General features: G+C 32.2%; 1 protein-coding gene across 1 annotated transcript; it reads right to left on the bottom strand.

Moving 5' to 3' along the window:
• Nucleotides 1-15,698: 15,698 nt before the first annotated feature.
• Nucleotides 15,699-36,801, bottom strand: LOC143049397 (2'-5'-oligoadenylate synthase 1A-like). The gene is made up of 6 exons (XM_076223053.1): nt 36,608-36,801; nt 35,119-35,307; nt 25,153-25,450; nt 24,168-24,343; nt 17,850-18,025; nt 15,699-15,979 (listed from the first exon to the last, which is right to left on the bottom strand). Exons 1-6 carry the CDS (start codon nt 36,758-36,760, stop codon nt 15,829-15,831), a joined length of 1,143 nt encoding a protein of 380 aa, XP_076079168.1. The 5' UTR covers nt 36,761-36,801; the 3' UTR covers nt 15,699-15,828.
• Between the last annotated feature and the right edge of the window lie 14,244 nt (nt 36,802-51,045).

The raw sequence follows: 51,045 nt of genomic DNA, 5'->3' as shown, positions 1-51,045 counted from the left end.
TAAAATTAAATATCGTTACCACAGTATTCACCACTTTAAAAGACTGCAATTTTAGCCATTTATCATAAGATAAAATTGAGAATGGAAATGGGGAATGTGCCAAAGAGACAACAACTGGACCATAGAAAAAAACAACAGCAGAAGGTCACCAACAGGTCTTAAATGTAGCGAGAAATTCCCGCACCCGGAGGCGTCCTTCAACTGGCCCCTAAACAAATATATACTAGTTCAGTGATAATGAACGCTATACTAATTTCCAAATTGTACACAAGAAACTAAAATTAAAATAATACAAGACTAACAAAGGCCAGAGGCTCCTGACTTGGGACAGGCGCAAAAATGCGGCGGGGTTAAACATGTTTGTTAGATCTCAACCCTCCCCTATACCTCTAGCCAATGTAGAAAAGTAAACGCATAACAATACGCACATTAAAATTCAGTTCAAGAGAAGTCCGAGTCTGATGTCAGAAGATGTAACCAAAGAAAATAAACAAAATGACAATAATACATAAATAACAACAGACTACTAGCAGTTAACTGATATGACAGCTCCAGACTTCAATTAAACTGACTGAAAGATTATGATTTCATCATATGAACATCAGGCACAATCCTTCCCGTTAGTGGTTTAGTATCATACCATTATAACATATATGAGCAGAACATAACCCGTGTCATGCCAACAACTGGCTTTTGAATAAATGTGTTTAGTTCCGATGCAAAGACCCTATAAGTGAATCAATATTAACGCCAAAATATGCAATCTTTAAAGACCTGACAACAGTATCGTAACTATATCCCTTCTTAATAAGTCTATTCAAAGGTTTTGTTAGTTTTTGAGGTGAATACGGATACCTTTGTGCTTTATAAAGAATATGTCTATAAAAAATTGGATGTGAAATACCTGAACGTATAAGAAGTCTGCATGTTGAGCTATATTTACGAATGGTGTCCTTATACCGATGATAGAATTTAGTAAATGTTTTGACTAGTTTGTGATATCGAAAACCCTGGTGTAATAATTTTTCAGTAATACATAAATTTCTCTCGTTAAAATCAAGAGTTTTCATCACGGAATTTATCAACAAATATTGTCCTGATGCTAACCGAAGTCCTCTGTATATACATGTATAAAATTCAAAATGTTGCCAAATATCTTCTTGATTGTATATGTATATTTATGATTTTTCTAAATCAGGCAAAGATGTGCAACGATTGAATTATTACCAATCAGTACGGAGTTCTGTATTTTTGTAAGTTTTCTTTAAAACTCTCTGAACTATTTTTCTTATTAAATTCGACTATTATGCATGGAGCATGCATGCTATCGAAGATGTAAAAAAAGTGTTCGGAAAGTTTGTTTATTGATTTGATCAATTTGTTATCAATCTAAAGTGACTGTGGTGTTTTTTTTGTGTTTCTTAAAGAAATTGGACCTGTTTGTTCTGATTTTTATCTTTTCATTTTGTTTATTTCATAACATTATTTTTATTACTGTTTCGTGTATGTTATGCAAATACATTTTAATTTTGTCTTTATTCATTTCATTATTTTATGTATGTTGAATTTACTTTACTTTTGTTGTGTTTATTAAATTTATATTTGAATTTAGTTTTGTATAACATTGGCCACTTGACAATTCACATAATTAACTTCGTTACAATAGCCCGTATTTGTTTTTATACATTTAGAGAAATCATTTCTATAGCTAATTTGCAATGAATTCCATTTTTATGTCTAATATATCATGAACTGTGGTACAACTCTAGATTTTATTCTCGAGGAAATACCTGTTATATGGGTATACTTACTTATTTGGTTTTTTAACTGATTGTTTAAATGTAAATTTATTTCACTGGAGTAATTGAATGTTTGTTATATTTATATTCTATAAGCTGTATTGCTGACGAATAAAAGATTATTATTATTATTATGATTTAATATATCAAACGCGTGTTTCGTCTACTTATAAAGTATTAGTTAATTACAACAAAATTCAATAAGAAATTAAATTAGATATTTATATTTATAAGTTTGAATGTCATTTTCATATTTTTTGTCTCTTTTTTATTATTGGTTTTCATTATGCAAAGTCTTGTACTAATTAAGAAGAGTCAAACAAATTTAGAAGTAGTATTTCTCATCAAGGGTTTAGTTAGAAACATTAATGATTCTTGCCGTATTTCGTTCCAAGGACATTTTGCAGCCTCATTGGAATACGGATTTACAGGATCTATGATGTATGGCGGGAAATGCCTACAATAAAATAAAGAAATTTATTATATTCACCTAAGCCGGGTTTTTACTCAATACAATCATTGAAAAAGGCTAAATGTTCCAATTAGAAATCTTAAATTAATGAACTGAGAATATCATCCTAAAAAGATCTCTCCGAAAGACACTATAACCTTAAAGACAGGTTCCCACCAAATCTAATAAAAAAAACCCATTTAAAAATGCTTTAAAGTAGTAACACTTCTTAAACCAGGACGTGTACAAGCTATCCTGAATTAATTATTTTATCTTTGTAGGAAGACATTAATAAAAGAAAATAAGATGTATATATTAGTCTATTGTAGGCAGGATGCAGAGGTGTAAGTTAGCTGTAGCATGAAATGATGTTAAACAGCAATAAGATCGTTTCATATAACAATATGATGTAAGCTTACTACACCAAACAATTGTTGATATGTTAAATAGGTTTTGCTTATCTGCCATGACACAATGTATTGATGTATTGATATTTTGATAAAGGTCTCAGTTAAAGTGTCTCTTCTTACCTGCCCGTGACACACGTTTAATTGGTCTTTGTACACATGTCTTTGCTTTTGAGTTTTCTTGCTTAGGTATAGGACTCCAATGTTATGTTTTCGGATTTAAATATATACATATATTTGTTTCTGAATCTTTTACCCGTTGTTCGATAGGCAATATATATGTGCCATTTGCAACAGAAAACAGTAAAGCCTTGTGACCGCATTAACAATATTCGGTGTAAATGATGTATTAATGAAATGCTTTCTTCATTCAAATGATCGCAAATGTCAAGGACAATACTTGTATTATTACCTTTAGTATATATTTTTTGAAATTACAATAGACCTGATTTTCATCAATAAAATATAAACATGTGTGTTCACCTTTGCTGGAAGTCCCTGTTGTAATACTCCCCGACGAATTCCACTTTTAGCGTATAAGGATGAGCAATTGCTTCCATTACTTTTTGCAATGCATTTGTCCGCTGGAAATGTATAGGAGAGCCGTCCTGACACCAAAGATAAATGATCAGTAGTTCAAGCGCAAAGAATGATGGAGATTTCTACAAAAATTAAAAGTATATTCACTTACCTTATTTATTGTATTTTAATTGACTGTTGGATACAACTATTTATTAGAACTGATACCTGTATTAAAACTACATGTGGGTGTCAGTGAATTTTCACATAAACTAATCTATAAAGGTTGTTATTTTATTATTTTTATGTTATAGGTAATGACTAATCACTTTTATTTGCTTTATGAATTTCAATTAAAAGAGAACAACATAAATTATGGCTTTTCTGTTCCGACCAAAGACATCAGATTAATCTGAAGAGCTCTGATCGAGTGATTGTATTCATAGAGTAATGCCCATTGATTTTCCCCTATTAGTCCTTATTGAATTTGGCTTCTAAAAAAGTGGTGCAGAATGTATCTTTGTTTTAAATGCAGAAATACTTTAGATGAGTAATGTTTTATCCTTTCCATTATTGAAGACAAAATTTCACATAATTTCATTGCATATAAGAAAATAACCATGACTGGAAGTTAACCAATCAAATGTTTATTTCTTTTCTTATCTGTGAACAAGCTTTGGTAACTATGTATCCTCAAGTTTTCAAAATTTTCTATAGAATCACCAAATAAACAAATAATTGTGCTTAGAAACACCCATGCTATATCTTTATGATCCAGAAATATTTTACTGGAATAAAATGTAGGATTAACTTTTGACAACTGTCAAATTCAGGAAAATATTTTTTCGACCATTTACCTATGCATCCGGATGTGACGTACGATTTGGTGGTTTTACACCTAGAGTGTTGAAACTTCGTGTAATAATGAAAATGTCATATTATATACACTTGATTGTATACATCAAGATATGTTTTCATGTGGCATGCCTCAATAACGGTTAAAGTTTTGTTGATGCGGTCAGCACCCATCATCTTCACTAGGCAAGGGTTACGATCAACTTCCCTCCTCTCCAATGTTAGCGGATTGAGATATAATTAGGATCCATATGGTAATGATTTTCAAAGCAAAGATGAGCATATGTTTTGGAGTTTAAAATGACGTCCATTTTCACTGACCTAGTACACATTTATTGTTTATGCGGTCATCTGAGGTCCGCCACCGGATGCAGGATTTTCTGGCTACGTTGAAGACCCTTACGTGGCCTTCTGCTGTTATCTCCTTTTTGGTGGTGGTGATGTCTCATTCACATATTTCCCATTTCCATTTTCAATTCCATCTTGTACAAAAAAAAAATTGCCGTGGGTGGTCACAATTATTCTGTAGTTTTGACAAATTTAGGCGGTCAAAGCCAATGAAAGCATGCTGCTGCTTTTACATAAATTACAAACATATACAAAAATGAATTGCTTTATTTTTGCTGACAATAAAACACTTTAGTCAGTGCGAATTGGACATTTACATGTGTAAATAACCCTTCTTGCTCAAAGCAAGCAACTCCTTTACATGTCTTAAGAACAAGAAAATTTCGCCTTGAATACGATAATCCAATGCAATATTACCAATTAGATAAAGTAATTATTACATTTATTAAATGAATTGATCAACCAAAATCCTCTTAATATATCTTCCATAGAAGTGACATAACTGTAAATAAAGCGATTTGACATTTTGAATTAAAAAATTGTAATGATTTATGTAGGTTTGTCATCATGTTTTTAGGTTATCAATTGCATCTTGTAATTGTTCCTTGTAAAGAAAATGCTGTCTTTCGTCTGATCCTTTTTTTTCATTAAATAGATATATGAGGATGTGGTATGAGTGCCAATGAGACAACTTATCATCAAAACCGTTACCCTAACCTGAGACAGGGGTGTACCGATGTAACAAAAAAGGACACACTATAAAACATGAATTCAAAAAGGCTCAACACATTAAAGTATGAATAACAACAGATTTTCGACAACATTTAGACAATGAAAACCAAATTACCAAATAGTGAAATTATAAATCACAGAAAAAAATATCAAAGCCCACACCATTAAACACATTGAAAACCAAAAAATTGACAAAGATGTCGTAATTGTTTTTTTTTTCAATGGTTATTATTATATGATGATTTCAAATTTCCCTTCTTATGCTTAAACATTAAATGAGGATACCTGAACATATAAATAAAGGCAACAGTAGTATACCGCTGTTCAAAACTCATAAATCCATGGACAAAAAACAAAATCGGGATAACAAACTAAAACCGAGGGAAACGCATTAAATATAAGAGGATAAAACGACATAACACTAAAATGTAACACACATAGACAAAATCCCACGAGAATAACAAATATAACATATATATATAACATCAAAACCAAATACATGAATTTGGGATAGACAAGTACCGTGACACGTCTTCCAATATTTTACAAATCTGATTAGCTTTTTCAGTTGCTCGGGTCTGCGTTTCTTGATAAAATCTCTTTGTAGTTTTGTCAAAGAAGGGGTGTATAGATTACGTATCACATCTGCTGTTATTCTCATTTTGGCGTGTAAACTTCTGATATCGACTGAAAATCAAGTAATGGGATTGCATGCATTTGATTTAGTTACAATTCTTATACAACTATTCTAAAAATGTTATAAAAACTTTAGTAACAAATTACAATTTGTATTACATTTTTATATTATATTTCAAACTTAGAAGGGAAAGTTGTATCATAAATGTTGTAATCAGATCTGTAAATATTGTATGCATTGACAATAACATTAATTTCGTCTTAAAAAGTTTAAAATATAATTTGCAAATGGATTTTGGGATGTCTAAATACACATTTACTTTTATTTTGGCACTAATATTTTGTGGTTAAAACACTAAGGTGTTTGAATTGATTTTATTCTCTGATGCATGATTTTTGTTGATTGTTAATTGGTTTTGGCTTTTGGTGAAGCTTTCATTAACTCCGAGTACTCTCAAATCGTACGTTCGTGTTTATTTGACCTGTTGACACAATTTGTAATGCATTTCTGTAAATCAAAGTTTACTTAATTTGTGTTATATCTCGTCTTACTATTTTTTTTTTAATATATACCATCTTTATTAAGTATTTAGTGTAACAATATATATGTTATCTTCTGTACTCGTACTCCTGATCACAAAGTTATTATATTTAAAGTCACCTGTAAAAGAAAAGAGGGACGAAAGATACCAAAGGGACAGTCAAACTCATAAATCTAAAACAAACTGACAACGCCATGGCTAAAAATAAAAAAGACAAACAGAAAAACAATAGTACACACGACACAACATAGAAAACTAAAGAATAAACAACACGAACCCCACCAAAAACTAGGGGTGATCTCAGGTGCTCCGGAAGGGTAAGCAGATCCTGCTCCACATGTGGCACCCGTCGTGTTGCTTAAGTGATTACAAATCCGGTAAATAGTCTAATTCGGTAGGTCATATTCATGAAAGGGAAGGGGATTGTAGTTACGACGTAAGGAACATATCCGATATCATTTGTGAAACGGTTATTCCATAACGGTCAACCAACTCGTGATGGCGTCCGTAAAATTTACGAAGGGATGATTTCAACTTCACCATTTGGAACTCTTGGTTTAATAGTAAACGTTATCTTATTTAATGCAATTTTGGTCCATTTTATGGTTATCTTTTTGACAAGGTTTCTACATCTTTTTCTTTAAATAAGATTGTTTTTATAATGTGTCATATTTGTTTAGTGTAAGTTTAATTGTTAATGTTTTAATGTTTTTTGATCCAGTTAAGCCATTTCAATTGATATTTTGTAGTGTGTCATTTTGTTTTGTATTGTTACTCTTTTACCTCAGGTTAGGGTGAAGGTGAGTGCCTGTTTAAAACCGCATTATTCTTAAGCACCTGTCCTAAATATATACCATCTTTACATAAACTTTTTCAAACTATATACTTGCGTCTTCAGTTTGCCGTTTGTTAGTACAAAGTCTTTTATTTTTTTGGTAACTTTAAACATTAAATAAATTATATCAAAAATGCTTTTTCCACTAATAAAAGAGGTATGTTCTTGATTGTCATAACTCAAAACAATGTTTAAAATTACTTTCTTTCATTGCTGCTGAGGCTTTATCATTACTATCTTCATATATTCATCTGTGGAAAACGATGAACTGACAATAAAATTAAATGTGCATAGAGGAGCTATGTCCTCTGTGTCTATAACTTCTTCTACATAAGTTTCCCCCCTTGTAATACGTTAACATACCAACAACATATATATGCTGTTCACATGGTTAAAAAGGAGTCAGTAAACATTGATTATACGATGCATTTATTTCTACTTTTGTAACCTTTAACAAACTATAACAAACAGCACACAATGTTACAAAACTTTGGTAAGACAAAAATACATTCATAAGAGGATGTGAAGACTGTTTCTTTCCTGTTTGAATGGTTTTACAAATCATTTTGGGTCCTTTTATAGCTTGTTGCTCGATGTGAGTTAAAGCATATTGTTAAAAGCAGTACTTTGATTTATCATTGTGTACTGTTAATGCATTGTATTTATATATAGTTTAAGAAAATTATTTACTTAGACGCTTATCCTTACCGTGATCTTCAAAGTTAACAGCTGGTAAAATGTCAACATTAATTAAATGGAGATGACCGGTCCCAGGTTCTCTACAGTCTAATATGAAGGAGACCGCATGTTTAACATGTGCATTCCGGTATCGTCCGAACGTTATATCTGCATCTTTTATATACTTCAAAATTGTCGCTAGGTCATAATAAAGTTGATCAACAGATTGATAATCTCTTCTGGACAACACGAAAACTAAATCTACATCTGATATCCTTTTTACAGCCGTCCCTTTTGCTGTTGATCCAGTTTTCATATAAAAATAGAAGTATAATAGTACAATACGCTGAAGTACGTCCATTACTCATTTTTCATTATTCAAAATTCATTAATATAAAAAAAAGAAGATGTGGTATGATTGCCACTGAGACAAACCTCCACAAGAGACAAAAATGACAGAAATTAACAAATATAGTTCACCGTACGACCATCAACAATGAGCAAAGCCCATACCGCATAATCAGGATATATTTGATATTCTCATCGGATTTTGTCTAATGCTTAGTTTGTTTCTGTGTGTGTTACATTTTAAAGTGTTGTCGTCATTCTCCTCTTGACTTATATTTAATGCGTTTCCCACGGTTTTGGTTTGTGACCCGGATTAGTTTGTTTATATCGATTTATGAGTTTTGAACATCGGTATACTACTGTTGACTTTATTTAAAAGGCCCCGAAATGATAATGTAAAACAATTCAAACGAGAAAACTAACGTCCTAATTTATGTAAAATTGAATAGTTCATTATTTCCTATTCAATGTTAGGTGATGATTAACGAATAATGAAATTCAAATTGAAAAGTGAATAAGGAACCAAAAAAAAATGTTTTGACTGTGACTCTATACCCTGTATTTCTGAATTCGTCATTTTTATGTTATCTTACAAATATTCAGAATAATATCAGAAAAAAAAATCAAAACACACAAAAAGTTTTTAAATTTTATTCATTTATTTAGTTTCAGAGAATAAACTAAACGTTCTTTAACTATTTTAACAGAAATTCCTTAGTTCGATGTATGGACTACCTGAATACAAAAACATACATAGAATATTAAAAAACTCTATGTTGTCTTTATTTTGTTTATTTTTCATTCCCTGATTAGAGATATAACATTTCAATTTTGTCATTATGATTATTAGAGGAAGAGCTAAATGCCAAAATACTCCTGAAAATTAAGAAATAGGCAATTTTTAGTAATGGAATCATGGATAGAACACTAAAAAAATATTTCACTATTCTATAGAAGGCCAGACTAGAATTTGTTAGAGAATGAAGATGAGATAACCTAGATAACACTTACAGAAATAAGATTTTTAAAGATTTGCATTTTATAATTCCAAAAGAAAGTCTGTTGTAAAACAATTAAGGGGGATGAATGATGTGTCCTACTTTTCTATATTTTAATATATTTCATGAATACAAATAAAAATATGCCATAATTTTAATTGAAAATGAGTGAAAAATGAGTGAACGGAAAAAATACCAGACTAAAAAATACACTTTTAATATGGGATATCACGAGATCAACAAAATTTGCATTTTTTTCACAGATCGTGGCCTAGTGAGACTACGGTATAACAGTTCCATCTTAAAATTGTACACTGTATCCAAGGAGTAATTCGGACTATGTACTGTGCTTTCCTTTATATATTTTCAAAATTCCAAATTCAGCAAGCTGTCTTTAAAAAAAAATCCTGACAATATGTGCACTTTTTGTACCGGGTATATATATTTATACTAACATCACTTATATAATATAAAGTTGATCTAAAAAAAAGCACTGAGAAATAAGTTATATAAACCCTTAGCTATATAACAATTGAGGAACAGGCAGTCAAATGGACAAGGGTAACACAGTATGCTCCCGGAATTTTGTAGAGGGATCAAAATATGTAATAAGAGTATATACTTATGTTCTATTTATCAAGGCATTTGATGACAAAATATATTTTTGAGTTCATACTGGAATATAATTGGGTAATCTCAATTGCACATCATGTCCACATCAAACAACAGAACACACCCATCCCTGTACATCCAAGTGTTAAATTACTCTAATCAACTCAAAATGATGCTAAAATATCAGTGATTTTTCAGTTTTTTACTTCGTTTGAAGAAATATAGGTTTTGCCTTCAGCTAGACCGCTTTATGGGTTTATCTTCATTAAAGCAACTATTATTCCTTTCTTGTTGACTACTGGTTTTTTCGTGAATAGTGTGAGTGTAAATTCAGAGATTATTGTTTTTGAAATACGCAGTTGAAAGAAAAAAATGTAACCGGATCTGAATGATCTAATTTTATTTCGTTCTAACGGGTACACATTAAGTGTTCACATCCCAATATGTCAAGCCTTTGTTCACTTTTCCTCATTCCGATGTTGCTGTCCCGTGTAAACTGTGCTTATATAAAACGATTTCAGTGTTGGCAATGTATTTTCAAAAACTTCCGGAACCATATTGTCAGTTCAGTTCAATGACTTTCAGAAAATGGTTACACTTGGGACAGAGGGAAAGTAGTGCAGCAAGATAACCATGTTCAAGGACATCTTCTTTGATAATTCCATTCCAAAAACCATTTTCTGCCTAATTTTTTACAACTGCTTGTACTATGCATGTTTGCTAAATCATATCCCAGTATTCTTTACCAAATGAATATTATTTGTTAATTTTGCAAGAAGCGTTTTTTGGCAAACCATGCCAACGAATGGGTTTTTTTTACGAAATTGCTGAAATAATGGCACACAAATCTCCTGTATTGTCACACATTATCCAAGGCCTGCATTTCTATAATTTGGATTTATACTTAAATCATTGGGAAACGGCGTGCATCAGTGTTACAAATTCAATGCAAAGAGACAGCTTAACAGTCGGTGAAAAGGTTATTGAGGTTCTTGATGCAGAAGAAAACAACAACTCCATCTAATAAAAGGAGAAAACCGTGATGAGCCATAAAAAACAAGACATTTAATCAGGTTTTTTTTTTAAATGAGCTTCATATACACTAGTTAGTCATGTTTTAGGGAGACAAGAGAAAGGGGGCGGAAGAAAGGAGATGAGGGACGGGAGAAATGAGAAAGGGGCGGGAGAAAGGAGATAAGGGGTGGGAGAACGGAGAAAGGTACCCCCTGTCCGCCCCCTCGTTGTCAGGTCATTAAAGATTGCATATTTTTGCGTTAATATTGATTTACTTATAGGGTCTTTGCATCGGAACTAAACACATTTATTTAAAAACCAGTTGTTGGTATGACACTGGTTATAAACCTCTCATATATGTTATGATGGTATGATACTAAACCCCTAACGGGAAGGATTGTGCCTGATATTCATATGATGAAGACATATTAATCTTTCAATCAGTTAAATTGAAGTCTCGAGCTGACATGTCAGTTAACTGCCAGTAGTCTGTTGTTATTAATGTAATTATTGTCATTTTGTTTATTTTCTTTGGTTACATCTTCTGACATTCAGACTCGGACTTCTCTTGAACTGAATTTTAATGTGTATATTGTTATGCGTTTACTTTTCTATATTGGCTAGAGATATATCATGCATAAATCATAATCAAATGGCAAATGATTTGTGAATATTGTTTCTCTTTGTTTAGGAGTTACGAGGTTTTGTTATTGGAAGTATTCTCGTTAGGACATGTTCCCTATCCTGGGAAGTCAAACGAAGAAGGCATGCAATTTGTGAAACATGGTGGACGACTGCTGAAACCAGAAATTTGAGAAAATGTAATGATTTAAATATGCTAGTTTAAGTTGGACTTTTTAATTCACTTGTATACTTATTCCAGCATATATTTTTCAGTTCTAGTTTGATAGTAAAATTATCATAATTTTAGCAATTGGAATGAACAATAAAAATAACTAATAGATATACAATGTAATATTACCTTGATAACAATAGTGCTTTAAACAATTTGGCGGAACTATGGTTGTCAGACATAAAGTGGTATGGGTAAAGGAAGTTGATCCTGGAAAATCAATTCGCTCTGCTTAACAATTTTTTTCTCACTTGAATAGAACAGTACAAAAAAGCGTGGTGTAGTTTGTAAGTGTTTATCGTTTCTCATTTTGTATATAGTTAAGACCGTTGGTTTTCGCGTTTGAATGGTTTTACATTAGTAATGTTTGTGGCCCTTTATAGCTTGCTGTTCGGTGTGATCCAATGCTCTGTGTTGAAAACCGTACATTGATCTATAATTATTTACCTTTATAAATTGTGACTTGGCGGAGAGATGTCGATCTCCTTGCCACTTATACCACATCTTCTTTATCTAAGAATTGTCAATTATCGTATTAATACACTGAAAAAGGTGACTTTTATTTAATTTTATCTTGTATTGACCAGTCATAAATCTTCCGTCTAGATCTTTTTGTAATTAATCCCAATAACACTGCCTGATTAGGGATGCAACATTTTCACCAAAACATTGCATTTATAAATACATTAAGACTCAAATTAAAAAAACAACAACGATGGAACAAGACGAAATTGGAAATCACTTATTAAGTTTTAAATTTGGATATAATATGAAATCTCTTCCTATGGAATCAAGGAAAAAGAAGAAGATTTCCAGTACTTACGCAAACAATAGTTTAAGTCTTCCTTAGTTCTGTCAAAATGGGGCTTGGAATGGAAGACGCTCGGTTGAGAGACATACTACTTACAGTAGTAATCATTACATAGACTACCACATGAGGTTGTCTTGCTTCAAATAGACCTAGATGAAATAATTTTAAGCCATTCTAGATATCAGCTTATGACCAATTGTTGGGCGGATGATTCTTGATCGAGGCCAAATTTTACAACAATCAAAGAGAAATTAGCCAGTATTGAATAGGTATATTAAACGTATATTCATTTAATAGTATTGATAGCAAACATTCTAATTCTAAAGGGGCATATGAATACAAATATACATAAATCAAGTGTAGTGACATACAAAATTAACCACAATATGTAAAATTCATTATTATTTTGGCTTTAAGATATGATGGTTACACCACTAACCCAGATTTTTGGGAGGGTTTGGTTTCAACAAAATAGGTTAACCCTACCACATGCTGTATGTGCATGTCCTAAGTCAGAAGCTAGGTATTGAGTTGTTTTTTTGTTTGTTGCAGGTTATCACATTTGTTTTTCCTTTATTGTTTTACAGGGTGTGTTCTGGTTTTCTCCTAGGTTCTGGGAGGATTTGCACTATCTAACTGGTTAAACCCCGCCACATTTTGTATGTGCCTGTCTCAAAATCAGTGCTTTTCGGTTGTTGATGTTTAGCATATTGCTTTTTCGTTCATTTTTTTTTTCGCGAATAAGGCCGTTATTTCTTTTTGTTTGAATTGTTTTACACTTGTAATTTTGAAGTCTTTTATAGGTGAAATTGCGGCATGGGTTTTGCTTATTATTGAAGGTCAATGACAGTGATCGCGTTGGCAATCATACCACAACTTCTTATCATTATAGCTATCAAGGAAATGAGCTAATGGATGTTACTGAATTGTATTTGTGTGTTGATATAAATCTTTTATTTTTCTACTGGGAATAAAGATCATGCAGATGGTTAACGTGTAAACTACGTGAAAGCGTATTAACAATTTTGAATTTTCTAACATAATATGACCTTTGTTTTATCTTTCAGTGTGATAACAACAGTACCTCTAATCCGTATTTGTCAGTCCCCTGTTGACACAGCATCATCATTATGTATAGCAGTTAAATACAGAAACAATTATGTAAGACCTATGAATACACATTGAGTTATGAACTTGTCATGTTATGATTGAATTGTAAAATTTGAAATGTAGATACTTCCAATAACGATATAATCTTTGACACAAAGTGAATACAAAATAATTTAAATAAGGGATGAGATAAAATTTCAGGAAAACAACACTAACCTTTAACAATATGCCGCCAAATAGAATATTGACACCGGTAAATGATACCAATTTGTATACAGTAATGGAGAACGAAAATGTGTTTCAAAAAGAAATTATTTTGTTGTTCATAGTATGTGAACAGGAGTTAAAATTTAAAGTCATACTAAACAATTATCAAAGCTGGTAAATATTAAAAATAGAGAGACGAGACATAATTTTAAATAAGTAAACATTAAATAACATAAAAAACATTTAAAATTTTGTCAATGGTTAAATTAACACAAAAGGATTTGCAGTTACTAAAAGCTAGTTAAAAGCCGAAAATAATTTATAATAAATATTTCATTTAAAAAAAAATTCGTCCATCAGAGACTAAAGTCTACTAAAACATATCAAAGGGATTTAGTATTTTAACGTCATAAATTTAGATAGACAAAGAAACATGCCTTGTGCAATGCAAAAAAGAAAATTATCGACAGGCAGTATGATAGTTAGGAGTGAAACTCTATATAAAAAAATAACGTGAGTGTGAATGCATTACGTTTGCAAAGAATACAATTTTGATTATGTTTTATTTGCTGATAAAAATATCTACATTTTAACCAATGTTAACTATACTCAAAGATCTAATTACATCATTGGCAAGATACCTTTTATTAATAAGTTTGTTTCTGCACTTTTAGTACAATATTACCGTACACTTTAGGATTTGGAATACAAACAAATGGTGACCAGACCAGAACTGGACAGAATTTGACCTTGTCTAGTAACAGTTGTATTATCACGAATCATTTCGATACAAAAGAAAGACGAAAAAACATTTCCTTTGTTAAAAAAGACATTCAAACCAGTAAGTCAAAGATAGACAACCCCATGGCTAGAAAAAAAGAAAAACAGACAAACTACAATAAACAAAACACGACATATAAAACAAAAGATTTATCAACAGTAACATCAACAAAAACTTGGAGTAAATGTAGGTGCTCCGGAAGGGTAAGTAGATCATGTTCTATGCTAAGAACCCTTCGTGGTGCTCATATAAGTACAACCCCCGGTGATTAGTCGAATTAGGTAGCTTACATTCTGGAAAAAAGGGATGATATTGTATTTACGACAGTTGAAATATATTGGTTGTTATCTCATAAACTATATATATTCAACAACTTTGTATATTGTATTTGTTTTTATTGTATAATATTATTATAAATACTATAATTGTCATTGGGTTATTTATTAACGACAATTACATACATCATACAATGAAAAAGACGAACGGATGCTTTTAAATAGATTATAAATACAACTAAAATTGTCACAATACCATACTGAATATGGCTATCTTAAGAAAGCTTTGATTTACAGTCTCATACACTTCATAGGCTTGTCCTAAGATTGTTCTACATGTAATCATAAAATATTTTTTAGAACACTTCTTAAGATACTTTGCTTTGAATTGACCCTGTATGGGTACATCTTATCAACGATCCCCTGTATCACAACTGACAGTCGGATCAAGATTTGAAAAACAAAATCGGCATTTCTTGCTGTATGGTCATCTTATTACAAAAAGAATTATCCGTGATTTTCTTCGTAAAAAATGGTAAACATAATCTTCATATAGTATAAAGTCAAATGTCATTTTTAAAAAGAGAGGTCCATGTACTCGTTTTCAAGCAAATGACCACTCTAAAATGCATCCTTTTCCGATATGTCACAGTTTGCCATCACGAAAAAAATACCTCCCCTGTTTCTCTTTTGTATTCCGTTAAGGACTTAAGCAATATACTTGAATGTTGAAATGGACCTTTAACCTAATAAAAGTGTCTTTCCGTTCTAACTCAAATCTTGGTTTTAAAAATTGAATTGCTCAGATCAGGGATAACATTCTTGTTAAAATCATTACAATGTCAATACCAACAAATTAAGTATAGATATGTTAACCAATGTGTAAATATAGTCAAGTTGAAATGTTTTATATGTTCCTTAATCGTTAAATTAATTAGTGTATTAAGTGATGCTCAAACTAAATCAAAACCATAATTCGAGAAACAACAGTTCCTGGTCTGCATTCTGAGTTCTTTATTAGCTACAAAATCCACTAGTAGCTTTCTTCATATCTGCCCGTTCGAGAAATTTTCTGGCGTAACGTTCCACAGCATGCCAATCAGAATGAGTTACATCAAGTACATTTGAGTAAGGGTTGACAGGATCTATTATATAGGGTTCCTTATGCCTAAAAATATCATCAACTGACATAAGAAATATCATATTTTAGAAATCATATATAAAAACTGTGAATTTAATAATTTTAGTTTCATAGGAAATAGTTTGATATTAAATCATACAAAAAATATTAACCATTTTACTTTAAATACAACTCTTATAATAACTTTTAAGTAAAATGGTTATGTTAATATATGGTTTATAGTGGTCTACTATATTTTTAATAAACCTACCGAACAGTAGGAGCTGTTCTCTTTTTTTTTTTGGATTGTTTTGTAACAGCTCACCAAATTAGAAACTACTGTTAAGCCTCAGTCACAATGTCACGTTTCGGCTATCCCGTTTTGCTACGTTTTTAAAACGTAGTGAAACGGCAATATACGTAGCGAATACTATCGATCCGTAATCAAAACGGCGATATATGTACATGTAGCTATGCGTGGATTGATCCCGTTCTTATTGGTCTGTACAATACAAACGTGACTAAAAATAAAAACGTAGTAGGAACTAAGAATCAGTTATACTACCTTTAGCTGTCCAATATTTTTAAGAAAGAAAAGGGCTATTCTTAAAAATATTGGACAGCTAAAGGTAATATAATGGTTTCTTAAAGGTAAATTATAGTCCATTCACTGAAATAAAGAACAGGTTAAACAATTGAATGACGTCACAACAATGTTTTTTTATAATTTTGCCGTTTCATAGTTCAATAATCATATCGTAGTGACACGTGATACTGCGTAGAATAAACGTACAAACAATAGAAAAACGAGCGAAAACGTACTTTTGACAACTGGGTCGACAACACTGCTGGTGGACGTTTCGTCCCCGGGGGTATCACCAGCCCAGTAGTCAGCACTTCGGTGTTGACATGAATATCAATTATGTGGTCATTTCTTTTTTTATAAAATTCCTGTTTACAAAACTTTGAATATTTCGAAAACTAAGGATTTTCTTATTCTAGGCATAGATTACCTTAGCCGTATTTGGCACAACATTTTGGAATTTTGGTTTAACAATGTTCTTCAGCCTTATACTTGTTTGGCTTTATAACTATTTTGATATGAGCGTCACTGGTGAGTCTTATGTAGACGAAACGCGCGTATGGCGTACTAAATTATAATCCTGTTACCTTTGTTAACTATTTACACAACTGGACCGACTTAACTGCTGGTGGACGTTTCGTCCCCGAGGGTATCACCAGCCAGTAGTCAGCACTTCGGTGTTGACATGAATATCAATTATGTGGTCATTTTTATAAAATTCCTGTTTACAAAACTTTGAATATTTGGAAAACTAAGGATTTTCTTATCCCAGGCATAGATTATCGTAGCCGTATTTGGCACAACTTTTTTTAATTTTGGATCCTCAATGCTCTACAGCTTTGTACTTCTTTTGCTTTATAACTATTTTGATATGAGCGTCATATTTATCGAAAAACCTAACAAAACATTACAATACGTAGACGAACGTATCAAAACGTTACATAACCTAGTAAAACGTACGCACCGTTACAAAATGAAAAAAAGAAATACTCGAAACATAGCTTTTCTATACGTTCTAACACCTAGCTGTCGAAACGTGACAGTGTGACTGGGGCTTATAGAAAGAAAAAAACTTGCTATGGATGTGTTGATTCCACTACAGACACATTACGTTAATATATAAGATGCATTTTTTATAAGCATGTTGTATGAAGTAATGTTAATACTAGATCTTGCATACAGAATCATTCAATGTTAAGAATTTATATGGATGGTTTAGGTAGTATTGAAATAAGTCATTCATTTTTTTCATACATTTGTTTACTTTTAAAATGTTTTAAGATAGTATTTGTATGTTTTACTGATTATTCGTAATCTGTTATATGTTAAGCTTACTTTTGTTTCATGCTCTCATAATAGAACACGAAAAATTCCACTTTGATAGATTCATAATCCACCAATTGTTCCATAACTCGACGTAGTCCATTTTCAATAGTGAAGCTATCTGGTTCATTGTCTTGTTGCCATAAATCAATCAATAGCAATTCAAAGCTATAAGAGGATGGTGGATTCTAGAGATGAAATATTAAAAGAGGTAAGCTAATTTTAAATGTTTCAATTTCAAGGACAAAGTCAGAAAGGTGCAAAATGTCTGTACGATCTTAACACGAGTCTACAACAATCAAACCACGACTCCCCTACGTTGTCACTGACTGTGATATTCGTTTGCCTATGTGTGTCCATTTTATATCAACTGAAGGAGGTCGTGCAATTATCGTAGTTTGGACTTTGTCGTATCGTAGTAAGTAGCGCATAGTAGCAGCGTTTTATTTACTTCCTGGTCGTAGTTTAATCATATAAATTTAATCTCGTAGTAGAAATGTAATAAAGATGTAGAGAAATTGGGATAGTCGCAGTGAATTCTTAGTCAGAACGCAACGAAATCTTTTCAAATGTCTTCCCAAATGCCAACATGTCTACGTCGTTACAACGACCTTCCACCTTTTATCTATTGTAACAATACGATCATTTTTAGCATATTGAAATCTCGTCCTTTTTAAGTACGAATTTACGACAACCACCACGATCTTAAAACGAATTCCAATAGTTTTCATAACCTTGAAGGTCGTAGCGAGATCGTGGTCCTAGTGTGATGGGGTTTTACACGATAAGAGCTGATTTTCATCCCAAATTTTCTTTCTTTATTCTATGTATACATATGATAAGATTATCAAACAGTTTCATTATTGGATAAAACAAATTTCTAGATGTTATTGATGTGTACACCGATGTGATTAACTCACAAACTAAATAAAAATCCGCAGGACTTTAATATTAAGTTTGAAAAAATGGGGTGAAAGATACCAGAGGGACAGTCAAACTCAAAGATCGAAAAGAAATTGACAATGCCATGGCTAAAAAAGAAAAAAGACAAACAGACAAATAATAATACACAAGACACAACATAGATAACTAAAGACTTAACAACACGAACCCCTTCAAAACATGGGGGTGATCTCAGATGCTCTGGAAGGGTAGGCAGATCTTGTTCCACATGTGGCATCCGTCGTGTTGCTCATGTTAATACATACCCGGTGAAGTCTTATTCGGTAGGTCACATTCGTGAAACGGAAACGGAAATGGAAAGTTTACAATGGCAAGCTGAAATTATCTGTTTTGTCGTGAAGTTTTGTTTTCAACCGACCCTCATTTTCAATTTGAAGATGTAAGTCAAGATATTAGGAAGACTAAGTTGTATCTGTTGTATTCTTGTATCTCGAGTTCGAATGGATAGATGCGTTGAACAGTCACCAAATTTTTAATAATACATACAGTCAGAGAACATCATCTGTATAGCTCAAAGTAAAGTTAAAGGCTATTGATAACTACTTATCTTTCTTTCCCGAGATAGAATTTTCATATTATTTGCCAAAATGGCGATGTTCCTATGCTCTTTTTAAAAAAATGATAAAAAGAATGGGTCGGTGAATATAACCTAAATTAGCTTAGAATGAATAAAAAAAAACATTCTTGTGAATAAAAAGAAATCTTTGAGATAGAATTTTGAAATAAATTTTGAGAGGATATGTTTTATAATCTATAATACTAAAATAACGAGGTCCAATCTGTCAGCCGTCATCGGCTAAAAACGATAAATCAAAGAATTCAACTTTATATATAGCTAATATAGGACAATGGTGTAGATTAAAAATTACACCACTGCAGGCCCTTTTGTTTCTACATAATTAATATTGCCAATAATTAAAAAGTTCCGGGTCGAATCCGATACCGATACCAATATTGTATTCCCCTGTTACCTATTAGGGAAAACGGTACTATTTATTCTGCCATAGGCGACAATATTAACATTTTCTAAATTTACAACTTTTTAAGATAAAAACCTGGATAAAACAGTTATATGTTGTGTTAGTACTTTATTATTGTGTTTTAAAAATTAAAGCCAAATAGTATCATGACCAACTTCCAACGGAGCTTGTTTATGTTATCCATGCCCACCGTCATTTTGCACCAAATTTATGAAATTTTGCAAGTCTTTTTAAATAATTCTCTAGAAAATATTTCAATAGGTTTCAAAATTTATGTTGTAAATATACACACTGCAGTTATTCATAGATAAATAAAAAATATATTGTACCCTTACATCCAATCACAGCGCTCCTAATTTGACTTCCTTCACCTGCCTTGGGTACACAAAAGGCCAACCTAATGCTGGGAAAATTAAATACTACCGTTTTCCCATTACATTATCTGTACGAAGAATGACTTTCTAAGATAACAATACGGATACTAGAAATAGGTACAGTTTTCAATTGGTAAAACAGCGAATCAAATAATTCAACTTTATTTTAAATAACTAATATAGGACAATGCTGTTGATTAAAAATACTCTATTCCAGGACCTTTTGTTTTCCAAATAATTAATATTACCAATAATTAATAAGTTCCAGGTCGACGGGCTCAAACAGAAAGATTTGAAAGCAGAGAAAACTGTGTATCTTACTAATATAATCTGCTTGACTTTATCAGATGACAATACCAATACTAAAATAAGGCTTACGCATAGTTATATAGTTACTTTAATTCAGTGACGGACCCGCGATATCACGGGTGTGTTCTAGTATGTTGTAAGAAAATACAAATACAAAATGGTGTTATCGAACTTATTTCCTTGCTACAAGTAAAATAAAAAATTTACCTATCAGTTAAGTATACATTTTTTTACTAAAATAGTTATATCCCCTTAAATGGCTTAGTTGAAAAAGTTATACTAATACACAAATGCTTGATATTTGTTTAAATATTTTGAATAATGCAATACATCTGCAAGTTTTCTCCAAATAATCAACAGTCTAACCAATAAAATTGCACATCTTTCTACAAATGTGCAGATTTGGGCAAATAACTATATTGATTGTAAACTGCGATAGTACAATCCAACATGGCGGTATACCATGAATCTACCTTATACTATTGCAAGATGAAAGAGTCTTAGCAATTTTACAAAATAGTTAAAATGTAAACTTTTACTATTTATTGGAAAGTAGAATGCTTCTGCTACATAAATATGTGCTGTTGTGGACAAAACAATGCACATACATCGGGTATTAGCATCATTAAGTCGTGCTAAACTACTGAAATCTTCACAATTCTATCATTTTAGTTGAATTTTAGACGGTTTTCGTCTTAAATGAAAGTGGCCGCACTTGTGTTCATTCTTGATATTGAAATGTAAGTTGTATTTAATGATAATCCATAACATGTATAAAGGTTGAGGATGAATACGGATGCGGCCACTTTCATTTTTGACAAAAATCATCTAAAAGGTGACAACTTTTGGCATATTTGATAGATTTTTCATATTCAAGCTTGAATCGGAGAGTTTGTAATGAGTAAAGCATTTAAAATATTTCACAAAAACTTATTTAATCAACTGAAATAGACACTTAAGTGTTTAAAAAGTGTCAAATATCTTTCGTCAGATAAACCTGAATTTTGAGGCCAAAATCGGACCATACCGGACCTTCTCCTTTAAGTTTGAAAATACAGGTCTGAATTGAAAGTGTGATTAATTTTTGGACACAACACAGATATTATTTTACATAGAACGAATGTCTTCAAACTAAAAATATTGAAAAGAGTAGGGGCAATACGGACTAATTTGGCCCAAATATTTACTGCAAATTTTAAATTTATAATTTATATTTTTGAATTTGTCTTAAAAAGACTAAGGTACAAGGTTTCCAAAAACTGAAACAAATTTTACGTTGAACTAGTAACAATATCAACAAACCATGACACAATTTGCATATTTTGTAAAATTTCTTGATTTTTCTTTTTTTTTAATTAAATCTAAAGTAAATTGTAGATATGAAAAGTATGTGTGCAACTAAGAAACAACCTTATATTTGGTAAGATTAAGTCAGTAATTAACATAAAGCTTCTCTTAAATTATTTTGTTTTTTACACGATGTTTCCACAATGGAAAAACTGATTGCATTAATTCTGAATTGTTTATCATTTTTTGTCCACACAGTACACATTATGACGTCGTCAAATGAAAATCGGCATGCATTTTAAAACATACTGTTTTAATTTTCAATAAAGTGTCAAACATTACATTTTCTTGTGTCAAAACCGGGCCTCAATGCACCTATCTAGACTTTTACCTGTATTATCACCGTGTAGAACGCCACATGCGGTGTGTCGGCTATGTTTGACACGATTTTGCAATTTCATAGCGAAGAAAAACTATCAAAGTAAGTTCAAGTATCATAATTTGTCTTTTAGAATTCTTTGTACCACATAAAGTATTGCACAGAAGGAACTGAAACATAATCTAGTTCCTGCTACAGAAGCAAAAGCACTCGTGCACGCCGCAAAAAAGAACTCACTTCAAAAAGATGAAAAACAAGTTTTAAAACCAACTAATTTTAAGTAAGAAGCTGGTATTTGATTAAATTCCATGATATGAATTCAATTATATGTAAATGATACGGGGGGAAGTCGTCTAAAGTAGTTTTTATCCAGAAATGTGCCTATGAAGCCTCAAAATCTGCAACACGGAAAACTATGGAGAGGTGTTTGAGAAAACAGAGCACTGAAAACGACTGCTTCTGTTGCAGGAAATAAATAATGTTTCAGTTCCTTTGATAGTTTTTCTTTGCTTCGAAATTGCCATCCCGTGTCAAACATAGCCGACACCCCAGATGTGGCGTTCTACACGGTGATTATGGTCCAATATCAAAAATCTAAATACATGATAATATTCAGCATAGCCATGCCAAGAACACCAGAAATTGTGTTTGTTTATTTATAATTAATGGAAATTTTAGCTAAGTTTTAGAGGGTACTAGACATCGAAATATAAAAATAATATATAGCATTCTGAAAATTCATTTAACATGTTTATACGGAAGTTATTTAACCAATTTACTAAACAAATAGAAAAAAAATAATTTCAAAAATATCAATTTTTATAATAAAACTATTTTTTTAATATTTAAAAATCCTTCTAATAATGAACATTACATTTTAAACTATATCTATACATAATTTTGCTGATGCTTTAGAATCTATTTTTTTTACAATGATACTTATTTTAATAAACAAGTCTTATAATTGCGCACTACAGCTCTGAAATTGGATTGCGATTAAACATTTGATATAGCAATGTTTTTACACAAAATAAATGTGTTTTTTTTTCTCTAAAAAACTGACAAAATTTGAAATTGGACATTTACCAATCATGACCCGAAATCAATAACATAAATACATGATTGGAATAGAATATCAAGAAACCCCATGCATACAATTTATGATGGAATAAAACAAACTTTAATTTAAAACCCGATGAACTTCAATGTGGACCAATGTGATACATTGCCCCAAAATCAATCTAAATACAGTTAAATTTACGTCATTTGTATCAAAGAAACTTAAAAAGGCACATAAACAAAACACAATAGCAAAACTGAAAGACAAGAATATAACAAAAATATCATAGAACATTAACACAATGACGGGATGCACAAGTACAAAGTCAGGCCAAACGGACATCACCAAAAATAGACAAAACAGTTAAAGTAACATTCTAAAAGACAAATAAAAGAATAAGTTTTCATAAAATTTTGTTACGGAAACTTAAAGTTCGGGAACAAATATATATTTATGTTTATATCTTTTATATGACAATCGGAGGTCTTCGGAGGTCAACTCGATCGTTATTTAGATGGCGTTAAGACTAAAATACACACGAAAGTAAGCTTCATATTATCGAAAACAAGTCATGCCCTGTAAATTGTTAATATTATTTTTTTTATAATTTGGATTTAATTTAATGATTTACATCGCGCTTTTGGTGCAATATTACAGTAAAATTTAGGGTGTGAAAACCCTTTTTTAATCAGTTTTTAACAGGTACAGCCACATTTACTTTGTATAGATGAAATATATCAATATTTAGAGACATCTGGATATTTTAACGAAAACATATCATCAGGATAATGGTAGGTGTTGCTGAATGTGTCAGCCAAATGCAAAAATGATGTTTCACTAATTAGATGCGTCATAAGCTGAGTTTCATAGCAATACAGGAATAAATCAGCTATTAAAGGGCCACAATTGGTGACCAAAAGAATACTTAATAATGATTATGTAGACAATTTTAGCTGAGTATAGTACTATTGTACATACCTTAACCTGAATACTTGTGTTTTTCCAGTATTTAACAAATCGAATCAACCGTTTCAAGGTCTCAGGTCTGTCTCTTTTCACAAACAGTTTTTGCTGTTTTGTTAAAGATGGAGTATAAAACTTCCGTTCCAAGACGGGACCGGTTTTCATTTTTTCGTATATTTCTTGAAGTTCATCTACAACAAACATTAACATTTAGCGTTACAGTCCTATTTGATATACCGTTTCATCGCTCTACATAAGGCCCAAAGATTATTTAAACATATAAGTAACTTTACCAACAACAACAAGCATACTAGATAAAGAATAAACAAAATTTCTAAACAGACACAACCATTGACAGATGTACTTTAACATCACTGTTTACTAAACCAAATGGTTGCTGACCTAATGTAGCTAAATATATATAAAAGAAAATGTGGTATAATTGCCAATGAGACAACTCTCCACAAGAGACCAAATGACACAGAAATAACCAACTATAGGTCAACATACATCCTTCAACAATGAGCAAAGCCCATACTGCATAGACAACTATAAAAGGCCCGAAATGAGAAATTTAAAACAATTCAAACGAGAAAACTAACGGCCTTTTTATGTTCAAAAAATTTACGGAAAAACAAATATGTAACACTTTAAAAAGACAACCACTGAATTACAGGCTCCTAACTTGAGACAGGCATATAATTACATGATTCGGCGGGGGTAAACATGTTAGAGGAATCTCAAGCTTCATCCAAACCTGGGTCAGTAGTGTAACAGTACAACTCAAATACGAATCATAATAATCAGTTGAAAAAGTTGTTTTGAATTTCTGTGTTATTTTGGTCTCTTTTGGAGAGTTTTCTCATTGACAATCATACCACATCTTCTTTTTTTATAGTAACTTATCAGATGGATATAAATAGAAATACATCTAAATAAAACACATCTTTGTATAAATATGATGGGGTATAATCTATGTTTGGTAACATATTAAGTTTACCTTTTTCAAACTTTGTCCCTAATATTCCAAAATTTGCAGCAGGCAAGACATCAACATCGATATAATGAGATTTCCCTGAACCATTCTCATGACATTTCACTCTTAATTGCAAAGCCTTAGCAGTTCTTCCAATAACAATGTATTTTGAGCTTGTGAGAGTTTCTTCGACTTCATTTAAAATATCTGTGTGTTCGGAAATCATGCTTTTAACCGTATTGAAGTTACTTTCAGGCAAGAAGAATACAATATCTACATCTGAATTTCCCTTTATTGCAGTCCCCTTTCCAGTAGATCCAGCCTGAAATATATTGAGGGACTTGTATTTTTTTCCCTGTCAGGGTCTTCTGGGTAAAATGTAATATCACATAAAATCAACTCAATTTGTATTTGCAATTCTAATTTCTTTTACTATATAAAAAAGTCCAGATTTTTCTAAGAACATGAAAATTCATCACCATACTTTTCTTGTGCTGGGAACATCACAAATAAGACATATATTTAAAAATAGTACGGAAGCACATGTATTTGTTTTTAGAATACCTGTTATGATTACAATTTATTCCATTAGACGAAAGAAGCATTGCGAATTCTATGTATCGTATGAATTTGGCTTGTGTTTCTCGTGCTTGTTGTTTTACTGCCTAGCCTGTAAAAAAAACCCACCCCCACCCACCATCACCAAGACCTTTTATTGTGAAAAAGTAGTCATTTATTTATAATGATTTATTTAAGTTACATTTCTTGTAGTCGCAGTGTGCTTAAAATGAACTGTTTGATTTTGATTTATTGTACATTGGTTAATAGTAGGGTGCCCAGTATCGAAAAAGACGTCTAGTTAACGAGTTTAAGTTAACGGATAACACACGGCTATATTTATATGCAAACTTTTGGAAAACTATTATATTTTCTAATCATGAATGTCGTCGTAAGCTACAGTGGTCACATTTTTCATTTTTTTTTGGTTTCTTAGGGTACCCAAAAATACCTCCTTATACAGGCTATCTTCAACACGAAAAATAAAATTATTGCTTTCTGTGTTATTTGTTCAAATGATACTTATCATTTAGCTTTTAAATTAAATTTATCATATAATGAAAACTGAAAAGATTTATATAATATAAGTATAAGTATTTCATGATTTTAGTAAGACTATTTTTTAGTTAAAATTTACCTAATTTTGAACGAAAGAAAATTTATTGCGTGCTACATTCAGGGGATTCCTACTCTGATTACATCAATAAGACATGGTTCATATTTGTGCTAAATATCTTTCGTGTAATGTTAATCGGTGAGAAGAAAATAGCAATTTAAAACACAAATATAGTGATAATTTGCCTTGATTCAAACACGCCATTTCTTGTGCCGTTAATCGTTTTGTAGATTACACTATCAGGTCATTAACTAGGACAATTATAACTAACTTCATTTCTTTTTTTTTGCTTGTTGTATGACCGATTTGTATGTTTTGAATAGTCCACTTCGTTTTCAGATCGTAGTTTTATTTTAGGAAATATTTTTTTTGTTGGTTTTTATTACTTTAATTGTTTTTTTGAATTGATTGTTTTGTTATAATTGTAATATACAAATCAAATCCTTCGGTCACGTTTCAGAACCGGAATATGGCACACACTCACAGTCCTGTTCAACTATGCCCATCAAGCCCTAAACGAAGTAGGAATGCAATACAATGGTATAAGTGTGATATAAGTCACGGTTCTTTTACTGAATTGCTTATTTTAAAAATATGCGAGAAATTAGCACAAACAAAAGCTTTAATGGGGGTCTGAGACCGGAGCACAGAAAGACCATGTATATTTTAGTATATTGCATGATGCTTCAGACCTAGACCATCTTCGTACTGATGATTACAAAATATTGTACCATCATTCTTGCTGTACATCTTACACTAGCAGACACAACTGCAGTTATTTTAAAGCTGAATCAAGTTTGGGTCGTCTGTAAAAGAGGGACGAAAGATACCAAAGGGACAGTCAAACTCATAAATTTAAAACAAACTGACAACGCCATGGCTAAAAATGAAAAAGACAAACAGAAAAACAATAGTACACATGACACAACATAGAAAACTAAAGAATAAACAACACGAACCCCACCAAAAACTAGGGGTGATCTCAAGTGCTCCGGAAGGGTAAGCAGATCCTGCTCCACATGTGGCACCCGTCGTGTTGCTTATGTGATTACAAATCCGGTAAATAGTCTAATTCGGTAGGTCACATTCATGAAAGGGAAGGTTACAGGTCATATATAGAAGGTAATCAAATTGCTAACTGGAAAAAGTTTCTTTGAGTCAGTGAGAACCAGCTGACCTTAATAAGGTTTCTTGGCGTATAAATTGTTCAGCATCATGGAATATCAACAGTTACTATGATACATGAGGAAGTCATCTATCTAGCTAGTTCTTCAAAGGACCCTGAATCTGCTCGGGAGGACTAATCAAGTTTTAAAAATTATTTGTACGCCCGATGAAGTAGATATCCGCATGAATTTTCATGCTATTCTTCGCAAAAGTCGCAAAATAGAGATGTTCTGAGCTTATGCGTTCATTACTTCCCCTCCATGCAGAATACGCATGAGCTATGATTCTATCTCGAAGGACAGATGTCATATACATTTCTGCAAGATATAGTTTGTATTTGCTTCGAAAAAAAATATAGCATGTACAGATTTATACCCATGTCAGGCAAAATATAAATACTGGTCTGGTTGGAGTTAAACCGATTGATGACGCCGAAGATGTAGATGTATAATATTTAATTTTTCTATTTGTACGTTATGAATCATTGTTAGCTATCGAATGAAAGTTAAGCAGTCCATAATATTTTCTAAACAATAAATATGACATCTATTCATTTTTTTTTGAAATCTTGGGAAATATAGTAATAATCAATCTACTTTGGAAACATATGTAAAAAATAAACCCAACAACAACCAAAAATCTGCCATACGGTCTTTGACCTTGACGTGGTTGATGGGCTTTAACTACAGGAGACCATAGAACGTAGTAGGTAATACTAGCTTCGATCATAATTTTCTATTTGCATTTGTCCCTTTTTTTCGTGTTTTTGCCATGCTGTTGACAGCTTGTCTACATTTTTATTATAAGTTTTAAATGTCCCTCTGGTTTCCCACGCCTTTTGCAGTTGTTTGTAAATTTCATCGTTGCTGTACATAACCCTCACCCTTATTATATTTTTGAAATACTTGAAAACATTACAGCCAATTGTTGCTCGTTTAGTCATCTGTATATGTAGGATTTGGGTGTGTTACCTGTTTTAACATGTTTAATAGACGATTAGTTTTCATAACTTTACCCCCCCTCTTTTTCTCCGTTTGCATTAATGTTTACTTTTGTAAAGCAAAGCTATCAACAGAGCTTTATATTCATCCAAGATTGACGTTAATGTTACACAAATTTCGAAACAAATCATTAATACATACTCTTTCACACCCAATAACAGAAATTTGATATTTACCTAGAAATTGACTAACACCTTACTATCAAAAGACGTGAAAAACACATTTTGTTTTCAACAAATTATTAAAGTTCAGATCTGAAAAACATCTTTGGATCTTACTTTTAATGAATTGAATACAAAAATTTCAAATTTAGAAATTGAAATAAGTCTAGGTCACTGTTATTTTACAGCTGTTTGAAAATTTCAAATTTGCACCATATATGCAAAAAAGTCAATCTAAAGTCATTTTTGGCGATAAAAATATAAAACAAGTTCTTAATGTAGAAACAAAGGATATTTGTCTATAAATAAGTCGTTTTTATTTTGCTCCAAACGCATATATGTAGGAGAAACAAGCTATCTAAATGTGACTTTGCATTTTTCTGGAATTTATGCTTTGACTTTTGACCCTGATTTACAAAAAACGTGACCACGACAGACAACGACGACAACGGTATTTCGATGAGGTTTGTTCTCCTCTTTCCAATGATATAAAATATAGCCGTGTGTTATTCCGTTAAGGCAAATTGATCAAATTTGTTGATTGGGCACCCTACTAATAAGGAAACTTAATAAAAGTCATTGTCAACTCAGAAATAATGCTAGCAACCTAAAATCTCATTTGTTTAATCAGTTTTTATCCGGGAACACTTTTTGTTCAAACTGTAATCACCCTGTTGAGGATAACCAACATTTCTTTTTTTATTTGCCCTAAGTACAATGATGTAAGACAGATCCTTCTTGATTCCATTTACTCCATTGCTCATAATGTTGACATAATTATTAAATTATTACTTTTTGGAAACAGATTATTTTCATATGATATGAATATCGCTATTTTAAAATCTGTTCAGAAATATATCAGTGACACTCAACGTTTTGTTTAAAATTCATTTATTTTTAATTTTTACTTTTTTCTCCTCCACTTCAACATCAGTTCATTTAATCCACTAAGCAAGCTCTAATGACTTATAAAGGATATTTGTATGTTTCAAGGTTAGAATAAATTATCAGTAATTGCCTATATACTTAACTATACTTTGAATTTAGTAAGTAACACAGTGACTGTAAACATATATTTGCTTGTGTGTGCTCATAAGTAGCATGCATGTTCCACAATATTGCATTATTTTAAATACAGATGTTATAATTCAAATATACCTTGTGCATGTAATATGGAGAGAGCTTTTATAGGCTGTGCCTGTTGCTCAAACCTTTTCGTATCTAAATGAATAAAACATGTTTAAAATCAAATATGCTTAAAGATTTTGATTTAGTTGAGTTCAGTATTGATTACATCAGATACCTGGAGGTATTTTGTTGTTTCTTTATACTATTTTTAGTGTTTTAGTCCAGTGATCGCATATTATATTTGAAAATTTAACGTTCTCGAATGGATATAATTTATAACGTTTTCAACGATATTGTTTGTAGAATCTGTTTCATTAATGATTTTAATACGATAGCAATCCTTTTAAAGAAAAATCTGCAAAAATATGTGTTCTTTATAATTGATGTCATTAGACAGGGTCCCATAATAGGAAATTAAAAAGACATCAAGAAAATTTGACGTCATCATCGAATATTAGGATTAATCGGGTAAGCATTACCGAAATGTTATATATATATATATATATGTATATATATATATATATATATATGTATTGATAACTCGTCTTAACATCAACCTAACAACGTTAGATCTGTAAATTTGCTTTCGATAATTAAGTGCCTATAAATAGAAGCACATGAAATACAAATATATGGGATTAATCAGTACAGAGATAAATTCAATTACACAAATAAAATTATAGATTGCCTAAAAATGTAATTGTAACACATTATTTAGTATGTAAATATAAGAATGTTTAAAATATTTACAAAATGATGAAAATAAACGCAATATTTCGCTAGACTAACTAGCTTTATCAAGCGTGCATCTATCCTTGTGAAATCGAATGTAGATGATAAGAAAATTTTGCATCTCAATGTATATGTATACTTGAATTTAGCTGCCTTGAAAATAATACATAATAAGGCTGGAGTTCAAGATTTTTACAAAATTGGCAATTGAAGTTAGCAACGTCCATTGGCCAATATTACAGGATAAAAAGGACGATGATGTGTATTAAATTATTCTTTATCTTTCCTGTATCTTTTCTCGTCCTTTTCGTTCAAACCATCAGGTTCAAAAGTGTGGAGTTGTTAGATCCAAAAGTTTTCTCTTCTCCTTCTCGCCGTGGTGTCCCACTCGGTGTTGACTTCTATGATTTGGAAAGCAACATTTTCAAAAGGATGTTTCGTTGAACGAAGATGTCTTGTGAGAGGACAGTTTTTGTTGGTTTTGTACCATGAACGATGGTTATTGAGCCGAATATTAATTTTGTCCATTGTTTCTCCCAATTACTGAATGCCACAAGTGTCACATGTTAATATATACATTGAGTTCTCCGTTTTACAGCTGGAATTTGAGTAGATGGTATAATTTTGTTTAGTAACGGAGCTGATGAAAGAACTGATTGTATTGGCAGCTTTACAACACAAACAATTCATTCGACCACATTGTTTGTAGCAACCAGGAGATGGAGTAGACTGCTTTTCTAATACAGATGTCACTTATTTTTCACGGATGTTTTTAGGTCTTGTGAAGGCAATGACTGGTGGTGAGGAAAATACTTTTTTTTAGATTTGAATCATTTTCTATAATTTTCCAATGCTTCTGAACAATGGATGACACATTTTTAAAATCATTATGGTAAGTGAGTACAAGGGGTGCTCTGTTAGCTACTTTATTCTTATCTTTGTACTCTAGAAGTTCTTGGCGACTAGTTATATTTGCTCTTTCAAAAGCGCTATCAATGATGTTTTTATTGTATCCTCGAACAACTAGATGTTTACGTAGTTGTCCAAGTCTAGCATTTTTTCGTATTTCCAGGAGAGCATATTCTCTTGATTCGCAATGCCTGTCAGAATGGAATACCACGTGGGCAGTGTTTAAGATGGCAACTTTTAGGAGAAAGGAATTGATGTTTGTCCGTTTGTTTGGTATGAAGGTCCGTTATCATGGTTCCGTTCTTGATGTAACTCGTAGTATCGAGGAAGTTTATTTTCTCCATAGATGATTCACATGTAAATTTTATTGAATGGTGGAAAGAGTTACAATATTCTAGAAAATTCATTAAGATGTTCTTGTGAATCTGTCCATTTGAAATCAATATCGTCAATGAAACGGAACCATAATGAGGCTGGTATGGAGCACTAACCAAGAGGCGTTTTTCAAGTTGGCCCATAAATATGTTGGCTTATGACGGGGCCATTTGTGTGCCCATACTAGTACCGTCTATTTGGAGATAGTGTTTTTCATTGAAAGAGAAGTGGTTATTCTCCAGCACTAGTTTCAGAAGTGTAACAAGGCACTCAGTAGAAGGATTTTTTTCACTACGAGTGTTCCAAGCCTATATGCTTTTTGTCGAACATCTCTTGAAAGATGGTGTTGATCCTTCGAATAGTATTTAGTGTTGGATCTGTGGTTAATTGTTTATAAAAAAAAATGGAGTTTGAAAGTTTGCGATTTCCCTCTGCTATATAATCTGTTTTATTCATGACAATCACAGCGCTCCCTTTGTCGGCAGGTTTTATTACAATATCCTCTTGATCTTTTAACGCTTTCAAAGCTATTTGTTATACAGGACTTTATATCAGATCTCACGAAATTAATGAATGACTCCAAGTTATCATGTTAACTCTTTGGTGGTTTCCATGAATTCCTGTATAACACATACAAGAAATTATAATTTATCCAATATAATAGCAACGTCCTTTTTATCCTGTTATATCGGCCAATGGATGTTGTTAACTTCAATTACCAATTTTGTAAAAATCTTGAACTCCAGCCTAATTATGTATTATTTTCAAGGCAGCTAAATTCAAGTGCAACATATACATTGAGCTGCAAATGTTTCTTATCATCTACATCCTATTTCACCTGGAAAGATGCACGCCTGATAACGCTTGTTAGTCTAGCGAAATATTGCGTTTATTTTCATCATTTTGTAAATATTTTAAACATTCTTATATTTTACATACTAAATACCGTGTTAAAATTATATTGTAAGCCAATCTATTGATTTATCTTACCTCCTATACATTTCTAGGAATATGATTGGTTAAAAGCGTCCCCGTGGAAACCGTGTATATTTAATATTAGGTTAGTTGGGAGGCGGGGCTTATTTTACACACGGTTAGTAGTGGTGTTACGTCCCTTTAGAAAAAAACAGTACTGAGAAGAATCAACAGACGAAGAAAGTGATGATAAAGTAAAATAAATTCATAAAATACGTTTAAATCTAACAAGTTGTCATTGTTGGCATCTGATCAAAGGAAGTAGTTTCTTAATCATGTTAATGCTAACTGTATTGAAGACTAGCTCATTTTAGTAGGTCACTAGTCTAAATTTTACACGTTAAGATAGTCGGTAAGATAAATTCGTTACACAGTGTGCTAGTGACGTAATACGGTATATATGGAGTCACCCCATATGGAATTTACTGACAACATATATACCGTATTAGGTCACTAGCACACTATGTAACTAATAATATATATATATAAAAAAAAAGTCAAAAATAAAAAAAAACAAAAAATTCAAAAATGTTTTATACTCTGTACCAACTTGGATCGGTCAAGGTATTTTTGATTTTTTTGTTTGAGGACTGCTCTCCATGCAGTTATAACATCTCAACTGTCACAACCTTTGGAAATTTAGAGTTGTGCCAGTTCACATCGCAAATAACTATTTTTATTTGGCATATCTTTTTAATCTTTGCGCCGTGTTTGGAAATTTTCAAATTGTACCAGCGTATGTGGTGTCCGCTTAAATTGTATAAACTTATCAAGATTTTAATAGTGTCTAAATTTGAATATATTGACATGATTCATTCGACATCGTGCTATTACCGAAGAAGGATATCTGTTATCCGAAATATCTAATATTTGTTCATTTTATAGTTATTTTTTGGTGAGGTTGTACCCTTTTTGACTTGTTATATATATATAGCCCATGTGGTCGTGTGGTCTAGCAGGACGGCTACAGTGCAGGCGATTTGGTGTCACGATATCTCAGTAGCATGGGTCCGAATCCCGTCGAGGGAAGAACAAAAAAACTTGCGAAAGCAATTTTACAGATCTAACATTGTTAGGTTGATATTTAGACGAGTTGTATAAACATAATGTACACAACCATGTATCAACATCACTACTGGTGATCCAATGGATAAATCTGTTGTAGAGTTGTCAGTGGTTCAGACGTACTTATAAATATAATTATTTCTGTGCCTGTATCTTACATTAATTTGTAGGATCCTTTACTATAGATATTTCAGCTGATCTGTAACTATTCCATCTTCATGCCTTATATATCATGTACAGTATTACGACGCTAGATTAAAACTGACGAGGAAAGGTAACACCCGGCCACCGAAAGCTTTATTTTTGAAGCCCAGTTGGTCGGGTGGTGGTCTAGCGCGCCGGGTACAGTGCAGGCGATTTAGTGTCACCATATTTAAGTAGCATGAATGCCGGCGAAGGAAGAACAAAAAATTGCAAAAGCAAATTTAAAGATCTATTCACATTGTTGGGTTGATGTGTAGACGAGTTATATATAATATATATATATAAACAAGTCTAAATTGAAAACAACGTTTAAACCTTATGGTATGCTTGCAAATAAGACAACTTTTAATAAAAATATTTGGTATGATAAATTCGTTACATAGTGTTCAAGTGACCTAATACGATATATATAGAGTCAGAAAATTCCATGTAGGATGAGAGCGCCGTTCTCATCCCATATGGAATCTGCTGACCCCGTATATATCGTATTAGGTCACTAGAACACTATGTAACGAATTTATCATACCAAATATTTTAATTAAAAGTTGTCTTATTTGCAAGCATACCATAACTATTTATTGTTATATTAAAGTGTTTAAGCGTTCAATTTTAAGAACCTACTTTCATTGGTCTGCACAAAACAAATAATGTCAACAATAACAATTTAATATCAACAACCTTGTTATAACAATATTGAACAGAACTTGCAATACATTTAAGTAATCAAGTAGTGCCAAAGTTGTAATTCAACTACTAACCGTGTATTGAAATAAGCCTCGCCTCCCTACTCACCTAATATGGAATATACACGGTCTCCACGCGGATGCTTTTAACTAATTATATTCCTAGAAATGTATAGGAGGTCAGATAAATATATATACAAATTCTTTTATGCACCATTAGGTTCGATTATTACCACAAGCAAATGTATTTCTCCCTCCAAAATAATCCTTTGGTTTTGACAATGTTCCGGCAATAAAACTATTACTTTGTGTGCAAACGCCGACAAAAATATCCTTGTCACTGCATTACATAGAAAATAAAGATATACATCAACACAAATAAATGAAGGAATTAATGATTTATATAAAACTGATACCTTAATAACTTCTGCGGGTCTATATTTTTGAGAAACGTTTTTCTTCAGTATAGTTCCGATTCGTTTTAAAACAGCCTTGCACTCTTGTCTATAATTTTCATCCGGTAAAACTTTCAAATCAATTATTTTGTTGACTTTGGACTTCTTTTGTTTCCTCTTTCTCTTTCGTCGTGTCTGCTTTCTTCGGACCTGTTTAATAATTAATGACAAAAGAGTTTGAATAGCTCAGACTGATTCTTTAAATATCAAATGAATTAATTACATGTATATCAATATTATAATTATAAACGAGTCTAAATTGAAAACTACGTTTAAACCTATGATTGCGTTGGATAAGAACCGCAATTTTTATACGTGTGCATGTAAAACAAAGGAGTAGGTCCGGTAAGGACCGATTTTGGCCTCAAATTTCAGGTTCATTTGACGAAAGATTTTGACCACTTTTTAAACACTTAAGTGTCTATTTCGTTTGAATCAATTAGTTTATGTGAAAGATTTTAACTGATTTAGTGATTAAAAACGATCCGATTCAAGCTCAAATATGAAAAATCTTCCAAATATGCCAAAAAATGTCACTTTTCAGATGGTTTTTGTCAAAAATGAAAGTGGCCGCATCCGTGTTCATCCTCAACCTTTATATATGTTATCTATTATCATAAAATACAACTTACATTTCAATATTAAGGATGAACACGAATGCGGCCACTTTCGTTTTACACGAATACCGTCTTAAATTTAACTAAAATGCTAGAATTGTGAAGATTTCAGTAACTTAGCAAGACTTCATGGTGCTAGTACTCGATATTTGTGCATTGTTATGTCAAAAACCACCCATATTTATGTAGCTTAAGCATTCTACTGTCCGAAATTTATCTAAAAGTTTACATTTTATCAACTTTGTAAAACTGCTATATTTTGGGGCCAAAAAGGGGTCTTACTGGACCTACTCCTTTCGTTGTAAAAGTGAAAAAGTATATTTAAACAAAACGCATTTGACTAAAAGGTTGAACAACTGATGTTCTTTAACCCTGCTGACTGCCATTGGCGATTGCCAAAAAAAATTGATCACAAGATGTAACAAAACGGATCTTAATATAAATTTAATACTAAACAGAAACAACTAACTTGTGGCAACGATGTTATATTTTCTCATATTCCGTTTGTTTTTACGAAAAGATGCAGTTTGTTCGTTTGCACGCCGATTACAAATAAAGTTTCAATTTCTGACAATGTTTGTTTATACCATTTTTACAAAACTTTCATCATTGTTCATAATATGTTATTTATATTAGACAAAATTTAAATTCAAATTAAATGCACATATAAAAATTACAATTTTTAAACCTACAAAATTCCTGACAACGCATGTTTATAATATCTCACGTGTGTACAATGCTCTTAACTCTGATAACAACATGTTTCATGTACCATAACAAACGGAATATAACTCAAACAAAGTCAAAATGATAAATGTCTACTAGTTACCTACAGGCACAAAGTTAGGATCATGGCATTTTGTCATTTCATCGTGTTTCTGTTGGTCTTCCTCTCTTTTAAATCTTCTTTCCTCGTGTTTACAAATTTTACACAAAAAAGGGAACTCATCTGGATGTTCACTTCGATAATCCCACTTCATCACCATAATGCCACAAACTAATACAATGTAAGCAAAAAGAAAGTGAACTTTTCTGAAAATGTAAATCAAAATAAAAGATTAAAAGTAGTGGTTAGCTATCGTAATCCGACAATGCAAACAGTGAATTTTAACCAAGATCAGTAATATTTGTCTTACATGAAATAACAAAGTTGAATTGATTTGAAACTGTATGATTGAAAAAAAAATCTAAAAAGATGAAAAAATTTGAAAATAAATTGTGACAGATAAATGTACAGCCATGAAATAATGCAATAACATTAAAAAATAACAGTGAACGCAGAAATCGAACCAAGAACAGTTATGACAATTATGGACCCTAAATTCCAACTCTAACAGCCCTTAATTTGGGTTGTGATTAAATATTTGACCAGCATACGTTTCCGACACGCACAACATTTTTAAACTTACAAATGATTTGAATCGATGATACTATTTTATGGAAATGATATTGACTAAATGTGACTATGTTTAGTATTAAACATGGTGTCAATATCATTTTTAAAAATAGAAACGTCAAAATAGTGAACAAAAACAAAATATATGTTTGGAAACACGTTACAAAATATACCAATGAGAAACAAGAAACATCAAACCATAATTCTGTATAATGCTAAGAAACGGATGAAATACGAGCTATAAATTACTTCTGTTTCGAGCGGAGTACAAATACAAATCATATTTAAAGACCTTTAAAAACACTAAAAATGTTTTGACCTTATCCTGCAATTATTTTTGTACACTGTTTTTGATTTTGAAGACAGAATACTCACAATTGGTGTATTTATTTTCGATAGAAATTGTTTTAAGGCCCGCGTAGTATTATTTTACAATATATATGTTATATCCGGTGGTGATGATACAAACACTATAGTGGTATTCACGAAATACAGGTCTAGAAAAAGAATGTATAATATATATTTCAACATTTTTGCAAGGACCATAACTCTGCACAAAATCATCAGACCAAAACTCGAACTTGGTCTGTAACTTTACATGATAAAACCAATAAGTACATGTATATATACCAATTATAAAATCCAAATATACAATCAATATCTTGAAGTATAACCATATAAACTCTGCACAAAATTATCAGACAGGAAGAAAATTCAAACTTCATCTGTAACTTGTCATGATAAAACAATATACCAAATATCAAAACAATATCTTTAAACACGAAGAACAAAAAACTGAATTGCCAGACTGACGGATGGACAGGACAGACAGAAGGACGAAGTGCAAACGAAAATTCAGTCCCCTTCGACTCATCGGAAGAAGACTTATAAGTTGTGCTACTAGTATGTGTGTAAAATACCTAAATAAGTAATACTGCTTACACATGTTACATGATTTTTTTTGTAACTGTCAAAATCAGATTTTCACTCAAGGCTATGAATATGAATATATTTTCATAAAATTTTATGCCAACCATTACCATAGACAATAGACAATATTTATTAGCACAAACACATTTAAATTAAAGAGAGTAGTAATGCCCTTTACCGTCAGGTGTCAAACGACCATTTTCGGCTACCGTTAGCGTCAAATTTGTTAAAATTTTACAGTGATTCGTTAGATGTCTCAAATAATTATTGTTACCGTTATTTTTTGGAAAAAAAATTAGCGTGATTCGTCAAATTCAGCTGATTTTTTTTATCGTCTAAAAGAAAGTGTACATTTGATCGTCATGCACTAGTTCAAATAATTATGACGTCTGACAAGACTATTTTTTTTCTGGGACGCCTTCCTACGACGTTATAACGCTGAAGCCATTTTTTACGTCTGGAGTTTGAGAGCAAATTTTGGAGGGAACTTTGAGACGTCGTAGGAAGGCGTCACAGAAAAAATTTAAAATAGCCTTGCCAGAAGTTATAATTATTTGGGCTGGTCATGCACTAAAAATTACCATTAACGTCATTAGGCAAGAATTGTTACCGTTATACGTCATGAAGGTACCCCCATTACTACCCTCATTAAATGGTTATAGCATATACGTCAGTATTAAGACAACAAACTGAAAATAATTAACTTGATTATAATTATATTAGAGTGACAGTGGCACAGCGGAGAAAAAAAGACAATTAGTATGTGTGTATCGACAGATAACACATTATAAATGTTCAATCTATTTATAGAACGCATGTATACACACACACGTATATATAAATAGTGCCGTCAACTATTTCTGGCCGCCGGAAAGCTTCGGTCTATTTTTATATGAAGAAAACCAATAGGAAGTCAGTTAACACAAATACCGCCCTATTACGCATTCCTGACCTATATATATATTTTTTTTGCAGCTAGCTAGATTTGTAGGTAAAAATAGTATTTAAGTGTCCACATGGTGTCTTATTTTTAAAAAGAAATATTTATAAGAATCTCTAGGTAACATGCATGATTTTACGTCGGTTTAAAATGTCGATTTATCTTATTAAATGATAAATGTAGATTAGTTTATATCTGAATGTTATTTAATATGAAAGATGATTCCGCATAACATGCATGATAACAAGCAACTGCGCAAAAATGAAAATAGTATGACCCAGTTTCGCAGTATACTATACGGCGGTAAAAAATATGTATGAGAAGGATGAAGAAAAGCTACAACAAAAACATTTTAATTACTAGCAATTAATCGTGACACGATTATTCCGAAAAAATGTAACGACTCATGATTGAACCCCTCACATCAGCATTGCGGTTTAATGTGCTCCATATTAATTTTCTTTAATAGATGATCACAGGTGTAAGTAGTACGAGTGTAAGACCACCAATTTAAAATCCTTATCTTTTTATAAAAACTTTGCAATTTTCACTGCTTTTTTCATATTTTACCTTTAGTTTTACTTCATATTAACAGGTATATCCTGAATCATTAATGTATCACCTTTCTACATGCTAATTTTCGAAACAATGATTAATGCTTTAACCTTGAGTCTTTTACATTAACGGAAAACTGATGTTAACATTCGGAAGTCAAGTACAACTAAAAATAACTCCTGGTTTTCTGAGAATCGGAAATTTCCTGGAAATCTAAAATAAGTATACTATGATGCGCATTAATTTTCAATTTTAAACGAAAGCTCATGGACAAGTAAATTTTAACTTGAAATGGTCTAAATGTAATTCTCTTTCACCAAAAGTTCCTTATTTTCAAATTTGTTGTTTTATCAGTTGATATTAAATATGAAAGAAAGAAAAAAAAATGTCAGATAAGAGCTATATATATACTTTTACATACGTTTTAACTGGAATGGTCGAAACGATTGATTGTCTGACAAATATTGACAGAAACATATTCAATAACTTTTTTTTCAATTCAAAACGAAAAATATCCACAGGAAATATTGTCAGATATACCTGGCATAAAGTTTGGTATAATATGACAAGTTTATTCATCTAATGTAAAAACACAAGAATATATAAAATGAAATTTTATTTATACCTTTTTCATGTATAAAAGTTTAATACTAGTATATGTATATATTTTAATGTCCTGAAAATTGCTAGCAAAGTTCTCTCTCTCTTTCTCTTATTTCAAAAATAACATAATAAAACGACAACCACGTACTAAACGATATGTCTTTATCAAACTGCATTCCAAATTCCTCTATTATGTCTCGATATTATTATTAAATAGAATTCAAATACATGTAACTCATCGAGTTGATATCAAGCAATATTCAAAGGAATACTGCAAATATTGCCTAATTGGTTTCCAGATATATTTTTTTTCAGCGTCCTAATCAACATAAAAGAGTTTCCAATTGACACGACCAACAGCTTTCTCCAAAATTTGACACTTTAGGAAATTGGAAGGATAAAATTATCATGTTTTAAAAGACTTATTTAAAGTGTGTATTTATTATAGTTTAAATAATATAAGGCATAAAGAAAAACAAATGTATAATTGTTTTCATGATAATAGGCAAAAATAAAAATAAAAACGGTAAAATTTGACGTGTATGGACAATTGGTATAGCTATTTATTCTGAACATATTTGCTCCTTTCAGATTTCCTCTATTCATAACTGTTAAAAAATCAATTATAACAAAACTTGCATTTCACCCCTATTTTCAATTTTTAGCCATGTCGGCCATGTTTGTTAGTAAGCAGGGTAATCCCACACATTTTTGAAACTAGATACCCCTAATGATTGTGGCCAAGATTGGTTAAATTTATTTAAGTAGTTTCAGAGGAGGTTTTTGTAAAATATTTCAAAAATTTACCATATAGGGCAAACACTCCTAAAGGGACCAAATTGAACAGTTTGTTCATACTGAATTATTTGTAGAATGATCTTACTTTGCTCTTTACAATTTATGCTTTTCTATAATACTATTCAAGATATTAACCAAAAATGCAAGATTTTTTTAAAGTTACTAACTCAAGGGCAGCAACCCAACAACAGGTTGTTTGATGTTTTTTTTTTTTTTTTTTTTTAAATTACAGGGCAGATAAATCTGTACCCGATGAACACATTTACCCAATAATAGATTTGCTCTAAATTCTTAAGTTTCAGAGATATATAAGCCAAAAACTACATTTTACCCCTTATGTTTTTTGGCCATCTTGGTTGGCAGGCGGGGTCATCGCACACTTTTTTGAAACTAGATACCCCAATAATGATTGTGGCTTAGTTTGGTTAAAATTTCAGGATCCGCCATTGATCAGTTCTCTTTCTCATTATCATAGCCTATTTTGTGCTATTGAAACTAAAAAGTATAACCAATAGACGAAATATGACAAACTAAATGAACTGTACAATTTGTCACTAATTACAGATTTAAAACATTTCATTAGTGAATTTTACAACTACGAAGTAAAATTAACAGTACTGTAATGTATAACCAGGCGTTAATATCTTAAACGAACGTTCCAGTAAATACTTGGATCCAAGTTGTCCACAAACAATACGTCAATACCAACAACTATAACTATCTATGCTATGCAATATGAACCAAAATATATACAGTAGCTCCTTGACGATACAAAGTAACAATGAACAATAAAACAATTATATATACACAAATAAAATTATAACACAGTCTGTCCTCCTAATAAAACAATCTGTCCTATACGACAGTGCGGGTTGGTACGCTTTGTTACTACCAGACAGTGCGGGCTGGTACAACTTGTCCCCCGAGTAGGACAGTCTGTCACTACCAGACATTGTGGCCTGGTACAACTTGTCCTCCGAGCGAGACAGTCTGTCATTAACAAACAATGCGGACTGTTGCAGTCTGTCCTCCTGCTCTACCGACTTTCAATGTTAGACCAACTTGTACCCAGTACAAGTTGTCCCCAGTACAAGTTGTCCTCCTATTAATCGTACAGCTATGTAGCGTACTCCCTATTGTAAGCTAGTCTAGATCTTCTTCTGTAAGAACATCGACAGACCCCGATTTGTTTTCCTCGCCCACCTATATACTCTAGAGCGAATTCACTATTTACTGGATAGGGATGTTCTCTAAATGTTCCCGATACCGAACACAAGAGTACCTCTCAAACACCCCCATACCCTTGGAACCAACCACTGACTTTCCCGCCAAACGTTTTAATCCACACAACCCTTCCTTCTGCATGAAATATACATATGAACAACAAGATTCTTCTTGCTTGTTACCTTAACAACCAATAAACATAAAATAACCCACGCCTCAATCTACATGCGTCCCGCATGATTTATTTACGATTACAAAACAAAATTCAACAATATCTATACACAAACTGAAATTCACTCCACTACGTATTCGGCAATCCAGGCTGGTCTCTTTCTTTTACGGCGACCACTTTCTTCTTCTTTCCTATTCTGTCATCCTGATCTATTACAGTATCCATGTTGTTATCCAAAACATCAAGTTCAAGTGGTTCTGTTACTTGGTGATTATCAATGCATTCATACATTTCCCCTCTCAACACCTGTTTGTGCTTGAGTTTTATCCTATCCATATAAATGATCTGCGGGGTCCCTCGGTTACCAAGGTCAACCTTATATGTAAGGTCACCACTTTTGTCTAAAATTGTGAAAGGTCCTCTCCAAAAACAAGTCAGTTTTGGAGATTTTCCCGTTTTCCTTACAGGGAAGTATACATAAACTCGATCGACAGATCTAGAACTTTCATTATGATAATTGGAGATCATGATACCTCGTTTGTCTCCTCATTCTCCGGGCATTCTTTGCCTAACAAAAGAATGTGCATCCTCTAATCTTTCTTGTAGTTCCCAAGCCCATTTATGTGATGATATACCTTTTATAGTTTAGTTTTAACATATTTTATTGTTCAAAATGACAAAAGGATCAGACACAAGTTTTACAACTTAGCAACGTTTTCTCCAAAACAAAAACATAATATACACATTAATTAATGAACATATCAAATATTTCATACTTACTAATTTAAGAATAAAGACATGAAAACAAAAGGAAACTTTTTGAAGCGAATCAATTGATTTTAATCGAGTGCATCTTTTAACAGTATAAATACGACACAAACACATTGAATAGTTAGTGGAATTACCTTTGCGCAAACTTTGTTCTTGTGGACATAACTTAAATAAGTATGTATGTTTATCATATACTTAGACTGAATAACACATGATTTTTACCGTATGATAATAGCATTAAATTAAAGTATTTTCCATATTTTTCGAATTGGTGTTTAGCGGGCTGAAATGAGAAATTTATCACATGCTTCGATTGTTATCACATGCCTTTCCGTAACGTTATCACATGGCATTTCGGTGATACTCGGCAAATTCCGAAAAATACACCTCAATGCTACGTTTTCAGTGAAAAACATTACAAAGTAGTGCACAAAACAATTATTTGAATAGTGGAAAGTATATTGTGTAAAATGATTACATTAAATTAAAAAAAAATATATATTAAATAAATGCAGTTTTTAAGTTTTTCTGCAACATAATTTAGAAAGTTACTTTAAAAAAGTTGACTTTTCCAAACAATGTTTATTATGTATATTGTTGAATTATTTTTAGTCAATTCGTCAATATTAAAATGTGTACCTCCTCTACAATTATTTTAACAACAGTACTTGCTTCCATATTGGGGTATAGGGAATGACTCTGTCCATTTAGTATAGTAGTCTGTAACAACTAAAATATACCGATTCCCATTTTCAGTTTCCGGAAGTTCCCCAAGAATATCAGAAGCTAACCTTTCCATAGGACTACTTGTCTCTACAATGGCCATTGGGGCACGTTTTTTTTTCATTGGGTATTTTCCTCATTGCACACTTATCGCCACCAGCGACATATTATGCTTTAACGTCAGCTTGCTAACCTGGCCAATAGTAAGACTGACGTATTTTCTCTAAAGTCTTACGCATACCTAAGTGACCTGTATACTTTGCATCATGACAGAAGTGTAAAACTTGTTTTCCTTCAGACAATGGAATTACAGCTTCCGTTCATTGTCGTAAAAGTGTCTGAATAACAAACCGTCATAAAGTTCTAAACTATTAAACTGACTCCATAATGACCTTATAAAGAAACCTTTACCAGATACCTCATTGTAACTTTGACCATCTGTCAGCCACTGCTTAATTAGTTTAAGGTCTTGGTCGTTTCATTGTATATCTGTCAACGTCCAGTCTCTATCATGGTCGGGCATCTAACTAGTAACTATTTTAACCTGCCTTTCTTCAGTTTTGTGACAATCAATGCTCGTTTTTGACTGCCAGTCTAACGTATACCCACATTGCTTACAGGGAACACGACTTAGTGCGTCAGCATTCCTGTGTTGGGTACCTGGTCGATGTTGAATATACATATCATAAGCACTCAGTGTCTCAATCAATCTAGCTACTTGACCGTCTGGGTTTTTGAAATTGAGCACCCACCGGAGTGAGCTATGATCCGTTCTGATCGTAAATTTTTTCCAATATAAATAGTATAGCACAGCAAGCAACTCTTTGCACGTCACGCAATATCCACGCTCAGATTTAGATATTGAGCGACTGGCATATGCTATAACCTTTTCCTTGGCAAAACAAAAATGAGAAAATCAAGAGATCTACTCTATGTAATAATTATGAGGATGGAGGTTTAAAAATAATTGATATAGCTAGTTTTATAACATCAATCCATATATCTTGGGTTAAAAGGTTAACAACAGAAGAATTTTCAAATTGGAAGGTTATACCTTTATATTACTTTAACAAATTTGGAGCGAACTTTGCTCTATTTAACATGAACCCTGAAAATATATATGACATACCAAATTTAAAAAAAAATATGCCAGAATTTTATTTTGAAATATTAAAAAGTTGGTATAAAGTACATAATAGTTCCAAGATAAGCAAGGGGTTAAATTTCAAATGTATAAGACAGTAATTTATTTGGGGTAATCCATGAATTAAATTAAATGGTAAAAGTCTTGTTTTTCCAAACTGGATAGAAAGTGACATTTTTTTTATTGATTACATCATAGATAAACAAGGTAATATCTCCCAAAAAGTAATCTTAAATAAATTGAAAGAAAAATCAAACTGGATAGCAGAACTTTCTAAACTTAAATCTGCAATTAAAAAGGAATGGAAACTCATGTTTAAATCAAATCAATCAATTTCAACTAAAATTCAAATAGACAGAAATCTTTACTTAGAAACAAAAAACAAAGCCAAATCAATTTGCATTAAAAAAAAATAAAAGCTAAAGATATATATAACTATATCAAAGGTATAGAAAGTGACACACCTATTGATTTCATAAAATGGAAAACAAAATATTCAATCTAAATTCCTCAAATCAATTACATGATTTCACCAGTTAATTGATAACAAACTAAAAATGTTTAGATGGAAATTGATCAATTATATATTACCATGTAAGCAACTGCTTTATCAATGGAAAATAATGAAGGATAATCAATGTCACATATGTCACCAAGTAGACAATTATGATCATTTTTTTTTAAAGAGGGTGAATTTTTACAAGAATTTTGGATTAAAGTTGGGTTATTACTAGATAAAATAAAAATAGGTACACATATTTTATCAATGCAAAATTTAATACCTTGATACAAAATTTATGACAGTTCATATTTTGATATTAATGTGTTGTTAACAATTGTTTTATTTGCTGTTTACAAAAACAATTATGCATCAGAGTTAAAACACAAGTACATAGATGTATACAAGGTTTTTGAATTAGAACTCTTAGAATGGTATGAAAATAGTATACTCTTAGAAAGACAATGCAGTAAATTTTTGAAAGAAACATTTAAATATATATAATTCACCGCAATGTAATTCAATAGGTGAGGCGTACAAGCACTTATGATTGAGTAGTTGTGTGACAGAGAGTGTGTGTGTGAGAGCTAGTTTTGTGACCAAGTTTGTGTGTAGGTACGATGTGTGTGTGTCTGTTTATGTGAAAGTTAAGACATTATACTCGTAGAGCAATATTATGTTTTTCATTTATGTTTTATGTATACGGTTTCTCTGTTTACACGAAACGATTGGCAATACTTTATACAAAGTATCAAAAAATCCCTGTCTTTATCCATGTTTCGACCATGTTAACTCACCATCAGAATGTCATCAATGTTTGATACTCATAATAGGCTAATGCATCAAGTTTCTCAGTATTCTGTAGCACATTCAAGTTATCGTTAATGAAAACAAAACAGTTATTTCATTAAATTTGAAACTTACCAAATAAGTTAAGAATATTCCAACATACAAGAATGAATAAAATACACGTGTTCGAGATACATAATAAACATCTATACCACGTGATATACAATTAAAATAAGTAGAAAACCGTAATCAGAGAGAACGTATGTTTTCCGGATTTATTGCTATGCTGATTTTGTAAACTATATAGATTGTAATAATTTATTAACCACTTTTGAAACTTATAATAAGTTTATCTTGTGAATCCCTTGCTTCATTTGATAATTCACACACAGGGATAAAGCTATCTGGGATAGTTGTACCTTTAAGGGGATTTGTTACAACCAAAAGTGCAATAAACTGAATAATTATTAAAAAAAAACAAAAAAACCTTTCCTTGCCGTATTCATGACGTTGTGATAAGACACCCCTAATGCGACATTACTAGCATCTGTATCTAAGATGAACTCTTTGTTAAAATCCGGATGTGTTAATATTTTATTTTTACTTTATTTTAAGTAGATCAAATGCATGCTGACAATCAGATATCCATTCAAACCTTTTGCCTTTTTCAGTAAAAATATGCAGACATTAAGCAATTGACGCAAAGTTTTAAGTGAACTTTCTATAATAGCTGCAAAGACCTAAAAACAACTTTAATTTTCTCAGGATCTGTGGCTATACCATCTTCTGAAATTATATGTCCTAAATAACGACACATGGTAACACAACAAGTTACACTTTTTAGCCTTTATCTTCAAGCCTGCTGATTTTAATCTGTCAAAAACTTTCCTTAAATTAACCAACATATCGTCTAATTTCTTGCCGAAAACAATAATGTCATCTAGATATACTAGACATACCTCCCATTGAAGCCCTGCTAAAACAGTTTCCATTAAACGCTCAAACGTTTGCGCAGCACAGCACAACATGCACAACCCAAACAGCATTACCTTAGCTGAAACAACCCTTTTCTAGTCGCAAATGCCGTCTGATGTTTATCTTTCTCGGCCAGTTCAACTTGCCAATATCCAGAACAACAGTCAAGAGTACTAAATCAGCTGTTGCCTGCAAGATGTTCAAGTGATTCATCTATTCTAGGCAGTGGATTTGCGTCTTTATTGATAGTCACGCTATTCATTTTCCTCTAATCCACACTATTCAGTTTCCTGTTATCCACGCAAAAACGGTACGTGTCGTCCTTTTTTTTTTACCAAAACTAAACCTACAGCCCATGGACTGCGTGAAGGCTCTATAACCCTATTTTCTAACATTTTATCTATATTGTCATTAGCAACCTTCGATAAATGAAAAGGTGTGCGGCGAGGAGGTTCTTTGATGGGCATTGCATTACCAGTTTCTATTTCATGTTTGACTAAACTAGTCTTACCTAGGTCTGAATCTGTTTCAGCAAACAGACTTTCATATTCTTGCACTAAACTTTTGACCTTCTGTTTTTCTAACCATGATAATTTGTCAGATGTTCTGTTTAAAAGATCATGCAAATGTGACCTCAACCCCTTTTTTTTTTGTCCGTCATTCTGAGAGGGCAAATATTCGGCTACGTGGCTGATTGCACACATCTGTGCAATAGTCGTGCCCGGAAATATAGTCTCATCCTCGTTCTTTACTATCATGAGTCTGACTGGTATACTGTCATTTGATTTGATCAAGGAACGTGCCGTCAAAATGTAATCTTTCCCCTTTTTTTCATTAGCTTCTAATTAAACATCATTTGTCTGACCTTCTGACAAGCAAACTTCCCCAGAAACTACTATCTCTGATCGAGCTGGTATCGTAACAGATTCTGTAAAAACACCCTGAAACATCCTAATGTACCAAGGTTAGTTATGTGAAATATGTTTTCAGACACATAAACCAGACACTTGTTTTTCTTCATGAAGGCTAAACCCAGAATGCCATTTACTTGTAGCTCAGTTACTACGGCCTCTGAAGTAAACCTTTCTGTACCAAAATTTAGATTAAAATGGCATTTACCTCTAAGGTTCAAATAGTTTCAACATGCGGACTTAATTTGTGACTTTGTAGCACTCAGATGTGGCCTATACAAGCCAGGAATAAGATCGTACACTTTTGTAGAAACAAGAGTTAATGTAGCTCCAGTATCCACTACAAACTTGACTATTATATCATGAATAAGTCACTCGACATACATTCCTGCATCCTCAGATGCTGAAATGACAGCGCCTTTATCTTTATTTGCCGCCTTTTCTCCAGACTTCAGTGTCTTGACCGATCCGTCCGTATCAGGTCCTTTCGTTTATCCTCCCCGAACATTTTGTTTCTTAATACTATTCGCACAATTTCTTGCAAAGTGTCCTATTTCACCACAACTAGAACAAGGACCACCCCTTTTTCTGTTGCTTTGTGTATTATACGTCTCCCCACGTGATTGGAACTTCTTTTGAGCATTTAAATCCTTAAGCGGCATCATGTCTTTCGTTAAAGATTGTAAACTATTCTCAATTGTCTGCATTCATGTCGCCATATTCTCCATTGATACTACGGTATCCGGACTATTAGATGCTTCTGTCTGTTCGGCACTCGTAGTTTGTCGTAATTGACCTATGCTTTTCATTGTTCTACTCACAGCTTTGGTGTAAGCTTCAGGCTCAACTGCCAATCGTATAGTATAATTGAGATCTTTAGGACGAGACTGTTTAATTCTAAGTCTAATTTCAGAGTCTACTAATGCCTCCAAAAATTGTTCCTTGGCAAGCGTGTCTCTTAATTCTAAAGGGGCAGTAGGGTATGTCAAATTAGACAGTCGTCTAACTGACTGAACTAACTCCGATAACGTTTCACTTGCTTTCTGGCGCCGTTCTTTGAATTGAACGCGATTAAGTTCCGTTTGACTGGTCGGGGCAAAGCGTTCCTCCAGTAAAAATACTGGGTCTGAAAAGATTTGTCTCGTTTCCTTTGGTAAATCACCAAGGACTGCTTGGGCCTGTGCAATCAGTGACACGGCCAAGTACAACTCTTTTTGATGTTCAGACAACATATTAACAAGGGCACACATCTCAAAGTGTGATAAGTAATCCATCCAAGGAGTAAGGCCATCATATTCTGAAGGTTTGATTTTAACATCATTAGATCCAGAGCCTACAGTATGAGCAGTGCTTTGATTAAAAACAGTACTTGCTTCCATATTGGGCATAGGGAATGACTCTGTCCATTTAGTATAGTAGTCTGTAACAACTAAAATATACCGATTCCCATTTTCAGTTTCCGGAAGTTCCCCAAGAATATCATTAGCTAACCTTTCCATAGGACTACTTGTCTCTACAATGGCCATTGGGGCACGTTTCTTTTTCATTGGGTATTTTCCTCATTGCACACCTATCGCAACCAGCGACATATTATGCTTTAACGTCAGCTTGCTAACCTGGCCAATAGTAAGACTGACGTATTTTCTCTAAAGTCTTACGCATACCTTAGTGACCTGTATACTTTGCATCATGACAGAAGTTTAAAACTTGTTTTCCTTCAGACAATGGAATTACAGCTTGCTATTTCACAACGTTCCGTTCATTGTCGTAAAAGTGTCTGAATAGTAAACCGTCATGAAGTTCTTAACTATTAAACTGACTCCATAATGACCTTATAAAGAAACCTTTACCATATACCTCATTGTAACTTTGACCATCTGTCAGCCACTGCTTAATTAGTTTAAGGTCTTGGTCGTTTCATTGTATAAAAACGTCAACGTCCAGTCTCTATCATGGTCGGGCATCTAACTAGTAACTATTTTAACCTGCCTTTCTTCAGTTTTGTGACAATCAATGCTCGTTTTTGACTGCCAGTCTAACGTATACCCACATTGCTTACAGGGAACACGACTTAGTGCGTCAGCATTCCTGTGTTGGGTACCTGGTCGATGTTGAATATACATATCATAAGCACTCAGTGTCTCAATCAATCTAGCTACTTGACCGTCTGGGTTTTTGAAATTGAGCACCCACCGGAGTGAGCTATGATCCGTTCTGATCGTAAATTTTCTCCCATATAAATAGTATAGCACAGCAAGCAACTCTTTGCACGTCACGCAATATCCACGCTCAGATTAAGATATTGAGCGACTGGCATATGCTATATACCTTTTCCTTGGCAAAACAAAAATGAGAAAATCAAGAGATCTACTCTATGTAATAATTATGAGGATTGAAGTTAAAAAATAATTGATATAGCTAGTTATATAACATCAATCCATATATCTTGGGTTAAAAGGTTAACAACAGAAGAATTTTTAAATTGGAAGGGTATACCTTTATACATGTATTACTTTAACAAATCTGGAGCGAACTTTGTTCTATTTAACATGAACCCTGAAAATATATATGACATACCAAATTAAAAAAAAAATATGCCAGAATTTTATTTTGAAACATTAAAAAGTTGGTATAAAGTACATAATAGTTCCAAGATAAGCAAGGGGTTAAATTTCAAATGTATAAGACAGCAATTTATTTGGGGTAATCAATCAATTAAATTAAACGGTAAAAGTCTTGTTTTTCCAAAATGGATAGAAAGTGACATTTTTTTTATTAATGATATCATAGATAAACAAGGTAATATCTCCCAAAAAGTAATCTTAAATAAATTGAAAGGAA

The sequence above is a fragment of the Mytilus galloprovincialis genome, chromosome 10 (genome assembly GCF_965363235.1).
Source record: "Mytilus galloprovincialis chromosome 10, xbMytGall1.hap1.1, whole genome shotgun sequence".
Lineage (NCBI taxonomy): Eukaryota > Metazoa > Mollusca > Bivalvia > Mytilida > Mytilidae > Mytilus > Mytilus galloprovincialis.
This window is presented reverse-complemented; position numbering and strand designations above follow the sequence as displayed.

Excerpts from the sequence above, each read along its gene's own strand:
- LOC143049397 (XM_076223053.1), bottom strand. The coding sequence starts at position 36,760 with ATGGTGATGAAGTGGGATTATCGAAGTGAACATCCAGATGAGTTCCCT. Across the intron at positions 25,451-35,118 it reads GACCCGCAGAAGTTATTAAG|GCTGGATCTACTGGAAAGGG; the intron begins GTATCAGTTTTA and ends AATATATTTCAG. Across the intron at positions 24,344-25,152 it reads AGGGACAAAGTTTGAAAAAG|ATGAACTTCAAGAAATATAC; the intron begins GTAAACTTAATA and ends TGTTTGTTGTAG.